Genomic DNA, 53,338 nt, shown 5'->3' with positions numbered 1-53,338 from the left:
TCTTGGTAGACTTGTATATGTATTTCTACTGACCGTGTACCTCGTGTTTTTCATTCTATCTATGCTGGTATGTGCAATCCAAAGGTTGAACACGAAATTTAACACTCTTCTGAAATTCGTGGTCCGCCAGGAAGTGTCTAACTGACTGGATGTGCTTCACATAATGTTTTTTCAGGTTTGTTGAATTCTCGTCTCTCATCTTTTTGTTGTATTTACCTCCGTGATTTGTTCTTGACACCTGATGAAGATCGCTTGCGTTGTGATCGAAACGTCGTGATTGTTTTTTGTTTTAATATAATTTTATTGTATTTCTACATACGTGACTTTACCGAAAAAACCATTGAGTAGTACAGAAAATGGCTATTATTCCCCACAAACTTTGCTTTTATGACCAGGACAATGATCTTGATTTGAAGCTTTCGTGACTGCAGGAATCCATACTCTTTGGTTCTTTCGGTAAAGTCATGTAGGTAGAAAAAATAATAATAGATCATGACGTTTCGATCACAACGCAAGCAATCGGCATCGATCGAAACGTCGTCATCTATTATTTTTTCTACCTAAGTGACTTTACCGAAAGAACCAAAGAGTCAGGACAGTGATATTTTGAAATGTACCTATTTTCAATGATACAACGGGCGAATTTGTCTTTTCGTTCACATAAAGTCAGAAAACAACAACACATGAATCAAAACTAACATGTATTTATACTAACGTAATACAAAAATCACTACAAAATATTTAGACACCAAGGCGCACTACCACAGGTGGGACTGGCCACAGCGGACCGAGTTCTCTGTGGGGAGGAACAACGTCAAGTGGGAGCCACTGGTGGACCCCCAGAAGGTGCTGATGCCACCACTGCACAGCAAATTGGGCCGTATGAAGCAATTTGTCAGAGCTGTAGATAAGGAGTCGGCAGCCTTCAAGTACCTTCAAGACTTCTTCCCTAAGCTGTCTGAGGCAAAGGTCAAAGCCGGTGTCTTTGTCGGACCACAAATAAACAAGATCCTGGGGCGCAATGAATTCCCCAAGAAGCTCACGAGTAAGGAGAAAGCGGCTTGGAACAGCTTTGTCGCAGTGGTTCGTGGCTTCCTGGGAAATCAAAAGGTCGAAAACTATGTAGGGCTGGTTGAGACTCTGGTGAAGAACTATGGCACAATGGGCTGTAGGATGTCCCTCAAAGTCCATATCATTGATGCTCATCTTGATAAATCCAAGGAGAACATGGGAGCGTACTCGGAGGAGCAAGGCGATCGCTTCCACCAGGATATACTGGACTTTGAACGCCGCTACCAAGGACAGTATAACGAGAACATGATGGGAGACTACATTGGGGGGCTGATTCGTGAAAGTGATTTACAGTATAATCGTAAATCTCGAAAAAGTACTCACTTCTAAATCTTTTGTCGTCATTTTTTTTATTACTTTAGTATAAACAGATGTTAATTTTGATTCATATGGTTTTTTTTTACTTTATGTAAACGAAATGACACAAATTCGTCCGTTTTCTCATTGAAAATAGGTAAATTTCTAAATATCACTGTCCTGGTCACAAAAGCAAAGTTTGTGGGGAATAATAGCCATGTTCTATACTTTTTTTGGCATAAGCAATTACGAAATAACACTTACTACCCAGGAACAAAAATTGTGTCACATAGTGTAATCAAAGTGCCGCATAAACCTCAGCGAAACGAGGATGCTTGTCGTCTTACTTTCAACGGCACGAAACCGCAAAGCTGCCACGCCAAGTGCCCTTGGCTGCACACATCCCGTTCGTGTCCAAGGAGGCGTCACTGCCGGGCAGATCATCCCCGGCGGAGATGAATACGCGAGAAGGGGGGCCGTGGGAGGGGGGTGGTGCAGAGGAGGAGGAGGAGAGGAAGGGAGCAGCCAGGGCTCTCGCTCCCAGCATCACCCGACAGCAGCACGAGAAGGAGGAGCGAGTGAGTTGAGCCGCCAACCAGGATGTTCGCGCGTCGGTCAGGGGCACAGACTCTTCATCTCGTGCACAAGGAAGCAGCCCCGGTGTGGATCGCGCGCGCAACCCCCCCCCCCTCCCTGTGAGAACTCTTAACGTTTTAACGTAACGGGCCTCATTGTTACCGCCGCACGCTGCCCATTGATTGTGGTTGTATCCGTTGCAGCCGAGACGATGGGGGCAGGCACCGTGCCGCGTTGGTCATTTCTGGGACGCACGTGCGCATTCGCGTCCAATTGAACGGACTGTGGCCGTTGTGTATTGTTGGAGGTTGTATTATAGTAAGCCACATTGCGTTGAATGGTGGTTGATAATGTAGACGACCTGTTAAGGAGAGTGATGTCATAACGTTGTGTGTGCTGCAACTGCAAAGTATACAAGCGGCATTGTTTCCTGTGTATGCCGGTATTGAACAGTTGGTACAATGTTATATGAAGAAGAAGAAGAATGCATATTGCGCGGTCTTTAAATTGTCACCATATGTACCGTGGTAGAGTGTACTGTTACGTAGACACGCGTATTTTGATACGTGTTATGTTCTATGTACTTATAGCACTGCGTACTATAATGTTTATATCTTAGTACGATATTCTTTTAAAAAAATAATAATCATGTGGTTATGACTGCGTTCAGAAATCTGCTAAAGATAATGATGAATAGATCTAATGTATACTGTAGTTCATATGGCAATTCAGTGCAAAATGTATACGGTATAAACAATACTGCTCTATATTTTAGACAAAACGAGTATATCTCACACAACGTTGAGTCTTATTCATATTCTTAGCTCTTTCGGTAAAGTCACGTTGAAGGGAGTCTATGTCGTGTTCCATATATACAGCACTGCATAATTTATTGTAACAATTACTAGCGGTCGTATGTAGTCATATGAAGGTAGCATCTTTTTTTTCTGCTGTTCTCGGTGGCGTCCCCAACAAAATGATCATTGTCGTTGAAGCTGAAGCGTCTCTTGCTGCTTCTTTTCCAAGTACTGCACTGTCGCTGTTACACAACGCTTACTTTTAATCGCTGTCCATCCCGAGACCTGTCACCACGCGTCCATGTTCCGCGTGCGCGTGGGGTGCTTGAAGCGTCGTCACTGGGGAGACAAAGGCGGCCGGGGCGTGGGTGCTGGCCACCCACACGCCGTGCCGACCTTCCGTAGGCGCTCACTGACAAACACTTTGGCCCCCAACAGTCTGCGAAGAAACTACGTCGGCGGCGTGGGGCGAGGGAGGGAGGTGGGGGCAAAATCTTTGTCTCTCTGTGCTTTTGTGTTGTTGTTTTTGTTGTCCGAGAGGACGAGACGCGCCGGTAAAATGGTCCGGCTGTAGGTGCTGCTGCGCTTGGCGGGGCCGTTTTAATGAGGGGGAGATCTGGCACTGTGGCCACGAAGCCGAGCCAATGCTGCGCCTCCGTCTGCCCGGAGCTGCCAAGGCTCAACAGCAGCAGCAGCAGCAACACCAACCCAGCGAAATCCAGTGCACAGTCCGCCTCCTGGACAATTCAGAACTCATCTGCTTCATACAGGTATGGGGGACTGCTCCCACTCCTCCCTCTTTCCTCCGCCACTGCGCACGATTGCACGGGTTTGCCCCTCCACGGACAGGGTCAAGGTAAACAAAAGTGCAGCAGTACAATGACACGCGCGCAACACTGTTGTGGTGGAAAGGCATACACCAGGAGGAGCTCTTAGAGAGTATCTCTACATGGTGTGTATCGTCTATACTCGTCAGTGCTGGCCGGACATTTGAGAAGCTTGGCACCATCGTTTAAACTCTTGTGCCGGGAGTTCAAACTGATGACCTCTCCGTTACAAGCGCTAAACCTTTTACACCGTGGCAGGATTCCCAAGGTAAGGGGTGTCTGCCACAAACGGGGGTTCCCTGCACGGTACAGATGCTGGGGCTATGATCGGTTCTTAAAGGCATGTGCCCAATTCCATCAGACCTCAAGCTAAGCAGGGATGAGCGTGCATCGCGCTTGGATAGGAGACCACTGTGCACAAAAGCAGTCGTCACAGTCGAGGACAATTCAGCAGAATACTTTGTTCTGCATTCCCCTCCTCTTCACGAAGAAGCACAGGCAAGAATTGTTGTGCACAGTCGAATAACCCCCACGACCCACACGCGGTGGGGATGCCCTCATGCAGCAGTGTGTACGTAGACGATGGGGGGGGGCATGGTCCAAACACAACTCGCATGCGTCAGAGATGTATGAGGACTACACATTACACAGTGCGCACATCCCCTGTGATGGTCCTGTGATTTTACTCACAAGCCGTTTGTCAATCCACTACTGGGTGAAGTCCTCCCTATGCCTTGTGAGTCAGAGAGGCCGTTTGACCATGTGTCGCCACGCCAGTCAATGTAGGTTGGTGGCGGGGATCAGAGTATGCTGGTTAGATATCACTCGTCACCGATGTTCGCTGTGGCTGGGGAATGAACTCAGGTCAACGGGTTCAATAACTGTGCTTCTTCTCCCCATGACCACACATGTTACGATGTATATGACACGTTGTAAAGTTGCATGCAGTTACTCGATTATTTTATTAACTTTGTAGCTATGAACGTAATGAAAACATGCACTCTGATTTTTGTTTTGTTTCCAATAGACATAGCGACAATTTTCTGCGCTAATGATGAGCTTACAAACGTTTTGTTTAAACGGGCAATGTTTCGTGGTTTTTCTTGCACACATTGTATATCGTGTCGTATAAATGTTTGGGAAAAAAAACGCGTTCGAAACGTTTTTTTTTTACAGAACACAGGGTGCGGAGTGCATTTCCAGTGTCTAATCTTGCCACTTGTAGACATCCATTCGGATCAATACTCAATTCCATCCTCGCGTTTATACAGCAGGCCCAAGTGGGCACTGGCATATGACGTGTCGGAAAAAAAACACCTTTTTTTATACCGGTGCACCGTTCATGCACCGATCGGCATGCAATGATCACCGTGGTCACAATTCTCTCGGGGATGTTTTTTTTAAAATGTTCGCACATTTGAGGGCATGGGGTATCGGCCTACGTCTAAAATGTATCGTGCGCGCATCTCGGTGTGTAGGTGCCCTCAATGGAATTACTTTTTATTGACCTGGCAGATGCATTGAAGTGCTGCTGCAGGGGTCTAAGAAGGTGGGAGGTAGCAGGAGGGACTTTTCATTCTTGTTAGCGGGCTTTCGTCCGCTGACAGTTCCATCATAAATGGTTGTGTGTGTGTGTCGCATGTGCACCCCGTCTGTGGGCAAGCACACGGAGCAACTTAAATTCCTAGGCATGTGTCCTGTATCGTAAATATGTGTCCAGTGATTTGACATAAGGATTCATTCGTGACGAATTTATTTTAAAGAGTGGTTATTTATCCACAAGGTAAACATTTACAAGAAAAAGCTAATTTGGTATAACTTAGTTGAAATAATATTTTTTTGTTACAATTGTGTATCGCTTTGAAGTAGGCGATAGTCATGCTTGCAAAATATAGCATCGTTCACTCATTATAAATAACTTGTGGATTAAGCCCAAATGCATATACTGTACATTAATTTAATTCCATGTGTGCTTTCTTCTATAAAATACGAACCTCAGCTGGCACTAAATGTGCTCGTTGAGAATCAGAGTTAAGTAGGTCACTTGACTCCCTCACTCCATTAACGTCGTCGGTGCCATGGCAGATTGAATTAATCTTACGTGTCAATTTTGACTTAAAACTTTCGTGACTGCAGGAATTCATATTCTTTGGTTCTTTCTGATGACGACCGCTTGCGTTGCGATCGAAACGTCGTGGTTTTTGTTCTTTTATTTTATTTTTATTATTGAAAGAACCAATCATACATTATAGACTGCCAGTGCTCTCACTCAGGTTAAGAACCAGGCTACAGTCTACATTACAGACTGGCAGTACACTCACCTTGGTTAAAAACCAGGCTACAGTCTACATTATAGACTGCCAGTGTGCTCACTCAGTTTAATAACAATTGATGCAGTCTACATTACAGACTGCCAATACGCTCACCAGCTTAAAAACCAGGCTACAGTCTACATTATAGACGGCCAGTACACTCACCGAGGTTAAGAACCATTCCTACAGTCTACATTATAGACTACCAGTACACTCACCCAGCTTAATAACCATTGCTACAGTCAACATTATAGACTACCAGTACACTCACCAAACTTAATAACCAGGCTACATTCTACATTAGAGATTGCCAGTACACTCACTCCGATTAATAACCAGGCTACAGTCTACATTAGTTTTTCTTGTTTTTTATTATTTTTATTCACTTTATTTTTTTTAATCCACGTGACTTTACCGAAAGAACCAAAGAATATAAATCTTACGTGTCTTTTTTTAGATAAACATCAATGCAAGCACCGGGTTATGGAATTATACTTGCCAGCAGTTGGGCTAACTCAAAAACAGAGACCTATGTACGCCTGTTAACGCTAACCAGTGATAGAGCAGGCAAGGGATATTATAGCAATTTAAGTGGATCAGCTCTGCGAGTATGATGTCTGTGTTATTCTGTCAGAGAAGCACTGACAATTTTTAGGTATATGTATCTATAAAGAAAGCGAAATACCAATTTAAAATAAGATTGTCAGGAATATATTGGAGAAAACATTACAGAATACAAATTTCTGGATGAATTCAAACGTTTGTATTGATTAACAAATGGCATACAATAGAAGACAAATTTTGATAAATTATAGACATTTGAGTACTAACAATGTTGAAAAGTGAAACAATACGTGTCTGACAATATGCAGTTTATCATGGGACTTTTTTGCCAGTATCAAAGGATGAAAAATAAGAATAGAGTTTACCCTTTCTGGCAATGTAAACAGGTGTTAAGATGTTCAAACAACAAATATAAACCTTTTTCAAGGAATCAAGTCTGCATTAACCACACGTACTTGTGGTGAACATACATACAACCAAACATGCTATTTAAAATAAGTTTGTCTCTGTTGTAAGCCAATCCGTTTCAAAGACAATTATATCATCAGAGCATTTTTGTTTGCATGTTCACCACAAGTACATCTGGTTAATGCAGACTTTATTCCTTGCAAAAGGTATTTATTTGGCATTTGAACATTTGAACACCTGTTTTGTTGCCAGAAAGAGTAAAACCTATTCTTGTTTTTCATAATATGCGGTTTCATATTATTTTCTCAATACTATTCGGCCTCTCATGTTACGTGCAATGAACTATAATCGTAGCCCTGATAATGCCACCTGATACAGCAAATAAATTTACAACCAAATTGGATATTATACATTTTAAACATTGACTGTCTGATTAAAATCAGGAGACAGCATTTAACACATCTGGCACTGTCGCTGCTTGCATTCGTGCTTTAAAAAACACTGTATGATTAGTATCGTGATAAAAATAGTAGCAGTAGCAATAGACATTTATTTTTGGCCAGGTGAATGCCCATTGAGGTGGGGGAGCGGTTGCGCAGTGGTTTTCGCACTGCGCTATGAACTGGGCAACCTGATTTTTTGTTATTTTATTTTTACCTACGTGACTTTACCGAATAGAACCAAAGAGTATGAACCTGAATAAGATTATTGGCCACGGCTAAAATCCGGGGAGAGTGATATCTCAACGGGTCTTTGGTCACCCAAGCCACACTGACCAGCGTAGTGAAGTATGCTCAAACATCCGCAGTGGCTCGCGCAGCGCGTGGTGCCTTCAAATCTGATTTGTGCTCGCGAATTCGGTCGGAAATATGTCGTTTCGTCTCCCCGATATAGCAGGCACCACAGGTACAACTCAATTTTTGTAAACACCGGGGTACTGTAAGTCAGGAATGACATCCTTTACGGATGGGATCAGATCCCGGATTTTGTGTACTGTATAAATAAATAAAAAATAGTTGTATTAACATCATTTTTGGATTTTGAAAAATGTGTTGGTACATTGCCTGCAGAGGGCATTGATCTCATGAGTAACTTAGTTGTTTTACCTTTGTAAAGGTAAAAATATATTTTTGTAAATTTTTTTACAGAAATGTGTAAATTCACTCCTGGATTAAGGCCTCCCCGTGCTGTGTCACTCATGGAGGTCGATTGATCATACTTCTCCACAATCTGCACGCCGGTGAGGGTGGCTTTGTGAAGGAGAGTGCCCAGGACTGATGCACACATCAATTCCGACTGGTCTTAGTCACGGCCGGAAATCGCTCTGATGTTGTTGGGTTCTTTGCACAGTGCACGAACCACTGCACTATCACTCGATCCCAATTCAGTATGTCTTCATGGTAACTAAATGAAGCAAAAACAATCGATCTCTACCCAAAAAATGAAGTCTACCACATTTAAGAATGCAGTGATTGTGCCGACCTCATTCAGTTATCTCATAAAATGTAATATCGTAGTTTCTGTAGATGTTTATTCTTCTTCTTAATTGGACTGGGTTTTTTTGTATATTTTTGACCCTGTTACTTAATTTAGCAGCAGCATTTCATTGAGGTAATCACATCTGCACGTTAATAGGACAATTAATGGTAAGGCACCCGCAACGGAAATGCAATGCTCCGGGTTTCTGATCCAATTATCTTATCTTTAGTGATATAGTCGCATTTATGTTGTAGTCTATGTAAATTGTGTGAGTTTAATCAGCCATAATTGACGCTAGAGTGGGCATGTAAGACACACTAGCATTATAAATATAACCACTTTATATGTAATCTATGAAATTATCGAATTTGGAATACAGTATAGTGAAAATACACTGATTCATACATTTTAATAAAACATTTGCTTTTAAATAACAATACGAACGTACAAATGTGCTCTTCCAGGGAGATTGTGAAATTTTTTACATTTCTTCCTGTGCCAATTAACCTTCCGAAACACATACCAAATATGGACATGCTTTTACAAGTTTGCAACTACGAATTTGACATAACACCCCCCAGTATAAATGGGCATGCCACAGCCCCCTATAGCTGAGGCCCTTCCACCAGCAGTGATTTGAGCAAGCAATTGCAGGGTTGCACCTTTAACCTCACCCTGTATTGTAAGCCTTCCCCTTTTGCACCAGTCATTCCTTTTGCACCAGCCATTCCATCCCCCCATCAGAGATTAATATCAGAGACTAATCTGAACACAAGACAAATGCATCATTTTAAAAACCTCTACTTTTTTACTCAATTAATTGCAAAAAATTATGAGGTTATTAAAATGTATCTTGGAAAAATGTTCAGTACATGTTTTCAAACATGCTATTCACATTGTTCTCACAATGTCTGCAACTCATTATTACCGCAAAATATATATTAAAAAAACGATAATTCCATGCCACTACTGGCAGAACAGCATCTACTTGAAGGAGTGCTAGAGAGCCCTCCTAGAGGGTTGTAGGCCTTCCCTTCCACACTGGTCCACTTCTCAGACATCTTGATGGGTGTGGAAGTACCCACACTTTACCACACCACGTGTGACCTACCTATCGACTAACTGCGGTGTACCCATTTATACTGCTGGGTGGATAGAGACGGGGGGGGGTATTTAAGAAACTTGCACCATTGTTTCAACTGTGTGCGCCAGGCGATTGAAACCGGCAACCTTCGAACTGGCAAGTCAAGTGTGAGAACCATTCATAAATTTCTAACATCTTTAACCATTTACCGTCCCGAGACATCTGCAAGTGGCAGGGTGGGTCCCGTTCACCACCTGAATCTCGGAACGCGCAAGCGGTCAGCATTAAAAAAAGATTGGCATAGTGCTGTTGTTTTTAAAGATATTGTACTGTACTTACCACAGAGAACTAGCGACACGACCACACTCTGATAGCTGGCACCAAATTGTGCCACACACCCTCCCACGTGGCCTAAACTAAATTAAAATAACTTTATCGGTATGTCTTCAGGTTAGAAGACGTACCGGTAACGTTATTTATTTTTTATTCAGATTCCAACTGATGACGTACATGTACGTCATCCCGATGATGACGTACATGTAAAACGCAGTGGCTGTAAATGAGAAGCTTGACGACTGCCTCTCCCGTGGAAGTTGTGAGCCTTAAGTTTGGTGCGACCCGCAGCTGCACGGGGTTGCTGGTCATTTATTTAGGTAACGTCCGTTTACCGTAGTCCAAAAATAACATGTCATTTTCGCTTCACATGGGCATAACTTGTAGCACATGGGTATTATTTTCCCCATAATCGTTGCTTGGTTACGCATGAAACTCTATTTACTGGACTATTGAATTGATATTTTCGTTTTTTTGTAAAATTAATGTTAAATAATTATGTACATATTTGAGCATGACACGTAAAATAATAAAACTGATTCTGTGATAGGTCTTCGTTGTGTTTTGAACACATGCAATGCGGAAACAACTATTGAGAGCTACACAGCACAACCGGGAAACCCACAGCAATATTAGGTCTATCAGTTTAATTTCATCATTATTTTATTCAAGAAAACTAAATAGGCTCGTAGCAACACATTGCTCAATGGAGTGGCAGTCAAAGGAGCAACACGTCTGAAAATAACGTCCATGTGGAGATGGAGTGATGAAATCAATGAACTCATCTTGTGTGCAGGATCTAGGTAGATTGTTGTATTTCAGGACAGCTAGCGATGGTGATGAATTGGCGAGGAATTCATTCGGCAGTGAATGCTGTTTTATGGCTGCTGCTGATGAATTACTATATTTTTAAAGGTCAAACATGACAAAAGAATTGATAACGAATAGCAAGATGTGCTGCCCCAACAATGCAGGTCACCGCGTGTCTGTTTGCGAAAAAAAACCCCATGCATCGACACGGTTAATGGGGGAGGGGCAGGTGGCTGTACGAGTGATTGCACAGTGCAGCAGGCCCACGCACAAATATAATTACCAGCGCGAGAAAAATCTGCCTCTGTACTGACAACGGAAGGAGGTGTTCTTGTCACGTGTCTTGACATTGGTCGGTGAGCCGTGCACAGGAGGTGTCACGGCTGAGTACAATGCAACGGTGACGGTTGAAATTCACTGGCTCTTCATGCGTGAGAGCTTAAATTATGTACAGCCATCATCGTCATGATCGATCCACTGCTGGATGAAGGCTTCTCTCGGCCACTACCACCTCTCATGGTCCTGCAATGTACTAATACACTAAGCAACAGCACACAATCTGAATTATTGCACAGTCAATAAAAATGTGTTTATTATTTGTTTTAAAAGGGCCCATTTGTATATTGTATATGGGAATTAGTTCAATCGCCCCAATGGGACACGTTTCAAAGATTGAGGATGGCTGCGGAATGTTATTTTCTTGAAATAGCTGTTAAAGGAGAATCATACAAATCTGCTACATACAAAATAGGCATTTAGGGATGCATCTCCAGAGACAAATGCATGGATTTTTCTACGGGTCCTTTGGTTTTCCCCTCCACATTTAGAAATATGCTTTTAGAGTATTTCGCTGCTATAAATTTCCACGTGACAAGCCAATTCATTGTGCTATCATTTGTGGCCAGGTCGCTTCTGAAAAAGGGCTATATAGCTCAGTGGGCCTTTCTTGGTAAAAAAAAAAATTGCTCTATCCCCGTTGTTGATGCAAGCCTGTTTCGATTGTACGGCTTATGTAATCGTGAGCATTGGGAATGCTTGATTTACTAGAAAATGCCACCCCCCCACACCCATCGATGAAAAACTTGCAGCCACGTAGAGCTCCGTGAAAATGTGAAGACAGAAGAGGACTGCATGAACAGATATTTTCGTGATACTGCAGCGGCAATGGTGCTCGTAAATAACACCGTTCCTCAAGAAGAATAAATATATACGAGAGGTGACGTTTTGGGCAGTGGTCCTGCTTCGTAGCATTGTAGACAGGGTTGCCACCTCAGAGGTAGAAACCCAGTCTACAGCTTGATTGTGCCTTGAGAGTATCAATTGTCGGATCGGAATCATAATCAGAGTTAATGCTGAGGTTATTTTTTTTATGGAATAAGCCATTTTACTTTGCAGGCTTCATTTGTATCTTTTCATATCATGTGCATTTCTTCTAACGGCAATGCTGACATAAGCAAATCCGGTGCAGGAAATTTGATTTTAAAAATCAAATCTAATTTACACTCATAATGAAAGTTTCACAACTTATTAGTGAGTATATATGTATGTCGACCTTTTTTTCGCACTATACGTCACCAACCTCGCTAATCAGAGGTGTGAGTCGTGGGTTTGGCTGACTTGAGGAAAATGAAAGAATAGGGTATGGAAGGAGCCATCGCATGATCTGCAAGCAGTATCGAACTTGCAATGGTGCAATGCACAACAGCGGCCACTGGTAGTGCTCCGATTACCGTGTTCATTTTTCATCATTTAGGGTTTTTCCCTGTGGTTAGAATGAGTCAAATGCCAAGTGCATTTAATGCACCTGTAGCTTTGCTTTCGACGTGGCGTTCAAGTGCCGCTTTTAAATTGCAAACATTTCCCTCGCTGCTTTCAGTTGGTGCTCATCGTGTTTTAAATGGCCTAGTTGGGCACTGGAAGAGTGTCCTGGATAGTTTTAGGGCCATTGATGAGATTTAAAATCACCAAAAAATATGTTATTTTAATTATTCTTTCGAATAGTATATATGTTGTTTGTCCCTTAATTGTGATTCTTAAATATGTAATTGTTTTAATGTTAGGTAAGTAACACTTAGCCTGTGTTCTCTAGTTACCTGGGTGAAAAGTAAGCCACCTGGCTAAAAAACGTAATAAATGAAATGGCATCCATTTTCTTAATATTTTGGCGAAAAATATTCCCCCTGATTAATTTACCCGTAGCTCTATAACGGGATGCTGCCGTGGTGTAAGGGTTATCAAAGTAGACTTTAAATCCAGTGGTCACCGGTTTGATTTTAGCGCCATGGGTGAGATGTCTTAAATCATCACGCCGCTGTCCACCGAGCACTGTACATGGGTACACCACAGCTAAATCAATTGGCGTGTCGTGTGTGGTGGGGTAAATTATGGGTATACTCTGCACAAAACCCTGTTTAGAGGGGCTGTCTAGAGCTCCCTCTCTGTCGTCGCTCTTCGCTAGCAGTGGCATGAGCAAGCAATTGCAGAGCTGCACTTTTGCAACGACAGAAATACAAATAATACCATCCCTGCTGCCGTAGTTTAAAACATTTTCAATGCCGCTTTTAAACCTTTTTGAAAAGTTGCTGGACAGATTTTCAACGATTTTAGCGCCTTTATTTATGTGCGGTCACACAGTTGTAAAATCTATCAACCAAATCTTACTATAGAATAATAAAACAAAGTATTGAATTACCATCGTTGCAATAGAGTATACTGTAATTGGCATGTTTAGACCATAAACACGATATAATTTTCACATGCCGATCATCTCAATATTTGCAGCCACCACGTGTGTTGCTGAACAATTGTTTTTCCATAAGTTATCACTGAAAGTAACTTTTTCCCCTCCAGATTTGAAGTAACATTATTTTATAATGCACTGCCTTTGGGAGAGGCCGACAATACCAGCTCACTTTTAGATGTGTACTCATATCCTGCAGCCTCATAATTATTGAAGCGGAAACGTAAAAAACGTGGTTTTAACAATATGTGTTCGTCTTTCGCCCATCTCATCTATTATTTATTCAAATAGCACTATCAGCATCGTGTCATAAGACAAAGGATCCATTTGGGAATATTGTGGAGCAATGCCTCACTCTATGTGTCAGAACAGCTGCAGAAGAGAATATTCCACAGGGTTTCTGAAAAATCCTTCAAGTGGCCTTCATCTTTTACACAACAGGGCTGGCACTTTCCCAGTTTTTTTGGATGACTGTGAAACCAATATTTTTAATCCTCAGAGCTGGAATTTAGGTAATTAAGTACAAAAACAATCTAATATTATGTTTTGTGTGTGTGCAGTCATTGGTGTCCAACAATATATCATCAAATTGGGAACCCATTTTAACCATAAGTGGTTGGCAGCTAGGTTCGGACCCCTAACAGTGTTGGCTCAGCCGTTTGACCTCTGGGCCACATGGTCACCGAAAAGAATGGGTTTTTATTTTTTTGTATCAACGGTAGCAGATAATTGTCATAGCATACCGGGTTTGAAGAAATATATACTGAAAATAAATATGTTGTGTACAGTATTCCCAAGCAACAGTCATTAAGAGGTCTCTTTCTTTGTGGAGATCCTATTTACAGGACACTTCTGGCAGATTACCCATTTTACAACAGTAATCAATTATGTATCAGCACTTAACGTCCTGATTAGCCCCTTCCTTTTGGCTGTTGTCTTGTCTCTAAACTTAGTTCAGTACCGCAAGTTACAGTGGACAAGGGACATTGTGACAATAATTTAAAGGGTTTTTGCAAAAAGTGTCTACAAATGGAGATCATTATAAATTAAGTGACAGTGGTAAATGATCGGCAGTATGTCCAATGCCCATTACATGAGCTGTTTAAATTGTCCATAAGGGCTGCAGAAAACCCTCCCATTTGTGCCATTTCATCTTTCACAGTGAACTCCACTCACTTAATATGCCGTATTTGTCTAATGAGTTTTTAAATTGGCCATTTATTGAGTGACACGTAAAATGCATTAGGCTGCTTAATTCTATTTTCCTGATATGCATACGCACGAACATAACTCGAAGATTTCATGTTGCAAACATTTTTTTTCCCATTGCCAGGAAAATTATCTCAGCTTAATGTCACAGCCATGACCTTGTAAATGCTCTGTATCTTGCCTTGTTTTATCTTTCCACATTCACCGTATTGCTCTGTCTGGGCAAAGAACATCAATTAATAAACGCAGCCAAAGCGTCGCTAGTATGCAAAGCAAAACACGGCCGTTCCCGGATTTAAACACAGATCTCAAACGCAATCGTTTGTCGAGAAAACAATTCGCAGCCTGCTCACGGCAGGCATTTGGATCTTATCAGTATCATGCGTTCACATCCGCAGGCGTCGCACGTGAAAGGACTACGGTTACGTACGATTGTAATAAAACACCTGTGTGTGCTCATAGTCTGTCTCTCTCCCCCCGCACCTGCTGGCACGCTGCCCATGCCAGCGGGATGCAAAGGGGCGCTTCTTGATGGACCACGTGTGCAACCATCTCGACCTACTGGAGCGCGACTACTTTGGAATTCGCTTCGTCGACCCTGACAAGCAGCGGGTGAGCTGTGTGGTTGATGGGCCGGGGCGGGTTGGAGGGGAGGTGAGCGATGCCATTCCTTAACGTCGTTCCTTCCTGACAGCCCCGTTAATTTATTGCCACCCTTGGGCAGTGCCAAACTGCTCCCGCGTTGACCAGGGCGGACTTGTTCACAACAACCTTCTGAGGAGGCACAAGGCATCAAGCAGTAAGCAGTGATGGCTGTGCTGATGATTCCTATACAAGGATGTGAAACTGGTTTCATTGTTCTGTTGCCCTTCTAAAACAATATTCGTTTTGTTGAGATTGTGGCCTTAACTCAAGGATATGCGCAGTTATACAAGCAGCAAGGCGAAGTCACGAGAGATCCAAGGCATGGTGGGAAGACCGATCCTATGATCACACCTGCACATTTAGCTGTGGAGAAATCAGCTTGTGCGTGTATTATTGCTTGTAATGCTAATGTTCCGTAGGCAGTCATGTTTGCTACAATGTCGCATTGGGCCGATGTCACTTTAAATGCCCTGTGTATAATTTTTTGTTTCTCTCCTCTGCACAGCATTGGCTTGATCCTAAAAAATCGATCGTGAGACAAATGAAATGTAAGTGAGCAGCACAGGAATGCAAATTTAATTAACGAAACACTGACGTACAATTGAATGAATGGTTCACGAAATATCGTGTTTTAACGCTATTGTGTCATCTCTTCGACCTGTAAGCAATCTTCCCTTTTAGAAATCTCTGATTTATTTGTCAGTGTTTTTTGTTTTCTGCACCCCCCTCCACGCCTTTCTCCCCAGGCCAGCCACCGTTTACTATGTGCTTCCGAGTAAAGTTTTACCCTCAGGAGCCATCAAAAGTCAGAGAAGAAATCACAAGGTGAGCGTATTGCAGAAATATAATGCTCCCTGGATCATTCATGTGCAAAACCTTCTCAATTCGGTTCATTTAATTCTTCCCCTTCTGAGAATGTCAACTCTCTCAAGGGCTGAGCTTCTTGTGTTTCAGACAAAGCTCGCAGTAGTGGTTCTTTGTTAATGACAGAGTCATCTAGAATTAGAGTCATTGATGGGTTTTTTTTTAGCATAGCCTTGGTTGATCTAAGTATTATGGCACAGGCCTCATCTATACTATTCTTTAGTTACAGGGCGGGTGACATGGCCTAGTGGTAGCGCATTTGACGTGTGTTGCAGAAGTTTCCGATTTGAATCCAGCGGCCGCCCTGGTTCTTACTGCGGGTGTATTAACCGTGAAAATGCATGCCATCTGCTTGACGGTGGACTCTAAATCCCTGTGGAATCATTCCCAAGAGTTGGCTATTTGTGCGCCAGTGTCATGGTCAAAGTTTGCCAAATTTTTAAATGGTACCTGTAAATTACTCCGTTGCAATCTAGATCACAATCATCACAACCTACTGCAAAATAAAATTGCAGGAAGCTCTTAAAAAAAAGAGTTATGAGACTCGAGGCAGCTTTCCTGGGTAAACAAGCAAAATATATTCTTGGTTCTTTCGATAAAGTCACGTAGAAGGGAAACAATAAAATAATAAAAAAATATAAAACAATAAAATTCTCATGACGTTTCGACTGAAAACATTTTCTTGCTGTGGTTTTCACACCTGATGATGATGAGTGCTTGTGTTGCAGTCGAAACGTCGTGAGAATTGTATTGTTTTATATTTTTTATTATTTTATTGTTTCCCTTCTACGTGACTTTACCGAAAGAACCAAGAATATGAATTCCTGCAGTCACGAAAGCTTTAAATCATAAAGCATAATGTAGTTCGAATAGATTAAAGCTAAACCACAAATATTTTTTCGTAACATTATTGTGCCACATTTTGAATATTCATGTTAATTGTGATTTTGAAAGCACTGTTGTGATACGTAATGTACTTAAATATATTCTATTTCAGTACATTACATGACATTCACCGATATTTATACATTCAATGATGATATATACATTCACCGATATATATATCGGTATATATCAGTGAATATATGTGAATATATACGTGGATGTCATTTTATTTCTCTGTTAGTGTTTCCTTTTCTAGCACACGTTTAAATATATTGACAATGTTACAGTAATAATGCTCTAAATGTATCTCATGTCACAGAAAACTAAAATGAAGATTACATTTTGATTTAAAGCTTTCGTGACTGCAGTAATTCATATTCTTAGCTCTTTCGGTAAAGTCACGTTGAAGGGAAACAATAAAATAATAAAATATATATTATATTATTGTTTTATGTATATATTTTATTCTTTTATTGTTTCCCTTCAACGTGACTTTACCGAAAGAGCTAAGAATATAAAGTGAAGATTATTAAGAGTCTAATGTCTAGTTTTATCCTACATTAAGTAGCACGTATAATTGTATATACATGCCCGTGATTTCAATCCAATGCTGAATGAGGGCCTTCCCATGCTGTACAGGTGGTGGGGGGATTATTCGGTCATGCTTCACCACGCTGGTTAGCGCGTGTTTGGTGAAGGAATCTGTAACAAAATGTGCGTGGCTAGCAAAAACAACTCAATACAACTCAACTCAATGCATTTCATTACTATACTGTGCATTATCAAATTATGAAACGCCTCTGTTTATCCTGTAAAGGTTGTGTAGGCATTGTGCATCCCATCTGGTCCGAGCGATATACATCCATGGCAGCTGAGCACAACGTCCGGTCGAGGCCAAAGTCGCAAGAAGCGCGTGGCAAAACTCGCCAGCATTTTTTATGCGGTGCAGCCCAATCAATATTCATTCAGTCGTTCATGTCTGGAGGTGCCAGGTGGCTGTTTCTTTTGGCACTCGCACATCAGCGTTTGATGTTTCTGAAAGGGCCAAGCTGGCAACACGTCGATGAGCAATATTGATCCAGGCTGCTGTTGCTGCACTTGGTTAAAGTTCAAAAATAGACGAGAGTTGAAAGGATTTTACTTTTGGATGCAGCGCAAGTTTCCTTTTGTTTTTTGAAATGTAAGCTTCTGACGATGGTATCTTTTTTTCCACCTTCTTCATTGAATAAGATCGGACACATTATGTTCATTCGGAATTATATGTATGTATTAATTGTTTGAATAGTACACAGCAAAACAAAACTGTTAAGCCATACTGGAGGTTTGTTATGTCAGAGATGAATGCTAAAGGTGCAGCCCTCCGCTAGAGGGAGCTCTATAGAGCCCTCCTACTCTTCCACACATTGCCAGACATCTTGTAAGAGAAGAGAGTGCGCATACTTTTGCCCACCACACACGATGAACCCTGTGAATGGACGAACTGGTGCACCCATTTGTACTGCTGTATGGACAAAGGCAAGGTGGTTTAAGAAATGTTGCCCATTGCTTCGACTGCTGCGTAAGGGCATTTGAGCATTGATCTCTCGATGGAGTGCACGCCGGGAGATAAAATGTAACCAATGATCTCCAGATTATAAGTCTAGTGTGGTAATCATTCCACCACGGCAACATCCCCTGTGTCAGATGTGTACACATTATACAGTCGGAGTAAGCTGACCCAGACACCGTGACGCTAAAATGCTTACCCCCCCCCCCCCATCACATTTAGCCTTAAGTAACAGCATGTACATCCTTTGCAAAATGCTACCTTAATCCACCAAGAATATAAATTCCCTGCAAGCGGATTCCTTCAAACGGCGCAGTGGATCAAGTAACTGAATTGTGTAGTCAGCCCTGACATGTATAATGATGTGAGGCCTTGCGGAGGGCGGGTGAAACCCATTTTAATTTTGGTTGCCATGGCATTCTGGGTGTCACGGTCGATCCCTGTGGGCGGCTGTCGGAGCTTGCGATTTGTGCCCAGCTGGTGTTGCGGCACCCAGCACGATGAGCACAACGAGAGAACAGCAGCCCACAGAGCGATTGATATTGCCCCGAATCCGACCGTGAATCTGAATTGCGGCACTCCTTGATTCTCATTCACAGTGGGTTACTTAATCGATAGTCTATTCGCCCAGGTTGGTACGTGTGGCAAACAATGAGTTTATCCTTCCAAAATGTAATGCAGCTTTGACAAAATGAAATTCCATTCGTGGATTATGCAGTTTACAACACTGCATGTAGTATGTGCACTGTTTGTGGGCTTATGAAGATAATAATGCCATTCGCTTACCCAGGAAAGACTCACTGAATCCCAAGACTTTAGGAATTTTGGACAATTCCATACATTTGAGTTTGGCTTCATGTGGGAGAAAAGCAGGGAACCCAGAGAAAACCCACCTCATGTAGTATGGGGTGGCACTCAACACTACCATCTACTGGCCATCTTACAGCCCAATACTAATGTATCTGAATACTGTGATGAATGAATACAAATTATAGTACATAGTCGGCATGTAACGATGTATACATTAATTGATTGAGATATATTCTTGCTTCAGATACATGCATCAAAGTATGTGTGCAACAATCGATAACTTTGGATGCGTATGTGTTGTATACAATTGGATTTAGTCATCCTTGCAGCCATTATAGCCTCTGCGTTCACCACAACGGAGTGAAAAATAAATGTATTCTTGAATCGAATCGTGACCCTGCATTGGGACACTTCACTGAACTCTGAGAGGCAGGAGCGCACATCATAACGTGGTAGGAGTGAAGTCTGGGAACTCACATCTGCTAAGCCGTCTGGAGAGCATGGAAGAGTAGACCAAAAATCCTCTGGAGAGGCCCTCTAGAGCTCCCTCTAGTGGAAGCCCTCTCGCCAACAGTGACGTGAGCAAGGGATTGCAGGGCTACACTGTTCTTATAAATCAGCACGATAGGGCCACAGCCTCCATGCGGTGTAAAGGTTGCGCAGCCATAGCATACCGTTGCTCTTCCGATGAGCAGGGTTGGCTATGTACGGTGCGAAAGAAGTTCAACATACATACATACGAATGCAGCCACAAGTGTGCACTGGCTCCGCCTGTGCTTGCAGGTACCAGCTGTACCTTCAGATCAAGCGCGATGTTGTCCACGGGCGCCTGCTGTGCCCCACATCTGAGGCCGCCTGGCTGGGAGCCTGCATCCTGCAAGGTACTCATGCTTGCAATACCTCAAGCCCATCTGCATCATCTTGACTCTTGGCACACAACAGTGGAGTGGGCTGGGCCACCTTTGAGCTTAAAAAAAATGAGCAAAAAATCATTACCGGAATTAAAATTCCGCGGCGTTTGTGAGTACTGCCCTTGAATTTGCATCGAGCGATTGTAACCCTCTAACGTGTTTTCGGGTCGTACGCCACGCCATGCAACACGATGTTCGACGTTTTGCTGCGTATGTTTGGGGGCCTCTGAATTCCTCAAAAATATTTTTTTAAATAAGCTGTGTTTTTTTTGCTAGGTTAGGCCCACTGAGCTATATCGCTCTTTTTCAGAAGTGACCTGGTCACAAATGAGAGTTCAAACACATTCCTGCGGAGGGAGCTGGTAGGAACGTTGGGTTGCTCGGTCAATGGCCAGGGTCAACGGCGGCACCACGTGGTGTATTCCGCACAATATGGCCGACTGTGAGGGCGGGCACAAGCCGGTGTGAGTAGGTTAAACGTTGAGTTTTATAAGGGCACCACGGGGTGACCAGCCCCTCCCCACCCAGCCCCTCCCAGCCCCTCCCCACCCTCCCCTCCCCACCCCACGCAGCCCCTCCCCACCCAGCCCCTCCCAGCCCCTCCCCACCCTCCCCTCCCCACCCCACGCAGCCCCACCCTCGCCACCCAGCCCCTCCCCACCCTCCCCTCCCCACCCAGCCCCACCCTCCCCACACAGCCCCTCCCCACCCTCCCCTCTCCACCCAACCCCACCCCTCCCACCCCCCACCCAGCCCCTCCCCACCCAGCCCCTCCCCACCCAGCTCCTCTCCACCCAGCCCCACCCCTCCTATTTTTGGATGCACGATGGATGGACGGACACAATCCCCTGCGGGCTGGTGGAACCAGGAGGTTCCTACCAGTATTAAGTGGCTTACCACGTGGAAATTTAGAGCAGCCAAATACTTTAATTTCATGTTTCTAAATGTGGAGGGAAAATCGGAGGGTCCGGATAAAAATGCACGCGACCACGGGGAGAACATGCAAACTCCAAATATACAGGCGTCAGGGTTGGGATCAAACCCACGACGAGGGAGTTAACGTCTTGCCACCGACTGAACTCAGGTCGCTGCGTCCGTAGTGAATTGCACTCACCACTGCACCAAGGCTATCTCACGCTGCATATGCATACAATTGAATTCATTTACAATTAAATGAATAATAATTTTCAGCTATTTACCATACATTGCAGGATGAAGACCTCCCCACGCCATGTCAGTCATGGAGGTTGTTTGACAATAATTCGACACGCTGGTCAGTGTGTGTTGGTAAAGACTGGTAGCCCAGGAATCCAGTTCACATATCATGCACCATCGGTGTTAGCCGTAGCCAGGAATTTAACTTATAAGCAGTTGCATTTGGAGGCTTGCCCCCTCTTTTCTCTCCGCGTGATGAAGGCCGCTTGTGTTGCGAACGAAACGTCGTGGGTTTTTTGCTTTTATTATTTGAAATGCATTTTTCTTTTTAAATTTTTAATTTAACTATTTTATTTTTTATTGTGGGTTTTTTGCTTTTATTATTTTTTAAAAATGTAAATTTTATTTTATTATTATGTTTTACATTTTTTTTATATATATATTTTTTAGATGTTTTTTCTTTTTTTCTACGTGACTACCGAAAGACCCAAGAATATATCATTTAACTCAGGTTGCTAGGTTCATAACACAGCTTTCTAACCACTTGCTCAAACTCTCCACCTGTAAAATATAAAGCCCTGGCAATTGACATTTGTGGGGATTTAAACATAATTTAAAAATAAATCCCTTGTTGATATTGCAATTGCAGCCAAAAATAAGAATGATAACGTTTGCAGTGCCAGTCCAAAGGGACATGTCAATCAAAAGAGGCATCGCCCAGAGGCCAAAGAAAGGTTGATACAACAGTCCAGACATCTGCCAAAAATGCAGCCACAAATGCTCTGCATTCAGCTCATGCAGACGGCGCACATCCACCATGTGCTTAATATACACACCAGCATTTTGAATATATTTCACAGATTATCAGAAGCATGGTCTTCAAATATGAAACATGCATGATTCACACTCACTGGCAGTATGTTGCATCCCTGATACCTGGATTTCTTTAAGGCAATGTTGAACGTTTTCACCATCCTTACCAGTTGTGCTTGCTATTTAATAACATTCAACAATTTTTCGTCAATCCACTGCAAGGATGAAGGCATACCCACACACCATGTAAGCCATGGGGGTTTGCTTGCCAGGACCAATTCGTATATTTTCTCACGCTGATGTCAACTGAGGATGCAGAGTACAATGCACTAACCACTCCGCCACTGCTCCACCTCAGAAGCAGTAACAGTGGCATTGTTTAAATATTTATCCAGGGTAGCCTCACTAAGTCTCTTGACTCTTTCTAAAAGAGGGTCCTGAATTTGTGTTTGCCTATTCCATTGACTGGTATTACGTATTCTCAATAAGTATGGTTTTAACGGTCGTGCTGCTTAGCTCTCTAGTGTGTTTTTTTTGTTCATTTTGTACCATGCATTGTTAGGCACCACGTCCTATGTTTTGTTCAGCATACTGGGAGCTTCCAATTCAGTTCCTGAAGAAGCTCCCGGCACATGCTGAGAAATGTTGGACATAGTGCCGAACGACATGTCGGGAGAGCTACATCTTCTTATGTTTTAAGACGACATCAGTACACAAGCGATAGAATTGCATATACATGGAATGTAATTTTCTCCCTGAATTTTAGGCAGACTTTTCAAGTAATCACAGCGAGCATTCTCTGCAGGTTTTGGAGCATAATGTGTGAAACCTGCACTTCTATTTTAAAATACGTTGGAAACAGTGCTCAAATCTTTCAGTTCTGTCATCAACGTGTGAACACGAGTGTTGGATGTCACCGGGGAGGAAATGAAGATTACTGTTTCTGTTGAAGTCACGTGGTTCAATTTCAAATGTTAAACGTTTTTGTAGATTCGTTTTTTTGTCAGTGGTCACATCTCATGACAGTGCGTGTGGCTCGCAATTTGGAGGTTGCAAGTTCATATCCTGTTTCGGGGTTGACTCCATTCTACCGTGGGTAAGCTCATCCCCACTATCGGAATGTGGCGTATCCATCGCTGGCACAGTGCTGTACATCTGGAAAGAGAACCGCCCCATGTTACTCGAGTCGAAAGATACTTTGACTTTTCACTTTTGATAGTGTTTACATTTTTTGAGGCGCTAATCAGATTGAGGTTTTCATTAGAAACCGCTCGCCTTGTTGTAAAAACAGACGGTTGTCCATCGTACTAGACAGATACGAGGTGTGTGTGAGTGTTATACAGACAGTTTCCATGAAGGTGCATGTATGTTGAACTTCTTTCGTACCGCATATAGCCAGTCGTGCTAACTGGACGTGCGGGGGAATGACAACAAACTAAACACAAAAAGCAGTTCTGTAACGCAAGAGTAATCTTAACAGACTGTCATTTAGCAGGCAAATGTGTTGCTAATTCTTTGGGTCTTTCGGTGAAGTCACGTAGATAGGTTCAAAGATAATAACAAAAAAGTACGACGTTTTGATCGCAACACAAGTGGTCGTCAGCAGGAAAAGAGGGTCTCTCTGATTAACATATACAGTTTCTCACTAACACAGCTACCTCGTGCGCTATCCTCGAGGCTGATGCTTCACGATCTGCCATTAACATGCTAATCGCTAACATTAACATAGCCACCTTGGCGCACTCACCGTGGAGGATGCTCAGCGATCTTGCATTGACATGCTAATGTTTGGCTGGCAGCCCTTTGATTGGTGGAAAGCCCACCACCGCCGCGGTCGCAGCCCGCCACTTGGATTGGCATTGGCTGCTGACATTTGGGCTACGCCCATTTCAAACCTTTGTAAGCAGTTGTCTTTAAAATCTAACCCCCCTTTTCCTGATGACGGCCGCTTGTGTTGCGATTGAAACGTCGTAGTTTTTTTTTCTGCAGTCACGAAAGCTTTAAGTCAAGATGTATTGCAAAGTTTGGAACTAATTATCTTGCCGTGAACTCATGTGTTTTGAGTTCAGCTTGCTGGTGGCATGCACTGGCTGCAAAGCTCCGTCTAGCCAAGGATTCACTGTCTTGTAACCATCGATGTCTGGCAGCCGAGTTGGGAGACTACAACCCGTTGGATCACCACGATGGATACGTCTCGGCCATGCAGCTCTTCCCGCGTCTCTCACAAAAGCTGGAGGCAAGAGTGGCCGAGATTCACCGCCACGAGCTGAGGTGAGTCTCCACGCTCTCACCCCGCGCCACCGCTCCCCCGCCACTCGCTCTCGCCAACACCAGCCACGAAAACAATTTGCATGGCACGGCCAAGAGACTGGGCGACATGTGAGGGCGAGGGTTTCCGATGTGTCTGGAGTGAGCACTTGAGAGCCCCTCGAGGGAATTTTTGCCTACGGGAACATGCGGGAATTATCATACTTTACCCCGCCACACGTGACCCTGTCAAAAGAAAAACTGTGGTGCACCCATTTATACTGCTGGGTGGACAGAGATGGTGGCAAGGAGGGTTACGGGGGATGGAGAATTAAGACATTTCACCCATGATTTCGAGTCCTGCGCTGGGAGATAAAAACCAAACCAGGGTACCTCTGGATTGCAACAGGTACCGTGTGCTGACACCATCGCAGCATACGTGTTGGTGTTCATGGATGGATGTTCAGTTTGAAAGCTCTGCCAGAATGCACAACCCATGGCATAGCCGCGTGCTGCTAAGCGCCAGGTGCCAATGACGTACAAAGCTCTCAGACTTTGGCACAGAACATGTTGCAGTCAGGCAATCAATAAGCCACTCAGTCAACCAGAACGATAAGAACGTGCGCAAGGCAGCGCACTCGTTTTATTTTCTTTTACAGAAAAGGCCAATATTGTAAAGTACAAAATTGGGAACCTTACGATGAAATTTTTTCAGAAAACCTTTTCATCACTGATATGCAATTTTGTTGTGAGAGGGCATCATCCTGGGTTTGCATTGTGTCTAAAAGGCACCGATACAAAAACCTTTGCACAGAATAGTGATAATTTTTCATGTTTCGCAGCGCTGTTTTGCCTTTGAAAAGCATTCGTGGTGCGTGTGAGGGAGCCTACTAATTGTAACGTTTCTGCTCGATAATAACCAAATTACAAAGACTTTGCCTTCATTTGTTCTGAGCGAATGGGGGGGGGGGGGGGGGGAAACCCCAACATTAATGTTTTATTACTACTAAAAAAAGACTCTCGATGTTTTATAGCAAAAAAACAACAGCATGAAATTAGAGCATGAAAACAGCTAAATGAGGTTCATCATTATCAGCCATGATGAATCCACTGCTGGATGAAGGCCTCCCCCAAATTCGTCACCATTTCTTGTGGTGCTGTGATGCAGCAAATCACGTGCACCTAGGCGAATTATTGCACGTGGCCCAGAAATCATGAAAATTAGTCAATAAAGAGACGCAAGAGACACCATGTCTGCTATGACATAGACTGGAAAATGAAATGCAACAAACGATGAATAGTGTGCAAAGAAGCATTGACAGATGCTTGCTTGCATTGCACTTTTAATTTGTTGTCCTTCCCCCTGCATCTCCGATCAGCACGGTTGGCTACGCACGGTGAAAAGAAGTTCAACATAAATACCTACACTCCTTTCACATGGCACAGTGAAATATGAATACGAAAGATAAGATGACATAGGTTGGTTAATATTTTTTTTTATGTAAGGTTGAATCCATGAATATCGTACTCACGAAATCACTTAAAACACTATATATTAAAACAAATATCGAATAGAAACGAACGTCGGTGCGTTTATACTGGTATATATGCTCTGTTTTAATAATTGTCAGGGTAAAGGAATGGGCTCAGTCAATACCGTCAGGTTCTTGCGTAGAAATATTAATTTTCGCCGGTGTAGCATTTTAGGCAGTGGCCCGAGTTGTATTGTTCCAGGTCACGGAGGTCCGTCGTTCATCGCAGAGAACCCGCAGCTCACTGACTTCCCGCACACCTGCGATGTATGTTGTGGTTGTAGCGGATGCTTTGTAAAGTGCAGTTCCCGTCCAGTTGACATTCATCTCAAAGAAACCTCGCGGTCGAACAAATCTAGAAGTAAAGGTGCAGACCGATAATTGTTTGCTTACAGAACTGCTGGTGGAAGGACTTCCACGAGATAGAGTTCTAGATATCCCCTACACAGGGTATTTGGCCTACTCTTTCAATCAGAATTGTAACATTTATGTATAGTGGAGGAATTCGATTAGCTATTAAGCTCTTTTTTGACCGATGTCCAGTTGACCAGACATTCTGGGGAGGAGTTTGGAGTACTCATACTTTGCACCAGCTTGCGTGGCCCGCCAATTGACTGTTTGCTGCTTAGTGTACTGCCTCGCACACTGGACTTTTAATCCCGAGTAAGCCGGTTCAATTCGCTGGCATAGAAGTTAAATCGATACGAAAGTGGTGTGAGCAAGTAATTGCAGGGCCACAGCTTCACCACATTTTGGTAAAACAATGAAATCCTAAATTGTCATAACTCAAGAAAACGCTGTCAATGCATGTCCAGCGGCTGTCGGGAATTATGACATTACCGTTGATTCTTTGTCAAAATGTTGATCTTCCCGTCTGTTTTTTTTAAATATGCATAGTGCACTTGCTTTTTTTCTGTCATGTTTTTCTCCTTTGTTGTGTAGGTTTGTTAAAACAATTAATTACAAATCTGCAGAATGCTGGAATTTTGTTGATTTACAAGAATAATAATGAATAAATCACACCCCTTTGTCAATTCAGCGCTGCTAGACATCTGGTTAAAAAGAGATAAATACATCATTGGATTCCTCCAGTATAAATAAATATTCTGATTCTGAATGAATGGCCTCTCCATGCTGTGTCGGTCCTGGGAGTTGTTTGACTGCACTGGTTGTTTTGGGTTGGCAAAGGGTGGACGTTGGAGGGAAGACCAGTTCAGATATTACTCGCCACTGATGCTGGCCATAGCCAGGAATCAAACTCAGGTAGCCAGGTTCATAGCGTACTGCGCTAACCAATGTGTCATGATCCACCCTGTGCTTGGTTATTCTTTACGAAGTACTGTCTTAGCCTGGTGGAGGTGGTGCACACCTGTGATCTACCACGGTGGAGGCAAGGGTTGATGTGATCACTCCAATGTTGTGAAATTACCATCCCGTTTGCATTGAAGAGCCATGCCCCGGGTTTCCAGGAGGAGGCGGTAGAGCAAATGTGGACTCCCACCTGTTCCATCTGTATGGAATAGAGGACTGTTGTCATCTTGCTCGCATGGGCTTTCTCCAGCTACTCCGGTTTACATCCACATTTATAAACACTCATCCATTTACTGAACACATCTTAACATCAGAATCTTTATTTAGACTGGAGGAATCCTATGAGCTATGAAGCTCTTTTTCACAGATGTCCAGTAAATATGAAGAGGACTGGAAAGCTTGGACTTGGGCTTTTCAGTCCTGCTTTTCAGTCCTGCAAAGGACTGAAAAGCTTGGGCTTTGCAGTCCTCTTACAACTTGTCTGTGTTTTTTGCAGCTATTGTGAGACACAATTTGCATGAACGGCGCTATATAAAACGAAACATTTTTCGTGATTAAACTAAACATGATTGCAGAACCAAGAATATGAATCCCTGCAGTCACAAAAGCTTTAAATCAAAATTATTGCAGTTGTAACGTTATTTTCCTCCTGAATAATTTAAATGTAGTATTTTTCCCCCTATAGAAATATATAATAAACTATCACTGGTTACATGCAGGCTACAAAGAAACCTTTTTTCACATTGATGCAAAGCATGCACATCACAGGCGCATCATGGTAATGAATAAAATGCAATTAAATGTGTTCGTCGCTGGAAAATTGGCTGTAGCTTAAAGCCACTAAAACGATGTTTTTTCTCCAACTCCACTGACACATGATGTAGGAGCAGGCCTGCCAGACAATTTCTTATCAAACATTTTCCAGCCAGTGGGACGCTTTCATCCATTTAACAACTCGAACTATTTCACTTAAACGAAAGGCAAATAATCTCACTGCATTGAACCACATGGGGACTGGATGCATTAAATTGAACCATTGTTGCTTTCTTCGCAGCAGGGGTGCTCTTGCTATTTTTTTTTTACACTTTGTTAAACATTTTCTCGAAAGCCAAGAGTTTGTACTCAATGTCTCAAATGAAAGGCAAATCCTCCACACTTTATGAGCACTGCTTGTCATGTAGTTCAATTTTGGCCCTTCAAAAATGTATATTTACAAAGTGTAGGTACTCCCACCTCTTCTAAGACATCTCGACGGTGTGGAAGTGTAGGCCAACGTACCCTGTAAGAGAGAGCTCTCTTGAGCTCCTTCAAGTCGAGCCCCCTTCTGCCAAACAATCGCAGGGCTGCACCTATGGCAGTAGATTACGTTTCAATATGTATCACGTTGCACGCATACCAAATGCTAGAAGCCCTGTTTTAACAAATTTTGCATCTATTGTCTTTGAATTCCCTTACAGAGGCCAGACTCCGGCTGTGGCCGAAATCAATTTCTTGATAAGGGCCCAAGGTTTGGACACGTACACAGTGGACCCTCATCCCTGTAAGGTAAATCGAGTCCGCGGTGATCGAGTCCATGGAACTGGTCACTCGTGCCATCGTGGCGTCCTCTTCAGCACATGACAGGATAATACACCGTTTGTGAGTCAACATGGAAGGAAGAGAAATATACCGTTTCAGTCGGCGATGAATAGTTAAAATGCGATTAAATTTGGTCAATTCAACACGTAGGCTTTTGCAACCAGTATTATGATTCGTTATTTATATGTTGATCAGTTCGCGTACGTAAAATGCGTGCCGAACACCCTCCTCCACCCAAGACAGCCAGAGATCTGGCAACTGCCTGATGATGCTGGTTATAACTACCAGAGAAAAGTTGGACGACCCAGTTGTTAGATGTATGTGGATCACTTTCCAACATACTGGTGTGTTGCTGAATCATTAATAAAGAGGCACGTTTGTTCGCCAAGTGACAACTTCATTAATTGGCTGTGTTGGGTGGAGAAGGGTGTAGGAGACACATCTTACTTATACCATCTGACCCAAAGATCAATTGTGAAACAGCACAATGTGGATTTATATCGCGTCTAAAAAATGTATTTCCATCTGAAAAATCGGGAAATGTGGACCGCCGACAAGCGAGGCCAATCTATTTTTCATGTAGGGTGCCGTTTAAGACACTTGACAGATAGACACTCAGTAACAGGCAGAGGCGAGGAGGAAGACCCCAAGCCTTGAGAAAAGAGCAGGGAGTCAGCAGCATGGATGGAGGATTCCCACCCAGGATTGTGAGGACTCAATGGCGCGCATATATAACTTAATGAAACCACTTGCAGTTTCATGCTGTAAGGGAAACCAGGGGATTGTTCTTGGGTCAGGTGGTGCATGCCGACTGCCATCAATATTTGTTCATAGTTTATTTAAGTTGGCCATATAGGCTGAAAGTTAATTGAGCTTAAATGCATGACTAGATGTCAGCTGATGCCCAAGTGCCGTGTAAGGGTTTGAGATCTCATGGAGCCTTATGTTCATTCATGCCTCTCATTTTAAAATTTTGTTCTCATACAAAGCTTTTTTATTAGCTGTGATGTGGCTATAACTTAAAAGTGCTGAGGCCCTCTTTGTTTTTTTTGGCATTCACTGGTCAATAAATGTGAATGATGATAAAATAACAATGATGATTAAATAACAATGGTGCCTCACCCTGCTCAGACAGATCCGGTCATCGTCACCTCTTCATTTGAGACCATTGCCTTCGTGACTGGTGCACAATCACATTGACTCGTCCTCTGCAGTGCTTGTCACAAATAGCCTCATGCCCGGGGGAGCGAAAGCTCCTCGGATTAATATCTGCTCCACCGGCTGCAATCCAAACAATGTCTCTTTCAAGGCAAAAGTGTTCACTAAGTGAATGTGCCTCCGAGGCATCTGCAGTGGGGGGTGCGTACATGTTCGTGTTTTTTTCTTATTTTTTAAAAACGTGAATACATTTCACCAGGGGGGCGGGACACATCCCCCCCCCCCAATATTACCCAATATTAAAATGTACTCAAAATGTCCCCCCCCAATATATTGCTATAAAATAGATTTCTGTTTATGATTGTGGTTATGGTTGTATTTTATTAATCCCTAATCTCTGCCATTACATACAATGAAACAAGAAATGGTAAAAAAGAAAAAAAACAGAGCAATGTAATACAATACACTATTAGACATTATTGTAAAAAATAAATAAAAAGTCCATCCTATGTGTTAGTGAATTTTTTCATATTTTCGGCAGGAAATTCGTTTTCAAATTTAGATTTTTTTCTTGGGGGGGGGACCCCCAGACCCCCTGGAAGATTTGCCCCCCCCCATGTTGACCCCATGTTGACTCCATGCCTACGGCCTTGCATTTGACATCAAGTGCTCGCGAACGATGTATTCATTCATTTCTCCCAATCTCTACTGCGTCTCCGAGGGATGCTGCTGCAGTGTAATGAGTGGCGCACAGGTCGCCGGCTCCAGTCGACTTCCGTACCGGCAGTTGAGACAATGGCCAAGCTTACGAAGTCCCTCTGTCCACCCAGCAGAATAAATGGGCACGCCGTTGTCAAATTGGCAGGTCACATGTGAGAGAGTAAAGGTCGGGGATACTCTTACCTTTTTCAAGACGTCTGGTTTGCGTGGATTAGTTGGCAAAAATGCCCTCTATAAGGGGATCTTCTAGAGCTCCGTCTAGTGAAGGCTCTTCCATAAACATGGCGTGAGCAAGACATTTCAGGGCTGCACATTTACCTGCTGTCGACATTTTCAGGCGTTCTGTATTATGTTTAGGCAAGCTGGCGCTGACATGAACTATTTACAATTGTCCATGAAAAAAAATGGGTGTACTGAAAGTGCTTGTGTGCATAATGATGGCTGGCGTTTTGTAAGAAGGGGGCGCGTTGCGTGGTATTATTAATTGGGCTTGTCCCGGACGGTGACATTTCAGGAATACATTAATCGTCCTATGCCCCTAATCACAAAGGCCCATTTTAAAGGGTAATGTTTGCTAATTCACAGCTGCCTTTGTCCGGACATGGTAACAATCCCGCCTTGAATATATAACCGGGTCTCTTGATGGTACAGTTTTATATAAGAAGCTCTTGGTGTCGAGGCCTTGTTACCTTACTCCGCAGTTTTTATTCTGCTGCCTCATTATATATATTAAAAAAAGCAAGTTGCTGGCTTGCTGCAAAAATCCAGACCAGGCAGTGTATTGATTGTAGCTTAAAATATATTTTTTGTGTTTATATGTAAGAAAAATAACATTAAAAATCAGTAACCACATACATTTTTTATGAAAACAATGAATAATGTATGAGTTTGGCTTCTCGGTGCTTCGTGTGTATTTTAATTGCTGTTTGGAACTGATCGTTTTTGAAAATAGTCTCTTTGATAGGAAGTTCCAACTTTGGTGATACCGACCTGCATTTTCAATGGCTGCGAGGTCATGTTGTTACTAAACCTAGCGAATGGAGCGCTATTCTGGGCTCTGACGTTTGAAACTACGAGCCAATGAGCCTACAATGGCAATGCAGGTATAATAGATTATTGTACAGTCATTACAAAAAAAAAGCTGAAAACCAACTGGTGTAGTCATAATTATTTACATTTATTTGTAAGGTGCATTCCACTGGTATAAATAAATACATATTCTGATTATACACAGAAAAAAACACTTTGCCCTGTCCCTCACTGCTCGACTTGGGATTCCCATCCCCACCTTCGCTTTTCCCAAAGTTATTATCATCTTATTCAGTATAAGCAATATATGACTCTTATCTATTACTGTACAAGTTTAACAGTGCCGTTTGTTGCTGGCTGCTTAGAATTTGTGGTGTAGTATTATTCTTGTTTACCTGTAGTAAAGGTGAAACAATATACCTCCCTCCGCCCCCTATAGTGCAATGAATTGTTCCAATTCAGGGTAATGATTTGATCTATAATTTGACTTATTGCTTTACATTGCCGTGAATGTAATGGTCACAAGTGGCTCTAAGGTTCGTGTAAACCTGACACGTAAAACACATCGTAATAATAATCGTCTATCCACTGCTGGATGATGACATCATCAAGCTGTTACCATCCTTCATTGCCATGTGATTCACAGACCCATCTCACTGCTGCACACGAGCTGATCCCATCGCTCCATCTCCACGGTGGCTCCGACCATCGTCCCTTTCAGCAACGCATACGAATCAAATTCTTAAGCAAAACAAATCTCAACACATTTGTCAATAACACTGCCTTAAAAGGAAATAAATATATACAAGTACATTTTGGGCAATTCTACGTGGATGACACTTTTGTCATCTGGCCACATGGCCGGCCTGCTCTAGACAAATTCTTCGACCACATCAATTCCATACACCCAGCCATCAGATTTACCATGGAAGTCGAAATAGATGGCAAGATACCTTTTTTGGATGTCCTAATTAAAAAGAGACCTGATGGTTCAATGAGCCACTCTGTCTACAGGAAAGCTACCCATACGGATGCTTATCTGAAACCGGATTCCCACCACCATCCATCACAGAAGAATTATCTCATCAAGACTCTGTATCATAGAGCCCAATGCATATCCGACCAGGAACACATAAGCAGTGAACTCAAGCACGTACACCAAGCTCTTAGGGCTAATGGTTACTCCGACTATACAATCCGCAAAGCTATCACTCAAACCATGAAGAAGAACCCTCTTGAGGAGCCTTTCAAAACCATCACTTTACCCTACATTGCTGGGATCACAAAAAAGATCTCCAAAATCTTGAATAAACACAAGATCCAGGTCCGTTTCAACACATTACATAAAATCCGTGATCTGGTTCCGTCTGTAAAAGATGTGATTCCGGACATACAATACCCTGGTGTCTACAAACTAAGTTGCCTCTGTGGTAGTAGTTACATTGGAGAAACCAAACGCCATATCTCGGACCGCATTCGTGAACATAAAGCAGACCTTAAACACGGTAGGACCAACACCTCGGCCGTAGCAGATCATTGTTCTAATTCAGTAGGCTCACATGCCATTGACTTTTCCAAGACGGAGGTTCTTTGTAAGCCATCTGGCTTCCATGAGAGATTCGTTCATGAGGCTATCCACATATACAAACACAGAGACAATTTCAACCGAGAAGATGGATTCTATCTTAGCAATCATTGGAAAGATTTGATAAATCATTTCAGTTCTTGATTGATTGTTCACGCTTACAGTGCCTTTCAGACAGCATACATAAAAACAAATTTCGTCTCCCCCCTCCTCTTTTCAAAAAATAGATGGACTAGTCCTGGCAAACTGCCATCGTTGCGCGTGACGCAAACGTTATTTTTATATATATAAATAAATATGCCGTTTTCAAAATAAATTTATGCAAACCGACACACCTGATGATGACCGTTTGAGTTATGGTCGAAACGTCGTGAGAATTTTTTATTGTTTTATATATATTTTGTTATTTTGTTGTTTCTCTTCAACGTGACTTTACCGAAAAAACTAAGAATATGAGTTTAACCTGTTTAGATTGTTTTTCTGCTATAAATTTCCACATGTCACTTCGTTGAGCTATCATCTGTGGCTGGGTCGCTTCTGAAAAAAAATGTAATCGGTCAGTGGGCTTTACCTAATAAGATTAAAATACTTTGCTGACCTTTCCTATACTTTGCAATCGGATCGTGTTATGTTTTATTTTGGTATTGTAATGTTATGACCTGCCCCAACTGGACTGAAAAAGAGCTTTTTCGCTCATTGGATTCGTCCACTATAAATTAATATTCTGATTCTGATTATAAGCGCAAAACACTTGGGAATTCCATCCCCATCTTCACTTTTCCCAAGTTCTTATCATCTTGTTAAGTACAAGCAATGTATTACTCTTATCTATTACTGTACAGGTTTAACGGTGTTGTTTGTTGCTGGCTGCTTGGAATTTGTGACCTTGGGTCCTTCTGCTCAGCAACCGAGATGCGAAAAAAATGTCAAACAATAATCTCGCGATCCGAGGCATGTAAGGTATAAACTGATTAATCGGCATTGTTCAAATCGATAGCGAGCAGCCCGTGTTTGTAGCAAAGCCTTCGGCAATGTCCTTCCCCCGAACGCAGGATCCTTCTGGAGCCACGGTCTTCCTTGGCTTCACCCCCGCAGGGTTCGTCGGGTTTCAAGGGAACAAGCGAGTACAACTGCTTAAGTGGTGAGCTCACAGGGTGATGACCCCAGATTGGTTCATCCCCAGCTCGCCAATCATCCATCCTTATCATCCGCGTTGCCCTGAATGCACGGACAGGGTGTGACCAACATCAGTGTCATTGTGCCCTCTTTTTTTCTTGGTTTTTATACAAATAATGTGCCCTTTTTCACAGTTATGTGTGTGCACTCGTACGGTATGTTGTCATGGGGAGGGGGTAGTGCAGCGGTTAAGAGTGCTGCACTATGAATCCGGCGACCCGAGTTTACATATCTGCGTGCAGCCAATATCAGTGACAATTATCTGAACCGGTCCTGGGTCTCCTCTAGGTCGACTCAGCCTTAAATGAGTACCTGGTGCGGTGTCTAAAAAGGCATCGGCACTGACGGGACGACGGCGACCGGGCGTGGTGCTGGCCACCCACAACCACCGCATGCGCCGTGGCGGCAGTCATAGGTGCTCGCCAACAGAGCAAAGGTCTTTGGCGATTGGTATATTAGAATTTTTTGGGAAGAGTAAATGTGATATAATATCTGTAGTGTTTTTGGTTTTGAATCGCCAAGTTCATTGTGTTTATAGTTGTTTCTGTTTTTTTTTTTAATCCCTCTGCTGCTAGGATGGACGTCGGCAAGCTGAAATATGAAGGAAAGAGCTTTTATATTCATGGTGTGCAAAATAGGGTAGGTTTATTGGATATCCTATTTTATTTGCACCACGTGATATATTTAAGTTTGTATGTATGTATTTTGAACTTCATTCGCACCGTACGTAGCCAACCGTGCTCATGAGAGGTGCCGGGAAGGACAGCAAACTAAACACAAAAAAAACCTTTCAAAAGAAATCAGTTTTTAATCTATATTTCAAAGTGCATAGTTTCACAGCGTAATGGCGTCAGCTTCACCGTGATTTGCAGTGAGTTCTTGTAAAATGGCAGTGTTCACCGCAGTTCTAAAACAGCGATTAAAATCCATGCATTTTGAAGGGAATTTCCCAGCATGTATATTTAAATACCTTTTTTTATTTTTTTGTAATAAATGGTTTGAACAAATTTATGGGAAAAAAAGGAAAGTGACAATGGCGGTACTGTTCTAAATGAAAGGGAGAGGAATAAAAAATATTGTTTTTAATAGAAAATTACAAATTTGACTCAGTAGAAATCAACTGTGCTATCTCCATCATGCCAGGAACCAGTGAAGTGCCTCTTTGTAATTATGTACTTCGTACCGAACATTATTAATGCTTGAATTGCTCATTTCCTTCAGAAGAAGACTGTGTTGACATACCATGCACCAACTCCGTCTGCCTGCAAGCACCTCTGGAAGTGTGGCGTGGAAAATCAGGCTTTTTACAAGTAAGCTTCAAACTCATATTGTTTAAATGGACTGCTCACTCTTCTTCTGTTGCAGACCAGTTCTGCGTATAGTCAGCGCTATCACTGACACTGTCGTTTAGACAGTGGCATAATTCATAACTGCAAATGACTTTCTCATGACATTACTGGCACGAGGGCCTTTGGTCTACTCTTCCACGCTAAGAATGAATACAGCTCCCCCCCCACCCACTCCTTTCCCTCATATACACCTCCCCTAAAAATACCATGTTCCCGATCTTTGTCCCTACGTGAGTAGGGCAGACAGCCAACATCATTCCCTTTCTCTTGCCCCATGAGACACCCGGCCTCAGGCTTTTCGTCCGGGGAATATCTGGACCACCTCACCGCTCACGCTCTGTACCGGGCTCTTGTAAACAAAATTAAATAATGAATAAAGCTGAATTAAGAAGAATTCAAACTAATTACAATTAATCTATATGAAGGATTCCAAATAATTTTAATCCACCGATTAAGAATAGTTGTATAGGATAATATATGATTATCCAATAGATTATAAATAACATACAGGAAACGTTGTAAGATACATTTTTGATGTGTGAAAATTGTGACAATTGAGTATATAACCAATCCCTGATAATGTGTCATATTCTCTAAGTATTAAATGTTATTGAAATTATAGGGGTGGAACAGTGGCTATGAACCTGGTTACCCAAGTTAAATTCCCAGCCAAGGCTAACATCAATGGCTAGAAATTTCTGAACTGGTCCTGGGTGCCTCCCCGCCTTATTTCATCAACCCGCAGTGACCAGTGTGGTGTGAAGTATGGTCAAACAACCCCCAGAACCAACACGGCATGGGGAGGCCTTCATCCAGCAGTGAATTTGGTTATATAATACTACGATTTTGTCGTAATGAAATAAAACAATTATAAGGCACTACGTCCCATTGAATTCCCATACGTCCCTCAATTAGGACATTCTGCTCAGGTGCTGCGTCTTACGTTAATTTGCTTAAACCTTTGAGATAAAGTTGCACGGGGTAAAATGATATAATTCTTATGCCTTGCTCTTGCATGCTCTGTGCGTAAGGAACCCCCTGTACAATGCAGCTTCAATGCATATCCGAGGCTGAATCGGCATGTCGTTGGCTCTTACAATTCAGCTTTGTTGCCAATGGCTCAGTTGGTCTTTGGGGCACCATGTACGTTCTTCCCACTCTGAACATGTCAGGTTAAACAAATCAAGTGCAGAGACATCTAGTGACTTTACAATAGCCAGCGCCTGAGCTATAATTTTCACAATTGTGCTCTGCTCTTAGGCACTGTGCGTTCTTTATTTGTTGCAAGAAGTACATTCGTGGTGTTTCACGGCAAGTTTAAAATAAACCCAGCGATAAAATAAAACCAAAGTAGTGCATTAAAACACAGTGTAACAGAATTGCACATCTCTCTGCTTTTCAGTATATTTGGGGCACTTTTGTTCGCTGTAGCTGCTGTTTTATTATCTTCTAATGCATTAACCTGTGCGCCCACACTCACCCATCTGTGCAGGTTTGAGAAATCATGTGAGATCAAAACAGTCCTGAGCAGTAACCTATTCTTCCGGGGGTCCAGGTTCAGATACAGGTGGGAAATCATGACATGGACTTCCTAAAGGAACAATGCAATTTTTTTTTTCCTGATTTAAAATGAATTTACATTACCAAATGTCTAATAAATGTAATTAAAACAATTATGTGGCATACTGGTCAAGCGTACAGTATTATATGTGCAGTTGGCAACTGTTATTCACTATATCTCTCTGTGTGGCCTCTCTACCTGCTATGGAGGGCCATTGTCCAAAACATCAGCTAAAATATATATAGAGAGATAATGTTTTACTTTTAGAGCAGTGTTATTGACGAATGTTTTGAGTTTATATTATGTGTGCTTGCACACCACTGCCAATGCAACTTCACGAGTTTTTATGTTGATTTTGCAATTGTGGAAGGGAATAGTTGACCGCTTCTAACCAAGGGCTTTCTGGTCACTAGAGGCAGGGTTGCCAAGGAGGTCATAGAGGCAAGTGCCAGAATTCAGCGCAAGTCTCCAGAGGTGCAGCGGTAAGCTATTTAAAAAATAACTACGCACGCCACGTAAATATGTCATTGGTTACTTCGCATGTGTTCATTACTTTACTTTAAATAACTACTCTGCTCTACTTCCAAAAAATGTCCAACTGTGCCTCTTTTTTGGGGGGACGGTGACATGGCTCCGCGGCAGCGCATTCGCCGCTTGTTGTTGCAGAGGTTTACGGTTCAAATTCAGCGGCCGCCCTGGTTAATACTGCGGGTGTATGTTAACCATAACCAGTTGATATTCAGGATCCCGTGACATTCACAAGAGTAGGCCATTGTGTGTCGGCGTCGTGGTCCAAATTTTCCACATTTGCAAAATGTGCCCCCAAATTTACTCAATTTGAATATACTTAGCAATTATTGCCCTACTACCAAATATGGCAAGACCCTTCTGAAAAATAGTCATGAGACTCATTGAGGCTTTCCTGGGTAAACAAGTGTAATAACAAAGTAATGGTAAAATAATCATGTATGACTGAATACAGGGGCGGAGCCAGGGGGGGTGACAGGGGTGACATTCTGCGTATAAGTGTACGACACTCGGTCTGGCGGACTCCGTGCAACTGCATTGTCAGAGTGTGTCGCCAACCGATGGCGTCTAGTTCAACAGCCTGACTCTCTAATCATTCTTGAAATTAAAATTTGTTGAATGTCACCCCGGCCTGAAATCCTGGCTCCGCCCCTGACTGAATATGTACTTCAGAATTACCTATTTCTAAACTGCTTACACTGATTTTTCATGTAGTACATCACTATATATATGCATGGTAATCAGGGTTATTTTCATTGTTCTTCAAACACAATTGCTTGACAATCCACCGAGGTATGAGATAATTAATTATTTAGAATGAAGACTGGGGAAAAGTTTGGCATGAAGGAACCACATTGTTATTAAGTTATAATTTTCATGACAAGAATTATGAATATATTTTAGTTATTGCCACTTAGACTTTTACTGTTGCACCATACGGCTCTCCGATGTGTTTTTGGATTGCGCTGCGTTTTGTTCCACACGATGTCCGACGTCTTACTCCGTGTGTCGAGCTTTTTTCGCACCGTACGTGGCCAACCGTGCTAATCGGATGTGCGGGGGAAGGACAACAAACTAAACATACAGACAAAAAGCTGAACAAGCTGAAGAAGCTTCAAGCGTGTGGCTTGAATTCCCATTCATCCCGAAACACTTGGTAGAATGTTTAAATTTAATTTTGTCAATGAGAAATGCAATCAATCACCCGCCTCACAATTTGATGAATTGTCACCATTCGGGGCCACGATTCAGACATCGATAAAAATGTTTACGTTATTGTAAATGTAGCGCCTCTGATGGCCATACATACAACGTGCGCACATTTCAAGTACGTTAATCTATTCCTGCACGCGTCCTCCAATACATGCCTACACAGTGAGCGTGAGAATAATTTGAATCGACGCATCATCACATGCCCACTGTCAACTGCGGATGACGTTTTTTTTTTTAATGCCACGCTGGTGTTGATGATGACGATGAGTGATGTGTGACCCCGTTGACGACAGCTCCATAGGGAAGAGCAGGAGCAGCCTCTCCTTTTCCCAGCAGAGTGTGTCCACCTGCACGACCCAGCATGCCCCGTCTGAGTTTGCTGACTGCTCCTTCCTACAAGGTACGTTGCCCCTCATCTCTGATTAACAATACACTTTTGTTGTTGTTGTTGTTGTTTGGATACTGCCTTGGCAGTGGTGCACGAGCACAAATTAAAAAAAACTCAACGCATTCGTCAGTAGCACTGCCCTCAAGAGAGAAAAAATGAACATCGCATCTCTCTGCCCGGTGTTTTGGTCAATGGCCCTTCTGAACAGCATCTCTCTGCTATGAAGAAGGGTCTTTAATCTTGATTTGAAGCTTTCGTGAATCCATTCTCTTTCGGTCAAGTCACGTAGGTAAAAATAAAATAAAACAAATCACGACGTTTCGATCGCAACACAAGCAATCTTCATCAGGTGGAACAACCACAGCAAGAAAATGCTTAAGTAGGCGAGAGAGCTGCCGTGGCAAGAGGTTATATAGGTAAGAAAGGGGGGAGGCACTCATTTTGTCAATATATATTTCTTCCTTTTGGGCCAATGATATTGACGATTGTTGGGTTTTTATCGTTTATAAAATATTGACCGATTTAGATGTCCGATTAAAAGGCATTTGGCATGTGCCATTTAAACCTGGGGGTGTCCCACATGACTTGTCGTCGCAGCAGCTCAATTATTGAATGAGTCGCCATCCACAGCTCCCTCCATATTTACAAATAATCTCCCTTATCTGTCGACGAAGCGAAGTACTGTGGGATTCAAACACACCCTCTTACAACTGTGGTGAGGTCCAATACATTATAGTGACTCAACCGTCACATAAGCCTTATTTCACTGCACTCATTTTGTTAAGTTGATCGGCAGGTTGCGTGTGCTTGCATGAATTCTGGTTACTCCCACCCCTTCCAAGACATCTGACCACCATGGAAGAGTAGACCATTAACCCTCCAGGGATGGCTCTGTAGAGTTCCCTCTAGTAGAGGCCGTTACACCAGTAGTGGCGTTAGGCAACCAGTTTTCGGGCTGCACCTTTACATTTTACCATTCAGCATTTACAGTGTGTTTCTACCGTGGAATTAATTTGGGCTTCATTTACTATGTGGTTTGAGTACCACCATGTGGCTAGAGCCAGCACTTGCCATTGTACAAAGTTTCAGAGCACATGACTGTATCAAAGCAATCGCATGGGGCTATTAGATTAAAATCATGATGCAGCCACATTGTCTTTGGTTAATTAACCTCAATATTTTTTTGAATACCAATAAATTCATGACTATATACAGTGAGGGAAAAAAGGTATTTGATCCCCTGCTGATTTTGTACGTTTGCCCACTGACAAAGAAATGATCAGTCTATAATTTTAATGGTAGATTTATTTGAACAGTGAGAGACAGAGTAACAACAACAAAAAATCCAGAAAAACACATGTCAAAAATGTTATAAATTGATTTGCATTTTAATGAGGGAAATAAGTATTTGACCCCTCTGCAAAACATGACTTAGTACTTGGTGGCAAAACCCTTGGTGGAAATCGCAGAGGTCAGACGTTTCTTGTAGTCCACGACCCATTTTCAATGCCCTGGCTGAGGGAAGGAGGTTCTCACCCAAGATTTGACGGTACATGGCCCCGTCCATCGTCCCTTTGATGCGGTGAAGTTGTCCTGTCTCCTTAGCAGAAACACACCCCCAAAGCATAATGTTTCCACCTCCATGTTTGACGGTGGGGATGGTGTTCTTGGGGTCATAGGCAGCATTCCTCCTCCTCCAAACACGGCGAGTTGAGTTGATGCCAAAGAGCTCCATTTTGGTCTCATCTGACCACAACACTTTCACCCAGTTGTCCTCTGAATCATTCAGATGTTCACTGGCAAACTTCAGACGGGCATGTATATGTGCTTTCTTGAGCAGGGGGACCTTGCGGGCGCTGCAGGATTTCAGTCCTTCACGGTGTAGTTTGTTACCAATTGTTTTCTTGGTGACTATGGTCCCAGCTGCCTTGAGATCATTGACAAGATCCTCCCGTGTAGTTCTGGGCTGATTCCTCACCGTTCTCATGATCATTGCAACTCCACGAGGTGAGATCTTGCATGGAGCCCCAGGCCGAGGGAGATTGACAGTTATTTTGTGTTTCTTCCATTTGCGAATAATCGCACCAACTGTTGTCACCTTCTCACCAAGCTGCTTGGCAATGGTCTTGTAGCCCATTCCAGCCTTGTGTAGGTCTACAGTCTTGTCCCTGACATCCTTGGATAGCTCTTTGGTCTTGGCCATGGTGGAGAGTTTGGAATCTGATTGATTGATTGCTTCTGTGGACAGGTGTCTTTTATACAGGTAACAAGCTGAGATTAGGAGCAATCCCTTTAAGAGTGTGCTCCTAATCTCAGCTCGCTACCTGTATAAAAGACACCTGGGAGCCAGAAATCTTTCTGATTGAGAGGGGGTCAAATACTTATTTCCCTCATTAAAATGCAAATCAATTTATAACATTTTTGACATGCATTTTTTTCTGGATTTTGTTATTATTCTGTCTCTCACTGTTCAAATAAACCTACCATTAAAATTATGGACTGATCATTTCTTTATCAGTGGGCAAACGTACAAAATCAGCAGGGGATCAAATACTTTTTTCCCTCACTGTACAAGGATTGCCCTCAAAGCAATGCCCCACTTTTTTCACAGCCAAAATGTATTGAATCTACAGAAGAAATGCAGATGGAGTTACCTGCACATTATTTTAAACCAGAGCTCAGTATTTGTGTTATTTGGTTTAAAATGAAAATGGGTTTGATCTTCCACGAAGCTCATGGTGCACCCTAAACCACATCTGCACAAACCATGGTAGATGTTGATACCTGATGCACAAATAGAAAATTAAAAACTCTCCAGTATGCAACTGTAGTTGTACAGAACAGACCATACAACATATAACAACGCAATGCCCGATCCACAAATATGAAGGGGACATCACAGCGATACACTCCGCTGCTCATGACTCAGCTATCTGGCTTGACCACCTGAATGTGAAATTGTAGTCGTTGCTCTGCATCTACATCAGCCACACGAATGATAAAGAAAGGCTTAATAAGTTAATGTACCACTTTGGGAATTTTTCTCCAGTTAGCCTAAATGATATACCGTTGATTTAATCTCTTTTGGTTATTTTATACAACCTCTGTATGATCTCTTCGAGTAGAAATAATGTCCGTAAAATATATGCCTATTGAGTTTGCAAAGAATGTGGCACACGCTTTTGTGTTATCCTGAATCAACAAAGTTGCTTCAAGAAAGTATTGGCTGAGCAATAACTCGTGAGGTTTTTTTTGCAATGAAAGCTCCAATCCTTTTAGCTTATTCCCTGTGGCACGGATGCTGTCATGCCTTGATCAATTACAACTGGTTGAATTCTGAAGCAGACTCTTTAAATTCCTTACAGAAAAAAAGTTTTATTTAATTTGAGACAGAACAATATACAGTATGTTCAACAAATTAAATAAATTATCCGTTTACTTTTATCCAATACACTTGCAGTGCTTTCACTTATTTCTACAGTACATTATTGTTATAACATTTGTATTATTGAAAACATTAATAATGTATGCCTAATTTTAGTTGATCTTAGCGAGCAGCTGTGGCACAGTTGTTTGCACAATATACTAAGAACCCAGAAAACTGAGTTTAATTCCCGGTCATGGTTAACATCGGTGGCGAATTATATCTGAACCTGCCCAATACGCCATGTCTCCAATCCACAACCACCAGCCTGGTTATATATGGTTAAACCCCCATGACCTACACAGCAAGAAGAGGTCTTTACCCTAGCAGTGAATTGACTAAGGGCTGTAAATTATTATCATCATAAGGTACTCAGAAAGATAATTTGATGTCTCTTGGCCACAGTAGAGTTACATATATCATAAATATGTGCTGTAGCACAAAGGGACATTTTATTAGCACTTACGTTTAATGAACAGAGGATAATCGGCTGTAGAAATACATTGTACTTTCCAATTCAATTAACGTAATGCCTGTTGCCATACGTTGCAATTAGCCATCTGTGCCTCTGTATACGTCTCTATCCTGTTTTGCATTGTTGTTTTGCACAGCACTGTAATATAAATCTTATGAAATGTGGTAGTTTACATGTTTATATGCTTTCATGTAATTGCACTTCAAGGAGCATACTAAAATGTTTGTAATTAATTTAATATATCGTTTTCCCTTCTAATTTGAGAAATTTAAAATAAAAATTAAGTTTTTGAATGCCACGACAACATTATAACACTTTCTAAAATCAGTTATGAATGTTGTTCAAGGCTAACATTGCCAATTTGATTTAATATTTTATATAAACATATTTTCACTGGGAAATGTTTTTTACATCTCAATAACTTGCAAATATATGCGCATCCTTATTTGAAATGTGGTAAATAGCCATACATGTACTGTTATATCCTTCCACTGGTACGTCTGAGCCATGCCATCATAGTTCAGGATGAACAGGTTGTTTTGACACTGCAGAAGCTGAGCCGTGCCACCCACATCACACACAATGTGTGATGCTGAGACGCATGTAGATGATGCAGTAAAGCTGTGTCCTCAGTGTAGACTGACGTGACATGCAACATGCAATGAATGTGTCATTGGCCCTGGCTCTAATGGGCTCTGAGGTAGATTCAGATGTCTTATGAGGCCAGTGTATAACAATTATGGTCATGTTTCGACACAAAAAATAGTGGAAAACCACCAATTCTGTGAGAGGCCCGCTCTGGCTTGGCTCAGATGTGCCAGTAGAAGAGCGGTATTACTATTGAAATACTCTGCATAATCACGTTCATGTTTGCAGGCTTATCGGCATTGAAAGCAGACGCACATTCGACACCAATGCCAGGCTCAAGCTCCAAACAGGATCCAAGGTGTGCGGTGGATGTAGGGTCAAGACTTGGCCCGGCCTTGAGTGGACAGTCACGAGCCATAACGTGGTCAGGCTCAGGATGTGGCAGACACCCGAGGTCACAGTCGCGGGCCGAGGTTTGGCCAGGCGGCTGCTTGGGGCTTTTGGAAGACCGTGAGGATGCGGGTGGTGGTGAGCAGCCGCTAATCATCGCCGACCTGACCTACAGCCCGACCTCCAGCACCATGCCGACGCCTGTGGAGGATACCGTCACCATAGACAGCATCTTCGCGTGCAACAACAAGTAAATCATGAAGCACTTATCAAACGTTGGCATATAACATAACATGTAGGCATGTCCTCATAATTTAATGTTTGTTAAAAATGTTTGGTTCTTTAAATAGTAGTTGGTCGACCAAGCTATAATTGATTTATTCTATATTGGTGCCATTTAGTTGAGCACAGTTTGGTCAATCCATTCATGTGGAAACCAGGGTACTTTGAGAAATCACACACATTGGAGGGGATAACACTCGGAGCTTTGAGCAGCACAACAAAGAATTAAATAATCCATTGCTGTACTATCTTCCCCTGGCCACCTCAAAGCCAAAATGTATACCACATTCAATATAGGCCAAAATTCCAGTGGCAAGCAAACAAACACCACTGTAGATGAGTGAATATTGTTCTTGAAGCGAGCAAAGTTATGAGAACTTGGGAAAATAGATGATGGGAGGGAACTCAAAAGTCGAGCAGTGTGAGGAAAGAAGGAGAGAGAGAAGTGTTTTGACCTGTGGTGTGGTTGTTGAACACAGTACATGAGAAGAAATAGTCAGGCTGGTAGACCCAGTCCTCAGCATGCGTGGAGGCTTTTTCCACTCTATACTAAAGTTTAATCCTTCGCTGTGCGTGGCAGGTACAGGGAGCCGGACACAGAGTCCACCTGCGAGGGGTCGGACTTCGAGCCGACCTCGTTGCTGGTCATGACGGACGATGACGACGACGACGACGATGAAGATGGCGTTGGCGACGACTCCGAGGAGGACGCGGGCTGGCAGGGCGACCGACTGGAGCTGCTGGGCACGCGCCTTCTTGGCGGCGCGGCACGGCGCGGTGCGGCGTGCGCGTGCGGCACGGCCCGGCTCCTGCTGGCGCTCGCCGCCTCCCTGGGCCTGTTACTGCTGCTGCTCGAGGCCGGCCTGGACGCCGCGCCACTGCGCGAGATCCGGCAGACTCCCGAGTTCCAGCAGCTGCATCGCGAGTACCTGAGCCCGCTACGTCGATGGCTGTCCACCCGGCTGCAGCCCTCCAGCCCCGAGGTCGACTACTGAAGAACCGCCTCGTTCGCTCAGATTGATCACGAAGAAGGGTGGGGGTGGGCGTGGCCGGAGGAGAAGCTAAATGATAATTTCATTCAAAATAAAAAAAATGAGCATTAAGTGCTCTGCTTCACAGGGTTAGTCGGCATGGTGAAATAAACGGAGCGTTTTCACCCTCTGCTATTTATTTTGTAAATACATACCGTGAGTATCAACAAAAACAGTATAGTCACTGTGGCTTATAAATATATCATGAATACATACATGTATAATAACGCTAAAAAAATGACATATCATGACTCTGGATATTCCTAAAAACAGATGATAAAATAATATGTAATTCCTTTCAGTTAAATAATTTGTGTATTTTTTCACATTTCAGTAAAGAGAACGTTGCATTATGGGTGACGCATCATCAGTTTAATTTGTGATATATGCAAAATGTTATTATTTTTGCCGTTCATTTAGAGTTTTTGGAAGACATGATCTCCAATAATATACATGAGTTGAGGCTCTTATACAGTGAGGGAAAAAAGTATTTGATCCCCTGCTGATTTTGTACGTTTGCCCACTGACAAAGAAATTATCAGTCTATAATTTTAATGGTAGATTTATTTGAACAGTGAGAGACAGAATAACAACAACAAAAATCCATAAAACGCATGTCAAAAATGTTATAAATTGATTTGCATTTTAATGAGGGAAATAAGTATTTGACCCCTCTGCAAAACATGACTTAGTACTTGGGGGCAAAACCCTTGGTGGCAATCGCAGAGGTCAGACGTTTGTTGTAGTTGGCCACCAGGTTTGCACATATCTCAGGAGGGATTTTGTCCCACTCCTCTTTGCAGATCTTCTCCAAGTCATTTAGGTTTCGAGGCTGACATTTGGCAACTCGAACCTTCAGCTCCCTCCACAGATTTTCGATGGGATTAAGGTCTGGAGACTGGCTAGGCCACTCCAGGACCTTAATGTGCTTCTTCTTGAGCCACTCCTTTGTTGCCTTGGCCATGTGTTTTGGGTCATTGTCATGCTGGAATACCCATCCACGACCCATTTTCAATGCCCTGGCTGAGGGCAGGAGGTTCTCACCCAAGAGTTGACGGTACATGGCCCCGTCCATCGTCCCTTTGATGCGGTGAAGTTGTCCTGTCCCCTTAGCAGAAAAACACCCCCAAAGCATAATGTTTCCACCTCCATGTTTGACGGTGGGGATGGTGTTCTTGGGGTCATAGGCAGCATTCCTCCTCCAAACACGGCAAGTTGAGTTGATGCCAAAGAGCTCCATTTTGGTCTCATCTGACCACAACACTTTCACCCAGTTGTCTTCTGAATCATTCAGATGTTCATTGGCTAACTTCAGACGGGCATGTATATGTGCTTTCTTGAGCAGGGGGACCTTGCGGGCGCTGCAGGATTTCAGTCCTTCACGGCGTAGTGTGTTACCAATTGTTTTCTTGGTGACTATGGTCCCAGCTGCCTTAGATCATTGACAAGATCCTCCTGTGTTGTTCTGGGCTGATTCCTCACCGTTCTCATGATCATTGCAACTCCACGAGGTGGGATCTTGCATGGAGCCCCAGGCCGAGGGAGATTGACAGTTCTTTTGTGTTTCTTCCATTTGCGAATAATCGCACCAACTGTTGTCACCTTCTCACCAAGCTGCTTGGCAATGGTCTTGTAGCCCATTCAAGCCTTGTGCAGGTCTACAATCTTGTCCCTAACATCCTTGGAGAGCTCTTTGGTCTTGGCTATGGTGGACAGTTTGGAATCTGATTGATTGATTGATTGCTTCTGTGGACAGGTGTCTTTTATACAGGTAACAAGCTGAGATAAGGAGCACTCTCTTTAAGAGTGTGCTCCTAATCTCAGCTCGTTACCTGTATAAAAGACACCTGGGAACCAACTGTTGTCACCTTCTCACCAAGCTGCTTGGCAATGGTCTTGTAGCCCATTCAAGCCTTGTGCAGGTCTACAATCTTGTCCCTAACATCCTTGGAGAGCTCTTTGGTCTTGGCCATGGTGGACAGTTTGGAATCTGATTGATTGATTGCTTCTGTGGACAGCAGTCTTTTATACAGGTAACGAGCTGAGATTAGGAGCACACTCTTAAAGAGAGTGCTCCTTATCTCAGCTTGTTACCTGTATAAAAGACACCTGGGAGCCAGAAATCTTTCTGATTGAGAGGGGGTCAAATACTTATTTCCCTCATTAAAATGCAAATAAATTTATAAAATTTTTGACATGCGTTTTCCGGATTTTTTTGTTGTTATTCTGTCTCTCACTGTTCAAATAAACCTACCATTAAAATTATAGACTGATCATTTCTTTGTCAGTGGGCAAACGTACAAAATCAGCAGGGGATCAAATACTTTTTTCCCTCACTGTATATTTGAATGAGACAGTTTGAAAGACTTACCCATTATACGCAGAATATATATAAATTATGACAGTAGGTTATTCCTTCCACATGACTGATCATTTAAAAGCATTGTATATGACAGTGCCAGTGGTCTTGGAGCACTGTATGATGGGAGCTTGCATATTTTCTTGCAGTCATTTTAAAACCATTGGCTAGGAACCATTCAAGTTGCTATGACCTTATGAGGAGATCTAGTCGGATGAATGAGTGCTGTTACCTTGCACACATTTTCCTTTCTATAGGCATTTATGTAATACAGTTTAAGGTGATTGAATTAAATGTTCATTTGCAGGATTTGCTATAGTGTATTTATACATTCGACTTGTGGGGTTTTTCTACCTTAAGAAGGTGTATATATTTCAAAGAAAACCATTGGTTTATTTTAACAAGACATGGCAGTATTTAGTGCTATAAAGGGGGCATTAAATTATTGTCAACTACCCTCTTGCCTTTAGGCTTTTGTTTACAGGACAGACTGCATTTGTAAATTTTTATTCAGGCTTTTGAGTACCGTATTTGTTTAAGGAACAATCTCATCCTGTGTTTGCGATTGGAAGCTAAATTCTAAAACACATCAGCATATCTTGACTTAAAGCTTTCGTGACTGCAGGAATTCATATTCTTTGGGTCTTTCGGTAAAGTCACGTAGATAGGTTGAATGAAAATAACAAAAAATAACAGGAAAAATACGATGTTTCGATCACAACAGGATGATGACAATCACAACACGATCGTTTGTGTTGTGATCGAATCGATGTAGTTTTTTGTTTGTTATTTTTTGTTATTTTCTTTCAACCTATCTACGTGACTTTACCAAAAGACCCAAATAATACATCAGCATATGTATAAAAATACATAATAAGTACCAACTGGTTAAATAACAATTTATTTCAGGTGTTCCAACTAGCTTTTTATAATTGTATTAAAATACTCATTAGGGGTGGGTGGTGATGGGGGGTGCAGGGGTGTTTTGTATGATAGATTTTTGTAAAATTTATATTTTAGTCAGCAGCCCTAAAATATTTGTTCGTAGTTACACTGAAACCCAGATTTTCAAGACATTAAAAAAACCTAGTCATGCAAAGCGTATGGTTTAAATATGATTATTAGAGATAAATGATAAGTAAGATGGAAGTGGGTTGTGAGACACTGTTATGTGGTAAGCCATCCTTTGTGCTTGTTTAACTCGCAGCAGATCTCAAATTACAGGCCTCAAGACATTGGTAAAATGTCCATGCCTAACAAGCTCTATTTCACAATGTTCACAGGCTATTAATGCAAACCTTGCATGATCGGAAACCAATTACGTTACGGAAAAACAGATTGGGCAGTCTCACAGGACAGCAATAGATGATGTGCTTTGGTGCTGTGGATGTTGATCATCTAACATTTCAGCCTTTTTTTTATTTCGTCGCGCTAAAAGACAAAAATAATAATACATGTGTTTTTGCAGCCAATGTTATGTTTCAGGAACGATTAATTATTTGTGTAAGGACACTGATCTATCAAAACAAATGTGTCCTTAAACCCCTTCACCACCTGACTTAGCCAAACAAATTATATTGTCACGTGTATAAGCGTTTTCACATAATTTTCATTGATGTGCACTTTGATGGTGAACTGAAATAATTATAATTGGAACTTTAAACACTTGTACACGTGACAATGTAATTTGTTTGGCTATGTCGGGTAGTGGAGGGTCTTAACACAAAATTTTCCAGAACATTACGTCGCCTAACCCAAAAATGTATAATAAAGCATAAAGTTTGTTGAGGAAATGTAATAATTTGAATCGTTTTTAAATATATTTATAATCTGGAAATTCAGTGCATACACTTGGTTAATGTATTTTGCAGAAGTATATTTAAAGGTTAGACATTATGGACATCCTTATGTCTGCTTGATCAATTGACATTGCGTGGTTGCTTACAGTGAGGGAAAAAAGTATTTGATCTCCTGCTAAATTTGGACGTTTACCCACTGACAAAGAAATTGAGTCTATAATTTTAATGATAGGTTTATTTGAACAGTGAGAGACAGAATAACAACAAAATCCAGAAAAACGCATGTCAAAAATGTTATAAATTGATTTGCATTTTAACGAGGGAAATAAGTATTTGACCCCTCTGCAAAACATGACTTAGTACTTGGTGGCAAAACCCTTGTTGGCAATCACAGAGGTCAGACGTTTCTTGTAATTGGCCACCAGGCTTGCACACATCTCAGGAGGGATTTTGTCCCACTCCTCTTTGCAGATCTTCTCCATGTCATTAAGGTTTCGAGGCTGACGTTTGGCAACTCGAACCTTCAGCTCCCTCCACAGATTTTCTATGGGATTAAGGTCTGGAGACTGGCTAGGCCACTCCAGGACCTTAATGTGCTTCTTCTTGAGCCACTCCTTTGTTGCCTTGGCCGTGTGTTTTGGGTCATTGTCATGCTAGAATACCCATCCACTACCCATTTTCAATGCCCTGGCTGAGGGAAGGAGGTTCTCACCCAAGATTTGATGGTACATGGCCCCGTCCATCGTCCCTTTGATGCGGTGAAGTTGTCCTGTCCCCTTAGCAGAAAAACACCCCCAAAGCATGTTTCCACCTCCATGTTTGACGGTGGGGATGGTGTTCTTAGGGTCATAGGCAGCATTCCTCCTCCTCCAAACATGGCGAGTTGAGTTGATGCCAAAGAGCTCCATTTTGGTCTCATCTGACCACAACACTTTCACCCAGTTGTCCTCTGAATCATTCAGATGTTCATTGGCAAACTTTAGACGGGCATGTATATGTGCTTTCTTGAGCAGGGGGACCTTGCGGGCGCTGCAGGATTTCAGTCTTTCACGGCGTAGTGTGTTACCAATTGTTTTCTTGGTGACTATGGTCCCAGCTGCCTTGAGATCATTGACAAGATCCTCCCGTGTAGTTCTGGGCTGATTCCTCACCGTTCTCATGATCATTGCAACTCCACGAGGTGAGATCTTGCATGGAGCCCCAGGCCGAGGGAGATTGACAGTTCGTTTGTGTTTCTTCCATTTGCGAATCGCACCAACTGTTGTCACCTTCTCACCAAGCTGCTTGGCAATGGTCTTGTAGCCCATTCCAGCCTTGTGTAGGTCTACAATCTTGTCCCTGACATCCTTGGAGAGCTCTTTGGTCTTGGCCATGGTGGAGAGTTTGGAATCTGATTGATTGATTGCTTCTGTGGACAGGTGTCTTTTATACAGGTAACACACTGAGATTAGGAGCACTCCCTTTAAGAGTGTGCTCCTAATCTCAGCTCGTTACCTGTATAAAAGACACCTGGGAGCCAGAAATCTTTCTGATTGAGAGGGGGTCAAATACTTATTTCCCTCATTAAACTGCAAATCAATTTATAACATTTTTGACATGCGTTTTTCTGGATTTTGTTGTTGTTATTCTGTCTCTCACTGTTCAAATAAACCTACCATTAAAATTATAGACTGATCATTTCTTTGTCAGTGGGCAAACGTACAAAATCAGCAGGGGATCAAATACTTTTTTCCCTCACTGCACATCAGGAAAACAACTTGTAAGTTCTCACACTTTATCCATTAGCTCTGTGAGTTAAATTGCAGATCAGTAATGTGCTGCCTTCATAATGGCACACTCCGTTCCCTACTGATGCCTACAATTGAAAATGTGTGCACCAGTGCGAAAGTAAATTCTAATTGCTGCATATTTATATTGATGTATCTGACAAATGGTGGTACCAAAAGCGTCTTCCAAGTAAACATGCAATGATGGGAAAACGTTGGTATTTAGTGGGAACCATTGGACCATTGTTGGCCCAAGATTGGCCCAACATTCCATGTTTACTGGATTCAAATTGGTCGTGATGAAACAAATATAGAGGCAACATTAAACATGCACAAGGGACCTTGGTGAATGCACACACGTCTTTTCTATAGATCATCTCTGATGCAGTGGAAATAGTTGGGACTCATGTGCAGGTTTTTTTTCTCATAAATACATATAAATAAATGTGTTGGTCATGCAAATAATTGCTGAATGCGTTTGTTTTCTTTCGTATTTCTTTTGCACGATATGAGATTGCTAAAGCTTTGCAAAACACGTTCATGAACATACCCTGGCTAATTAAGCCGAGACCTAAGTGAGTGGGTGGCATTTGGTGTAAGTATATATAATATATTGCTGTTTTTCTGCGTGTTATGTGTCAGCATAGCATGTTTACAAACGTGTTTACTGTAATTCCATTATAAATAACAGGAAAAGAAAACACTTCATATCTGTATAGCAAACAAAATTGAATACAAATTTGTGAAAACATTTTAAAATTAATGTTCTAGATTTTTCAAAATTTGGTTTTGCATCAATACCATATGCCTGTAAGAGGAAAAAACTATTTTTCAAGTACGTTACATGTATGGTGAGTCAAGATAGGGGGCATGAATAGCAATTTTAATTCAATAGATTATTGTGCAAGGAGCCACGGCAATGCTGATGGCACTCAGAATATCAAAACCAGTCCAGTTTACTGCTTAAATGCTGCTCGAAAAAACACTGATCCAGAGGAACTGCATTACTAGTGGGTTGATGGTGATGGTGTCCACAGGTGCAGACGTGCAATGTCTTGCTGAGACCACTGTTGGCAGAAGGGTTTCCACGAGAGAGCCCCTCGAGGTATTTGGCCTACTCTTCTACACTCTCCATACGTTTTGGAAAAGTTCATAATCCGAATGTATAATTGTACTGGATGAAAGAAGCTCTCCAGCGACGTTTGTTTTTTTTTTACTCATTTTGGCTACTAGGGGTTAGAGCTTGTGGGCTTCATACCAACACCACGTGACTGAGACACGTGCGCAGTGCGGGAAAGAGGCGCGCACGGAAGTGGTGAATAATAAAACAATGGGTGGGTGGGCCACGCGCGGACTCACCGCTCTCACCTCCTGCTGCTGTGCGGCCCCGTTCCTCAACAGGGGTCGGGGGACCCCTGTTTTAGATCATTGTTTTGGGTGGATATGAATTCGGTGTTCTTCATCGCAAGGCCCGCGGGCCACTGGCGCCCCCTGGTGGCCTTTAGTGCGCGCCCCCCGATAACACACCCTCCTCAAAACTAGTGCTCTCAAGGCCCCCGCAGTGGTTTCAAATGTGTGGCGTCAGCCCGCACGCTTCATGTCTTCTCGGCGAAAGTGCACCTCCCGACCCCCGACCCAACAACCGATTCGAAAATGAGTGAAGGACAACCGGTATAGAAACGAAGCTCGCCCCCGCGTCCGCCTGTGTCCATTC

At 42.6% G+C, this 53,338-nt stretch overlaps 1 protein-coding gene across 6 annotated transcripts; it reads left to right on the top strand.

Moving 5' to 3' along the window:
• The first annotated feature begins 1,874 nt into the window (after nucleotides 1-1,874).
• On the top strand, nucleotides 1,875-52,089 carry LOC116941991 (FERM domain-containing protein 5-like). Of its 6 annotated transcripts, none has more exons than XM_032953462.2 (16): nucleotides 1,875-1,946; nucleotides 3,282-3,511; nucleotides 15,015-15,119; nucleotides 15,658-15,700; nucleotides 15,899-15,977; nucleotides 20,041-20,138; nucleotides 24,284-24,407; nucleotides 28,684-28,771; nucleotides 34,349-34,437; nucleotides 35,048-35,111; nucleotides 35,694-35,782; nucleotides 37,314-37,388; nucleotides 37,796-37,864; nucleotides 39,416-39,522; nucleotides 44,286-44,637; nucleotides 45,250-52,089. In XM_032953462.2, the coding sequence occupies exons 2-16, from the start codon at nucleotides 3,386-3,388 to the stop codon at nucleotides 45,662-45,664; spliced, it is 1,923 nt and encodes a 640-aa protein (XP_032809353.2). In that variant the 5' UTR covers nucleotides 1,875-1,946; nucleotides 3,282-3,385; the 3' UTR covers nucleotides 45,665-52,089. The 6 variants fall into 6 exon arrangements, with proteins under 6 accessions (XP_032809353.2, XP_032809356.2, XP_032809354.2 ...); XM_032953465.2 differs by having other exon boundaries at nucleotides 1,915-2,028; nucleotides 3,316-3,511; XM_032953463.2 differs by having other exon boundaries at nucleotides 1,915-2,028.
• The last annotated feature ends 1,249 nt before the right edge of the window (nucleotides 52,090-53,338 follow it).

The sequence above is a fragment of the Petromyzon marinus genome, chromosome 13, assembly GCF_048934315.1.
Source record: "Petromyzon marinus isolate PM22_M1 ecotype Great Lakes invasive population chromosome 13, UKy_Petmar_22M1.pri1.0, whole genome shotgun sequence".
Lineage (NCBI taxonomy): Eukaryota > Metazoa > Chordata > Hyperoartia > Petromyzontiformes > Petromyzontidae > Petromyzon > Petromyzon marinus.
Note: the sequence above shows the minus strand (reverse complement) of the source record. Positions and strands in the feature narration are given on the sequence as shown.

What these genes read in the sequence shown, in the direction of transcription:
- LOC116941991 (XM_032953458.2), top strand. Translation starts at nt 1,969, where the DNA reads ATGTTCGCGCGTCGGTCAGGGGCACAGACTCTTCATCTCGTGCACAAG. An exon ending in AAGTCTCCAGAGGTGCAGCG is followed by an intron (nt 37,865 to 39,415) that starts GTAAGCTATTTA and finishes CGTTGACGACAG; the next exon opens with CTCCATAGGGAAGAGCAGGA. An exon ending in ATCTTCGCGTGCAACAACAA is followed by an intron (nt 44,638 to 45,249) that starts GTAAATCATGAA and finishes TGTGCGTGGCAG; the next exon opens with GTACAGGGAGCCGGACACAG.